We start from the raw sequence: 70686 nt of genomic DNA, 5'->3' as shown, positions 1-70686 counted from the left end.
AAACTCCCTTGCAGAGACAACAGGCGTGCGATTGCTTCACAAAGAGTAAACCAAGATCTTTCAATGCCACGTTTCAAACGTGATAGCTCCGTTTTTCCGAGCAATGAGGGCAATGGGAATTGTTTCCCAAATCCGTTCGATAAGTCAAAACAAAATCTGGAAATGGTATTAAAATGAAGGGGGACTTTCTGCCTAAGCAGTTGCTCCGCTCACCCAGAATTAGCTTGTTAGAACTTTCCAATTCACCAATGGTGAAAAATTATTTGTATTTTATTTTTCCGTGTGTTTGGTGAGCTGGAAATGCATCACTCACACCGCTCTAAACACAGGGTGCGATTTGAGTGGAAGCAAAATCCCATTACTTTGTGTTCCTCCAAACCCTGGCGAGGGTGGCGGATCTAAACGCGGCTGCCTGACAGGTTTGCAATTCAATTTTTACCTGTCAGAAATGTATCAAACTGAAACTCTTTTTGCAGGAACATTTCTATGTTAATAAGTTTTTGCTTTGAAATAAACCCCCAACCTTTTAATAAGGCCAAAGCGTTATCTGGTGGCCTCATTGGAAGGGACTCGCTGGGTTTTCATTTTCAAATTCATTTTGCTCCCTAATAGTTTTTCAAAAATGAAGGTCAGAATGAAATGGTTTTGGCCGTTATTCAGCTGACTGCTCCTATTGACCCAAAACCACGCTGCTTTTTGCCCAGAGGTTGAGGAGGAATTGTTCAGATCCGGAGCACAGGAAGATTTGGGGTTTTCCTTCAGAATTTGGGTTGACAGGGACCTTAAAGCTCCTCCAGCTCCAACCCCTGCCACGGGCAGGGACCCCTTCCACTGGAGCAGCTTGCTCCAAGCCCCTGTGTCCAACCTGGCCTTGAGCACTGCCAGGGATGGTTTAAAGCCATTCCCCCTTGTCCTGTCCCTGCAAGCCCTTGTCAATAGTCCTGGGTGCAGGAACAGCTCCTCCATAGTCAGCAGAGGGAGAGCTGCTGGTATCAGCCAGGGAAGGATCAGCCCCATCCCCAGCGGGTCTGTGTGGGAGGACTTATATTTGTTTGCAGGAGCCAGATGGTTAAGGAAGAGAGTGACATAATTGTGAGAGCAGGAGCCATGCAAAGAGAGGGGGAGAAAGCCCCTGGGGAAGCGAGCCCCAAGGAGCACGGCCCCGCGCGCCCCGCACCGGCTCCTGGGCTCTGCTTCCCACGGGGATTCATCCGGGGTGCTCTGGGGCATCGCTCCTGCGCTCAGGCATCCCGAGTTCAGATGCGCGGAGGAACCGAAGCGCAGGAGCTGCTAATGCTGGGAAAGTTACGAGGGCTGAAGCGGCGGCGTGACCTTGCTGTGGATGTGAAGTTCATGATCTTAAGCAGCTCTCCATTTATTAATGGAGGGGCCATTTATTAACCTACTGAATTCAGTTATGCTGCATAAATCTGAAGTAATCCCATTGAGCATGGATTTATACGGGTGTAGCTGACGGGGGAGCCCGGCTGGCTCCGGAACGCGGGCCAGGCTGTCGCGCTGCTGCCCTGGGGCTGCAGGGAACCTTCGTGTCCCAGTGCTTAAGGCAGGTTTAAACCAGCAGCTCAATTCCTGCAAAGCAAAGCACCAGGAGCACGAACGCTTCCCACACCTCTGCCCAGGGGCAGTCCGGGTGGGAAAGCAGGGAAGGAATTAATCACCAGCTAAATGAATCCCCCGGTTCCACCCACAGCTGAAGCCCCAGGTCTCCTCCTTCCCACATGGACTTTAAACCGGCAGGACCTGTTGTATTTTATTCTCTCATTCCTAGTGTTTAATACAGGCGGCCAAGCGAAGGCAATGCCAGTGATGCTGGAAGGGAGGGGAGATTTTCCTCTGAAATTTTAACTGTTCCTTTAGGCCTTTGAAGGAGCTGAAGGAGAAACATGAATTTGGAATTACATTTTAAGCCTTCCTGTAGCCTTTTAAAATATCAGAAGGAACAAGGGTCCGCTATCCTCACCATCAGAACCGGGCACAGCCTCCGCTTGAAACGTGTATGAAAGCAACCCCGTGGCTTTGCTGTTGCCTTCCCTTATCTGCCTGCTATTCTGAGCCCGGCTCCATCTCCGCGTGCAGATCCTGCTTTCACAGCCCTCAAGAATAGGGAGGCTCTCGCCATTCCCGTCACGCGCCGCGGGCCGCCTGGCCCCGCTCTTATCAGCGCCCGGCACATGGAGCGCCGGGGGATGCCCCGCTCCGGCTCCCGGCGCCGGGCTCGGGGCGAGCCGCAGCCGCGACCTTCAGGGTCTGGTTTTCCCTTTCCCAGGGGCAGGATCGTCGAGCCTGTGGCTGAACAGACCGTGGTAATCCCGCGGGAAAGCTGTTCTGGAGGTGCAGGAACGGGCTTTGTGTGGGGCGGTTGTGCGGGGTCCTGGGGAAGCGCTGCGTGTGCAGGGATCCAGGGATGCTCCTGCGGAGCGGATCCCTCTGCTGCCCAGAGCTCCTGGGTGCAATCATTCTAGGGTTTGGGACCAGCAGAGGCACCGGAGCTCGGAGCCTGGCTGCTCTTCCTGCACTCCGGCTGTGAGCATGCTCTTGCCTGTGGCAGCCCATGGACACTACATGGAGGAAGCATTTCCCTGGGGAATTAGTGGGTTTCTGAGTAAAGAAGCCCTCCTCCCCCAGCACACCTACACACTCCTCTGCACGCCCGCTCCCCTGCTGCCTGCAGCACAGCTCGCACGCACGGGTGCCACGCATGCACACACACACACGTGCGCACATACATGTGCACACGTATGTACAGGTGCACACACACACATGTACAGGCACACGCATGCCCAGGCCCGTCCAACCCTCTGTGTTCTGCCTCCCCCCCGGCGTTCCGGAGGTGCGGAGCGTGGCGCCGGAGCCGTGGGCACTCGGCACCGCTGACAAGCTCGCCCACACCAGCCCACTGCCCATATGGGGTTTCACACGTACGTGCAGCTGAACTCGCTTAGGAAGCAGTTTGTTCCTCAGGCCATTGTGGGAACGGGTATTGCTGCCTGGGGTTGGTTTTAGCTGGTTTCTCTCCCCTGTCCTTGTCTTCTCCAGCTCCCACATTCCAGGATGTCTGTGGGACAGAGGGGCTGGGGGGGCTCTGAGCTCACAGCCCCTGCTCAGGGGAGAGGGTTTGGGTCCAGACCTGACCCCATGGCCCTGCCAGCCTCTGCCCCCTTTAGTTTTATGGTCCAGTTGCCCCGGGCAGCCCATGTCCTGCTCACAGGCTTTCCCTTTCTCCTTCCCTCTCTCACATCTTTACCTCAGCACTTCCATTCCCTGTGGATTTTAGCGTTGCCGAAAGCCTCTCCTCTGAGCCAGTGCCCAACTTTACATTTCTGAATCGCCTTCCCGACACCCCTGCTCTGGTGTGCAGCAATTGGAAAACTTCATCTCTTTTGGCTTTCTGTCCCTCCATGTATGCTAAGGTCCAAAGGGATTCCAGGCATCCCGGTCAGTGCATCTTTGGGCAGCGCTGAGCCCGGCCAGGTGCTGGGATGGGCACTGCATCCCCCGGGATGCGTGGTCTCACCACCCAACATTGCCAGCGGTGCCTTTCCCACAGCAGCTGCGCCCGCTCGGAGGATTTGGGAAAGAACCTGAGCTCGTCTTCATTTTGTTAAATAGCTTGAATTTCCACAGAAAGGACATTTGAAAGTGAAATATCAAAATGTGACATTTGGAAAATGTTAAAAAGAACATTGTTGGGTTATTGAGACTCTTTGTTTCAATTTCCCTTGAAATTGAGCTTTGTCGAAATCCCATCCATCGCCATGGAAAGTTTGTTCCCATAAACCAGCAGTTTCCAAGGAAATGGCTCCTGGGTTTCCCGGGTTTGACCAGTAGTGGAGAAACGCCAGCATGGAGCTGGGTGTCCTTGCAGCTGTTGCAGCCCAAGCAGGAGGAAAGTGCTGCTATGGGGAAATGGCTTTTGCAGGGAGGCAGCCAGGAACCTGGGCTCCAGGATAGTTCGGTTCTCAGGAATGCTCCCAAGGACAACGAGGTTTGTGGCTTTGTTTCGTGTTCCTTCATAAAGCCAATGGGAATCTGTGGGGTTTAACTTCCCCTTCTGGGTTAGAGCAGTCTTAAACCAGGCATAAACCCACGACGGGGTTGTAATCGCTCTGGCCTAGTGAATGATGGCACAGAACAGACTGAGCTGGGCTCCATTCATTTACACAGCATTTCTGTGGCTTGCATTGAGGATGACGTTAATATTTAGAGCCGTAGCCATGCCCTGTAGCCTGTGTTGAACCCAGCCCACATTGCCCTACCCTCTGCATCCCGCTGGAGCCAGACCCAGTGCTCCCAGGAAGGACCCAAATTCCTTCCCCAGGCTCTGGGGCGCGGGGCCCAGCTCCATGGGTCCTGTGTGCAGTGATCGCAGCGGCAGCGCGGCTCAGGCTCAGAACACAGCACCAAACCCAGGGTGTTCTTTCCCTCCCATCCCACCCTTGGGTTATTTATGCAAGTTAATTCCTTATTTTGTACTTGGTTGCTGCTCCTCTGCAGCAGGAAGAGGAGCTGAGCTGGCACGGGAGAGGCTCGCATCCAACTGCATCTTCCTGCCATCAGCAGAAAGAAGGCAGAAAATGACTGTTCAATTAAATCACATATTTGGGTAAGCGTTCCCTTCTGAAGAAGTTGGTCTTTGCTTTAAAACTGGGAGGCACGATGAGCTGCTGTGAAATCATCGCCGGCATTAGATGGAAAAGAGCATTTTGTGTTTAAGTGTTGATTAAAAAGCAATATGTTACCGAAAAGCTTCGCACCAAACGGTGACTCCTGTCCCCTGTTGCTGGGTGACTCGCGGGGACTATCGCGATACACCCGATGAGTTTTCAGAGCTGTCTCTTCACAGAGCCATTTCCCAGCCCCTGAGGCTCTTGGTGGGCTATTTGCTGCGTTTCAGTGAGGCCCTGTAGGATGAAATTAATTCAGTTTAGCAGCCAACAGCCTCCAAATCGATTCATCCTGCAGTCGGGGTAGTTTATGGCCAAGAAGGATGGTTTTCAGCACATGGTGCTGCGCCGCCGTGTCTGCAGCCACTGAAAGGAAACCTTGTGGAAAAAGGTATCCACAAAATTATCTCTTTTGTGCTTGGGAAATAGCAGTTATTTGGCTGCTCAAAAGCTGTCAAAGCCTCACAGGAAAACTCTGAGGGCAGCGGTGCTGACACAGCCTTTGCTGTGTGCCACAGCTCTCTGCGGTCCTGCCCTGTGTGGGGTGAGCATCCTCAGGCTCTCTCCCTGCATCCCAGCCCAGCCATGCCCTGCATCCCGGCTTATCTTTTGCTGATAGCAGCAACAATTAATGGGCAACAGCAGGGAGAGGGGAAAGGCAGAGAAGAGGAAAAATTCACCTGGGTGCAGTGTCAGGGGAGACTGCAGGAGGTGGATGGTGGGGATGCACCAGCTCCCCCTTGGTGTGCACTGTGGATGTGGGGCAGGAGCCATGGCCAGTGCAGAGGCAGAGGCTGGCTCAGAGCAAGCACTGACCCCCATCTCCAGCCGGAGGCCAGGCTCAGGCAGGTCTCTGTGGCCACCTCTGAAATCTGTGCTTGGGACAAGGCTGTGGCTACCAGGTCACAGCCCTCGCTGCTCCGCACCAGCCACGCACCTCCAGCACCCCTGGGATGCTGCACAAGCCCCTTGTGTCTGCAGGCTCCGACGGCTGCTGCAGAGCTGCCTGCCTGCCAGTCACCTGCACTGAAGTAGGTTTGATTCCGGCTCTCGGTTCTCCAGCCTGCTTCTCAAATGCTAATGTAGCTTTTGATGTACGCGTCTTCATCCTTCAGCAAAAGCGGGATCCAGCTTTGGACAAATGCAGCACCACGTTGACTACGGTTTTGCAACAGGAGCTCCCGTCCTGTTCCTTGACTTGATACCAGCGTTTTGTCATTTTTGAGGAAATAACAAACTTGAAAGTATTCGGCTTTGGTGCAGCAATTGCAGCTTAATTGCATGTCTCCTTCTGCCCACACAAATGCTGAAAAGTGACTTGGCAAACTTTAAAGGCAATCCAGGGACTGAAATGGGAAGACTTGACAAGCCAGCATTCATCAGCTCTGACTAACGCGTCTGTAGTCTCAAACCTGCTGCTGTTCCTGCTTTGGCCTGACATCCTGCTGCCCTCAAAGAATTTCTTTTGAGTCTCAATCAGCGGCTGCCGGGTGGCTGGGGCTGAAAGGTCCCCGCAGCATTCAGGCTGCCAGGCTGCCCACAGACCAGTACAGAACCGTTCCTGGGCAAGGGCTGCGGTGGCTGTTGCCCACAGGCACCCTCACTTTAACTGTCACCTGCTCTCCAGGCCCCTCGTGCCACTGCAGGTCTGAACTGGCTGCAGTAGGTTAAAGAAGGTTTTCGTCTCACGGATCTTGCAGGCAGGGTGCTGGATCGCTGGGAATGCTGAGCCCAGGGAGCCAAACTAGACTCAACCCATCCCGCCTGGAGGCAAAGGCACCGGTGCACCCGTTCACCCAGCGCAGCCACCCCTGCTCACGTTTTCCCAAGCTAAATCTCAGCCAAGATGCTGAAGGGTGTGCTTCGGGGGGACAGCGTGAGGGGAGCCGCTCACTTTGCTTCTCCCAGGCACCTGCTGCCCTGTGAGCGGGTCCTTGCTGCCACGCTGTGCCCGCAACTCATGAGAAAAACACTGTCGTGATCCCCCAAAACAGCCAGACCCCCACGATGTTTCATGTGAGGACACCCAGGAACCGTTCCTGGGGAGCCCCTCTGCTCCCAGGACTCTGGGGCTGCCTGATGTGGGGCAGACGTGGTTCCCAAATACATCATCCTGTGCTCACTGTGAGTGCAGAGGTCCCTGGAGCAGCAGGGAGAGGGCCGGGCTGACATTAGTGGTTAGTCTGGGAAGCCTGCGAATGAGGTCAGGAACCCCCAGAGGAAGAGCAGGGAAGGAGCAAGACAACCACAGATCTCTGTGGTTATGTGCTCAGGTTCAGATGCATCTCGCAGGGATGGGGCTGTATTCAGCCCTCGGGCTCAGGGTGCTGGGACAGGCAGGCTCTGAGCTGGGCTGACCTCACAGGGTCACAAGGCTCCAACCAGCACAGACTGAGCCAATTCCAGCCCCAGCTCCCCTTCCTTGGCAGGGTGGGATCAGCGTGGGGTTAGGGTGCCCTTGAATTCATTATTGTGCTTGAACTGCTCCGCACGGCTGAGCAGGTTTAGTGTACACAGCGTGCTGCTGCGCTTGGCATGGGAAACGCTGAATCTACAGGCTTTTGCAAGTAAAATCTTTCAGATTTCTCAGCAAATGGTGCATGCAGTTCTTCAGGAGGATGTTTTGCTGTTTTCCCAACCGTCAGGCTCATCCGGCATGTTTGAGCGACGGCCTCATTTATATACAGCCCTGGCAAAGTGAGGGGAGTGGATGTTCTCTTCCTTCAGAAAAGGCACAGTTTACCAAAGGACAGGAATTATGTAAAGCAACGTGATTTACTCGCGTCCCCAAGTCTGTAAACAGTGTGAGTTATGCTGCACGGTGCTTTTGAAAAGATAACTGGGAAAGGAGGCCCTGTGCTTCATTTTGTGAATGAGTGACTCTATTGTGTAATGCTGGGGTTTATTCCATTTCATACTGCGTACACAGTACTTACTGCGCGTTTGGAAATGAGCAGCAGAGGAAATAGATCTTTGCTGGAGGCAATTGCTTTCCCAATAGTGATAGAAAACATCATGCGAGGCTGACTTGGAGGTTATTATTTTAATACCTTCCTGCTCGTTGTAGAGCATCATGCCTGGGTGCTCCAGCTGGCACTCGGGGTCACCCCCTTCCTCCTCCTCACCAGGCACCAGCAGGCTGGGATGTCACAAGTGCATCAAGTGCCCCCGGAGCAGGGAGGATGAGCCAGCAGCCCCTGCTGTGCCCTGCAGCAGTGAGGTGCATGGCCAAAGCGCTGGGCTCTCCCGCAGGGCTGCTGCATCACCTGAACCACCTGTGCAGGCAGAAACGCTGCAGCCCTCACTGTGCTGTGCCCCCAGGGATGCTGCTGGTGCCTTCCCCGGTGCCAGGCTCCTGGCAGGACCCGTGGCAGGGTCAGGGCTGGAGCTGGCTCCTGCCCCAGGAGCTGCTGCCTCCGTTTTCCAAGACTCCCTTTTATTTGTTCTACAACAGCTTGAAACCAAGTAGGGTTAATAGCCTTCCCTGCGTCCTGGTGAGATGAAACTACCATTGGGAGACCCAGGACAATTTTTATATAGGATTAGAAAACAAAAATCAATATTTAATTATCTGTAAGCTTTTTGTGTCACTGCATCCTTAGCTTGCTAACTGTGAGTGCCGGCTGCCATGGAGAAAGTAAGTCATTAAAGGTGCAGTATCTTTTACTGGCCTTTTATGGGCCCGCAGTAAATAGAGTACATTATCACTTCTCACACACCCGTATTGTTATTTATCTTTACAATCTCTATTTACCTATATTTATGGTAGATTTCTCCTGTATATTATATGGCTAGGTTAACTTTAACGGGCTTCATTAAAACATGCGCTTAGCAAAACTTCAGAACATCTTTGTTTGGACAGACAGCAAGAAACCAAAATGGGAAGGATGAGGAAGAGTGCTTTGTGCCAGCAAGTCCCCAGCGCTCGGGAGGTGAAGGGCAGGTGATGGGGATCCTGGTGGCTTCAGGGCTGGGGTCCCACCACCACTTCGGAAAGGGCCTTTGGGTCTGTCTTGGGGAGCATCCGCCTCGCAGAGGCAGGAGGAGGAGGAGGGTGGGCGCTTTGCTGGGCAGTGGGGCTCAGCCCCAGAGTGTTCCTGATGTTCTCAGAGCTCAGGGTCCACCCCTCGTCCCTGTTACACCTTTCCCCATCAGCTGACTCCCCAGCTCCTCGCTGACGCCCCGCTGTGCTCCGTGGGGTCCTCTCTGCGCGGGGGCCATCACCTGCACCCCAGTGCTCGCAGGGACCTTCTAAGGACAATAACCAAATCCCCTGGAAAGCGCAGGCTTCCCCCGGCGGGAAGCGGCAATTAGCGGCTCCTTTTGCTGCAGCAGTTAATTTTTTCCAAGCCTCCCCTATTTGCAGTGTTTCCCTGGTTAATAATGACGAGCAGCCGCTTACGCCATAAATAAGTTCCACAAATTTCGCAGATGCACCGGGCTGTTTAAGCAGGGAAATTGAGCAGCATATGTCTGAATGGTTAATTGACTTAATTGCTGTTAGTTGGGCTATTAGCACACTTGATCCACCCCAATGACCGCAATACTTTCTTAATGGTGTTCATTTTATTTGGATGCCAAGCTCCAGTTACCATTACAGGGAAATTTCCAATTGCTGATTACCTCATAAATATATAATTGTAGTCATAGGCTAAATAAAGCCAACAGGCATTAATAATGAACAGTGTTTGACTAAGAGCCTTTAAAGGATGATGGAAGTTTCTTTAAAGACCTTAGCTATTCTTGAAATGTAAATAATCTTTCATGCTTCTATTTTTAATGATGCCGCATCCTTTTTCCAGTCGGCACCGAGCTCCAGGAGAGGTAAAGTTGCATCCACAGCCCAGTGATGTCCAGAGAAAATAACAGAGGGGCTCTCCCAAGGTCTCACTATTCCTCCCCAAGCATCCGTTCCCAAGGGATGCTGGGATGGTTTCTCAGTGAGTGACCCCTGGCACCAGCCTCTCAGGCAGGCTTCTTAAAAACAGGTTTTCCCACTCCCTATCCGCAAGGAAAGGGAAAAGCAAAATGCCACCAGGCCAGATCCTGCCAGTGCCTGTGGCAGTGGTGGGTGACCAGGACCCTGCTCCGGACCAGCCGCCCCCCAACAGTTCAGTCCATCACCAAACAAATCCATAAATAAGCAAAAGCACTACAGGTGCCCCAGAAGGCAAATAGGATTTACCCAGGAGAGGAATGGCAAGGGGAAAACGGCCTTTTCCAACCCCAGCGTTGTTCCTGGCTCTGGAGACAATTTAATTATCCCAGGCTATTCTTAACTGACCTAGTAAAATAACCTGCCGAGCTCTGTCCACAGTAATTACCTACGATTTGCTAATTCATGTGGAGAAGAAATTACTCCTAGATAGTCTGTTAATCTTTGATTCCTAACCATGAGCTCATTTACTCTGGACTTGTTCCCTACTGGCACCAAACAGAGAATTACATTAGTTATGTTCGGCTATTAGGGAACTAGTTATAATCAGTGTTGTCTCTGATGGGCTGCTTTTATGTGGGTGCCTTGTAGTGGGTGCCGTGGCATGGCCATGCCGCCGTCTGGGGCAGGGGGGGCTTTGGCTGCTTGTTTCAGCCCAGGAGCCTTTGCACTGATTGGGGTTTGGGTCCATCCTATGCTAAGGAGTGGGTTCAGGGCATGCAGCCGCCTCTGCTCTGGATGTGCTGCATCACGGACATGGTGAGCGTGGGAGCAGCATCCCATTGCTGTCCCCCCCTGCACTGCTGGAGATGTGGGGCTGCTCCTGTGGGGCTCTGCTGCATCTGCTGGGAAGTGGTTCCCATTCCCAGCCCTCCTGCCTGTTTCTATGGACACTGCTGTGGGTGGAATCGCTGGACGTGTGTGGGGATGGGTGTTGTGAGGGAAGGGAGAAATCAGGAGAGAGGAGAAGGCTTTTGGGGAGCCGAGAGTGAAGCACTGCTCGTATCCACCTGAGCTGCCTGCCTCTGGTGCTGGGGTCTCTCTGCACCCCAGCCACTGCCCCCTTACCTGGGCCCCCTGGGGAGAAGGGGGGCCTGGAAGCAGTGGAAGGTCCCATCCCAGGGCTGGCACCCCGAGGGCAGCGGATGAGCCTCCTGCCGGGAAGAGCCAGCCTCCCAAGGGTGGCAATCCCTGGGTCCTGCCCCGTTCCCACGGGATGCTGCCCACAGGGTCTGCCTCTGCCAAGCCAGGTCCAAGGCTGCCCATCCCTCACAGATGGGGGAACAGCTCCCCTCCATCCCGCTCTCCATCCCACCCACCCTGAGAAGCAGCCCCAGCAACAGCCTCCACCTTTCGCCCAGCCACTGGTACAGCCCAGTTCCTGACGGAAACCGGGGTCCGGGCAGACCGTGCTTCAAGCCCGGGAAACGAGAAGCAGATGTTAGCTTCAGCAGGGAAAAGGTCTTGGGATATGAAATAGTTTCACCTGGTGCCTTCATCTTCTGGAAAATCACACGTGCCAATTCCTTTTGAAAATGATCAAAGCCAGGCTCGGGGTTTCCTCTCTCCTTCCCGATCTACCCGAGTCTGTTTTATCAGATGGAGTTTAAAGCAAGAGTGTGTTTTATTTTAAAACAGACTAAAAAAATATTCCGGCCTTTTGGCTTGACCATTCAAACCATCTGGGTTCACACGTTTCAGATGTTGGCCCAAAGAAGAGAAACAGTGGTAACAATAAGGAAAAGTACCTAATAATCAGTTTAATACAATGCTGCGTGGGACTTAGGAAGTTGGCATATCCAAAATTATTACCAGAAGCCCAATCTTAATCCTTTTTAAGTTGGGGGGGAAATGGATCAAAAATTAAAATGATATCAAGCATAAAATAATCTTCTGTCTGTGTTGCACTGATAAAAAAATAGAATATATAATTACCATGTAAAAACTGCTTATGTTTGTGATTATATGTTGCTGCCATCTCCAGGTCCTCACTGTAAATGACTTAATTGGGTTGTCCCGGTACGTGGATGCAGGGAGTGTGCTGGGTTTCCAGAGTGCCCATTGCCGGGCTGGGCTCCCACCCAAGTACCTGGTACCTGCCCAGGGACCAGGGGACCAGAGACACGGATGAGATTCTGCATGTCCTGGGATGCTGCAGCCTGTGCAGGGGGGCTGCGAGCCCTTGGGATGCAGGGAGCCTCCCGGCTGTGATGCTGCGCTCGGGGCTTCTCGTTCCTCCTCCTTTTTAAGTGCCATATCCCTATCCCACCATGGATTGTTCCTTACCACTGGCTGTTTATGAGGGGAGTGAGCAGAGCCTGCTGGAACAACGGCACGGGGGCTCTGCCGCGCTGGTGGGGCGGCCCTGGCGTGGGGACACCCGCGGGGCTGGCAGCTCTTGAGCTTCCAAAGTGCCTCAAGGGCTGTTGAAATCAATGAGGGGACTGGGAGGGGAGGACAAAGGACCCAGTGCCCTGTCTAGACGCTAAATGTACTTGAGAATCAAGTCATGGGGTTGTGTCCATGTAGGAGCAGGCTGGGCAGACCTGCAGCAACCAGTGTTCAGCTCTGCGAGGAAATGGCAAAAAGCCCCCAGCTCAGCTGGCAAAACTAAAAGGATGTGCTCTCTTTGTGGCTTTGAATAGCGCTCGGGTAGAGAAGTCACTGCCTGTGAAAGGAAAGTGGGAGACAAACTGCAGGGTATTAGAGAAGCAGCAAGCCCAGGGCAGGGCCGGGAGCACGAGGTCCAGTGGGGTCACGGCATGGACTAGCCCGAGCAGAGGGAAGCATCGCATCTATGCACAGGATAAATAACACCCGAGTGCTCTCCAGGTACAGGACATACCCAAAGCCTCTCTGCATGAAAGCTCCGATCTGCATCTCCTTGCGAAACAGATAGCAGTGTGCAATAATAAATAGCTGCCCATGGATAGGCTGTGACTGAGTACAACATGTATAATGCACCAGGATTATGTGATTTTTTATGTATAAAAATGTCTTATTAGCTTTCTGGCTTTTCTCCCACATATCAAATAACAATACCCCACTTACAGCTGAAGTATGCTCCTGTTTACTACCCGCTGTATTTATTACAGCTGAGGAAATAGATTTTTTTCTTTTTTGTTCTTTTTTTTTTTTATTTGCTAAATTTAGCCATTTTTCTGGTGGTGACGCTCAGCATCGCACAGAAAGCAATGTTCTCAAATAAGTTCATCATTCTCAAAAGCCTTTGGTGTCATTTAGCGAGGAATTCTTGCTCTGGAAAACATTTGGATGCAAATGATGGCCATTACCACAATTAAATATTTATTTTTGCCCCCAAACGTGGAGATAATTTCATAACTAACGCAGGGGGGAAGGCGGCAGCGAGGGGAGCATGACAGGCACTGCATGTGCTGTGGGCACCCATGGGTGCTGGGAGCAAACCGAGATGGGTTCAGTGTGGATAACACTGCAGGAGCGAGTCCTGGGCCAGAGGAGCCCCCCCAGCATCCTCCATCCCTGGTGCCTGGTTAGCAACAGCGCTGACTGTCACCAGGAGGTAATTCAGGTCCTGTCCCAGACAACAGCATGGCCCTTGGGGTGGCAGTTCCCCTGCTCTGGGGGGATACACTTGTGATGAGCATGATTTGTTCTCTGATTTCCCAGGATCCGAAACCTGTTTGATGGTAAAGGTCAGGCGAGCTCCGTGCAGACAAACTGCCAAATGTAGATGGCCAAAACTACAGCAATATGTAAATTCTTCGTCATGGACAATTAACATTTAAGTTAAATGAGAGCTAGGAGCAGTGACGGCACGAGAGCCAGGGCTGCGCCCATCACATCTCGCCAGGCACAGCCCATCTTAATCCCTGGCTCCCATCAGCGCTCGGGTGTTTTACCATCAATAAATCAGGAATCTGGGGAGCACCTTCCCAGGGAGTTTTGGCCAGTGGGGTCCTGGGCCACCTCCTTCCCTCTGCCAGACCTGCTGTGCCTCCTGCGATGACCAAACCCTGCTCCCCCAGCAGCAGGGATGGCACAGTCCCCCGGTGGCTCTCTCTTTGGCTTGGTGTTTATTACGCTTTTGAGATCTCAGGTTCCCGTCTCCTAGAGGCCTTTCCCTACCTTGGCTGTACCTGGAAATCTCTCATTTCCTCCCATTTCTTTAACTGGCCGTGCTTTCCTCCAGTTTTCCTTGCAGCACATCTGGGACTTGGTGCTTGAGCTCCATCAGGCCAACAGCTGCCCTGAAGCTTTGCTTTTGCCACAGCACTGCAGAATCCTGCCATCCCCTTACCAAACCCTTGTGGCTGGCAGAAAAGGGACGTGTTTCCTACAGCTGGTCATTGTGGAGGGGAAATTCCATATGGGACAAGCACCTCTTGTACCACGCTCGGTAAAGGTGGGGCAGAAGGAGACAGGAGGGACTCTTTAATGAGGGGGGATGTCTAAAGGAGTTTGTGAATGGACTGGGAAAGTCACGGGCTTAGGATCACATTGCGCCTGCTGAAAGAGCTCTGTAAATGGAGCCATTATCGTGGCAGTAACTGATCCGCCTCCTGGCTGAGAGTCATGGAGATTAGACATTAATTGAACACGGTCTCTAAGAGGGGAGTGTTCCAGGGTTAAAATGGGGAGGCAAAAGAAACATTAGAATTGTAGAATAGAGAGGGGCTGTTAATAAAGACACAAGGGCAGCTGTGCACCCAGCGTGGGGCTGGGGTAGGGTTTCAAGAGCTGGGGTCCTCTTTCTGCTGAAAGGGACCTTCCATGGGGATGTAACCCTAGGAATGGAGCCCGGAGCCGTGGCTGCTCTGGGGATGGTGACACAGGGGGGCAGCCCCTGCCTGGCCAGGGGGGCTCCAGGCCCCTGTGATACCACGGTACCCGGCAGGGGGACAGGGTTGGTTGGTCACCTCTCACCTCAGAGACTTGGGACTTGTCCACTGAAGGCAGTGGATCAGGAAGGATGTGATGAGCAGAGGCAGGGGCTCACCGGGATGCTGTGCCCTAGCACAGCTCAGGCTCAGTTTAATACCGGAGTCACGCTGAGACAATGATTTTCTTCGTCACAGCTTTTCAGTTCATTACTCTCCCTCTTGCTTTTCTGCAAATAAGTAAATGCACTTAGCAGGTTGCTGCAGGTCACCTGCGCTGGCTGTCCTGTGTGCGCTCGGCCCCCACGGTGATTGTAGAGTGCTGTTACGGATCTGAAATGGCAAGAAAGGGATTTAATTCCAGCCTTACACTTGCTGCAAACCCAGACCGTGGTGCAGCGCAGCCAAGGCACCACGGCCGTGCCAGGGATCCTGCTCTCAGGCAGGGGTTGCAGGATGGGACACGGTGGCTGTTTCAAAGAGCACATAGAAACACCGAGTCCTGGTCTGAGACCCAGCCCTGAATGTCAGGATCACTCAGAGAAGTGACATTCCCACCCATGGCCAGCCTGGGCTTCAGCTGGAAGCGGTGTGTGGAGGGAGCCAGGCTGTTTGGCCACCCTCATATTGATGCAGCCAAACTTTGGAGACGTCAGTTTTGCCACTTCTGTGTCTGACAGGCCTCCACTGACAGCTCTGCTGAGCCCTGATCCCGGGATAATCTGTGTTCTCCTCGCTGTTTCCTCAGGCAGGGAGCTGGCACGTTTCCCCTTCCTCCTCTCCCACCGTTTCCACATGAGCAGCCCCAGCGTCGCGCACAAACCCATTTAGCAAATGGATTTGTTTCTTGTGAAGTGTTCAAAAATAGTGGCTCTTTATTATTAAAGATGGTGACTGGTGTATCATGACTCAACAGTCTGAGGGCAGATCTGCATGCTGCGTGTCAATACTTCACGTAAGCAACTGCAGCAATCAATAGTTCAAGTATATTTCCGTATTTATTACATATTCAATCGACTAACTCGTGCTCTTTCGTCAATACATTAACTGATAATAAAACTCTGTTTACTATAGAAAATATTAGACGCTATAACAAATACTTGAACATTAGTGTGAGCGGTATTGAGCTACAAAGGAGCAGCAGGAGGGAACTGTGTAATTCCTCTTGGTTAAGCCCACCTTGTGTGTTTAAAGGGAAAACAAGATGCCTCAGAAAAGAGATTAGAACCCTCCTGTGCTAATGCAGACCTGAAGTCCTCAAGGGCAGATGAGAATGAGCCAGTTCTGGATCTGGAGTAGGTGCAGGGTCTGAGCTGCCTGCTTGGACCAGTTACAGAGACCTCAGTGCTGTGGCTTGGGCGCAGACATCCTGCCTCTTGCCCACTCACTGCTGCCACAAGGCACAGCCCTGCGGGACAATAGCTGTCAGTCTGTGGTTGCAGGGGCCCTGCAGTGAAGCCCCATCCCACCGGCAGTGCCCGGGACCTCCTCCGAGCCACTGCTCCCGTTAAACCCACTGTGGGACTGAGCAGTTTCCAGCTCTAGCCCCGTCCCCCAAGACAGGGCTGCAGGCACATTTGGGGTCCTCTTGCTTGTACAGGGGAACCCCCTGAAATGCACAGCAATACTTAACAGCCAGGAAGCATCTTGTGACAATTTACAGAGTATTAATGAGCAATCTGGTACATATGGGAACAAATGAGAGCTCTTGCGTTAATACCAGGGTCATTAATGCATACGCTAGCAGAGGAAATAATTAGGCTGAATTAAAGCTATGAGGCTGCATTGGCTGGTGGTGTGTGCGTATGGTTCATGGATGGTTCTCTGAATCCAGGGATATCTGGTTGGGATCTGGGATCACCTTGGAGGGCAGTGGTGTTTCCCTTGCCCACAGGTGATGCAGCACCAGCTCTGGCATCACCGCTGCAGCCAGGGATGGGCAGTGGAGGTGGCCTCTGTCCTTAAGAGAAAGCAGCTGATGGTTTGAGTCAGATGTGCAAGAACAGGGTTTTTTGTGTCACTTTTAATTAAGCTTGATAGTGAAGCCTCTATTAAGTGTGAGGAATGTGTCCTATGAATGCACTGCATTACTATTAGTTCTATTTTATTTTTATCATTGTTATTATTTATTAGTCTCAGACCCAGTAGTCCATCAGTTTGTTTCAGAAGAGCCCAGATGAGGTTCAATAGTCGTAGATCATCTTCCACTGAGGCTGACACTGGCATTTTCTCTCCTAAACCATCTATCACGGGTGCGCAGGCTCGGGAGCAGGTTTGGTTTGAGGTGTCTGTGTGAGTGAAGCTGATGAGGATGGAAGCCCTGGCTCTGCCGGGCAGTGAGGCTGCATGGGAGCTGCGTCCCATGGGATGCTGGAGCACCACTCTTCCTGTGGTGGCCTGGCAGAACCCAGAGCAGCCCCGGGAGGTAGGAGCCGGGTGTGCTGGGGTTGCTGCCCTGGCCAAGTCACATCCTAGTAAGGATTTGCTTGTGCAGAGCAGTTCAGAGAAGAGCAGAGCGCTCTGATTTTGCCTGCACTGAGGATCACACCGTGTGCGATGTGGCCAGCTCCACGTGGGTGAATGATCCTCACACATTCACTTGGAGAAGGTGGTGGTGGTCCTAGTGCAGCAGAGCAGGGGCCAGCCCTGGCTCAGGGTGGAAGCAGCACATGGGTGAAGGAAGGGGGTCAGTTAACTGCAGCACTGCAAGTATCAGTAATGCACAATCCCGTCGTGAAAGCAAAGGGAAGAAATGAAATCATGAAAAGTGGGATGCGAGAAAACTGAAACCATCTCACGTGCAGTGGATGGATACGGGGTGAAGGAGTGAGGAAGGGCTCTGGGCTTAACACAGCCAGCACTGGCTGTGCCCACCAGCACGCTGTGGTTGTGTCTGTTGCTCCCAGCCATGGCCCAGCAGTGCAGGCAGCAGCACCCGGTGCAGGCAGCAGCACCCGGTGCAGGCAGCAGCACCCAGTGCACACAGCAGCACCCTTCCCTCTGCCACACCGCGCAGGCAGCACCCTGTATAAGGCAGTGACCGGCCAAGGCGCTGGTGTCCAGATGCGTGTTTGCATCCCTGTGCTCTGGTGCTTTACGAGGGAGAGCGCCTGTGTCTGTGTCACTGCTGATTGCCCTCTGCTTGTTCTTGCATTTGATAGCTTCCGACAAGCAGCCTTCACCTGAGGACATGTCAGAGCGTTGCTGGTTACTTGTCCAAAGGGGAAAACATTCTTTATCTCCTTCAGTAGCTTGTGCTTTATGATGCAGTAACATCTCTGCTGCCAGAGCTGCAGCCTCCTCGGATAGCATGAGATACAGATTACTTCAGTGATTCTACAGATACTCCACGTATTGAACCATCTCCAGTGAATGAGGGAATAACAATCTGCAATATTTTCAAAGTGAGAAAAGGGGCTTCATTCCCAGAGATGGGGTTTGTGGCAGAGGGCAAAGACAGCTACAGATGGAGCAGTGCAGGAGCCGCCTGCCCCACTGCAGACACAGTGGTGAGGAGGTGATAGCCAAGGGTGCCCCATGAGGCTGGTGGCAGGGACCACTGCAGGAAAGCGCTGGGCACGCAGGGGTGACACCATGCAGCTGAAGCACCAACCTGAACCAAATCCAGATTACTGCAGGGGTGGGAGTGGGATGTCCGGGGGGGATGGATGCAGGATGCGCCATCAGTGCTCCCTCAAAGCCAGCTTGGACTGCGGGGGTACCTGCAGCCCCGCACCATGCCCTGGGGTCCTGGTGCAGCCCTCCACAGCCCAGCCCCCTGCACGGGCTAGTGTATGGGTGGTGTGTGGTTAATAAAACACAGGCTTACATTTCCCTTTTCAACCGAAATTAGCATCCTTCATTGCCAGCTCTGAGAAATATTCCTTAAGGGTAAGAAGTTTATAAAAAATTTAAAGTAACAAAGGCAAACTTATAAAAAATTCATCCCTGGGTGCTGATTGCTCCATTAAACCCGCGCGCCTTTCAGTGAGAATACAAAATTCACAGGATTAATTATGTAAACAGACAGAAAAGGCACAACAGCTGAGAACGGGACTAATTAGCAGCAGAGCCGCCAGTGCCAGCCTGGACCCGCAGGTCGGCTGCATGAGGATAACGCACCCGGCGCTGGCCTGAGCCAGTCACTGCCTAACTGCTGAGGTTCAGAGCAGCCTCGGCTTCGTTGAGTGAGCAGTGAGTGCGGGGACCCCGGCTTGGCTCTCCTGCGTGTCCTGCACGGCAGCGCTGCCCGGGAGCCCCGCGCCGAGGCGGCTGTGGATTCACTGCGGGGATTCACTGTGAGGATGTGTGCTGCGAGACGTCTCCTTCATCCCCCCGCCAGCTCCTCAGCGCTGGCTCTGCCCCATGGACCCCGTCCTGCTGGAGCCCGTACACAGGTTCCAGTGCCTGAGAGCTTCCTTCTCCTGATCGCTCAGGTTTAATGATCGCCCGGCTAAATTCAGAGCAGGCAAACGCAACGGACGGGACCGGAACAAGAAAGAGGCTTCTCATTCACAGGCACATGAGCTGTGTCATTGAGGTGGAAGTCACTTGCTGATGCCAGCCTCCACCTTGCATTGTTTTTCACTGAAGGAAGATTTTCAGGAGGAGAAAAGAAACTTAAGGAACACATTTAAAAGTAAAGTTGAATAGGTCGGGGCTGTGGGAATACAAACGCTGCTGGAGCTCCATTCGGATTCTTTCCCATCACTGTCCTCAGCTGGAGAGGCTCGGGCGGTCCTGCCGCAGAGGAGGTGCTGTCAGCAGGATTCATGCAGGGGTGCACCAGCTCCCATCACAGGAATGGGGAGTGCCAGGCTCCCAGGGGTCCCCAGAGAGGACTGCCAGTGCCATGGCTCCCATGGGAGCGCCCAGCCAGTACATGGTGTCTCTGCTGGTGTCCTCACTGCACTTGCAGCTCCCAACGCTGTGGGAGAGGATGCGGACCTGTGCAATGTGGGGCAGTGGAAATGGAGATGCTGGGATGCTCATGGTGCAGCCCCGTTCTGTGCTGGTCCATCACAGTGGACTCCTGGCAGAAACAGTTCTGGCGGGTGCTTGCTTTGGAAGTGCATCTGATTCCTGTGCAGTTTTGCTCCACTGGTAACTCCCCTCTGCGATGATCCCCTGGGCAGGTGACTCAAGAGAGAACAGAGGTCTTTGTCCCTCTGTGCCCCAGGGTTTTCCTTACCTGATTGTCTTCCTTCGGCTGGATGAATGTCCTGACTGAGGTGACCTGAGCAGTGGGAACATTCCCATTCCAGCGTCCATGGGCACTGGTGAAAGCACTGCCTGGAGGCAGAGCTGCCAGCCCCTGCCCAAGCATCTACACGCTCACTGCCAGGCCCTGGGGCTCCTGGGGACACCGTGCCTGGCTGGAGGTGCCACTTTGGGTGTCCCGGTCACGCTGATCCTGTTTGGATACAAGGCCGCAGTGTGCTGGGGCAGCCGTGCTGGCCGGTGAGCACCGTCCCAAGGGCTGGCCCCGTCTCCCTCCCTGCAGAGCCCCCAGGCGCTGTCACGTACGAGGCAGAAGCACCACCTCAGATGGGGAAGGAGCAGCTACATTTAGCGAGTGCAGGAGAGGAAGTGTCTGAGTTTCACAGGAGCCCCTCGCCCACTCCCTTTTCTCACCCGCTCAGCTCAGCGCATCCCTGAAAACCCCCTCCCTTCATCCAGGGTTATTTTTGCCCATGAGCTGCAGCACAAGGGGGTTGGAGCATCTCACCATGCCCAGGTGAGCTCTCGCAGGGGCTCGCACAGGTTTTGCAGCGTGAAGAAGCTCCATTACCCCATTGCCATCCACAGAGAGATGCCTGGAAGGATTCGCCTCTTCCCTCTCTGGATCTGGATTTCTGCTGCAGTTAAGATGAAGCAGTTGTAACGGGAGCTCTGACGGTTCATGCTCCCCATTGCTCTTCCCTGGTGACACTCCAGTTCAAACACCCTCCTCTCCTTCCCACTGCGGCAAGCACCAGCAGCACAGTCACTCCCCAGTGCCCTGGGCTGGGCTCTGCTGCCCCATCCTCTGGCTGGGCACTGAGGTACAAAGTGATTAAAAATGGAAAGCAGTTTTGCTTTTATTTTTATAGATTTTTTTCTTGTTTAAACATTTCCCCACATTTCTGTGCAGCAAAAGGGCTGGAAACCCATTCCCAAACAAAAGCATAGGCTGAGAAACAAAGGCTGCCCCTCATACATGTGTGCTCCCAGGGCAGGGCTTGGGCTGTGCAGACAAAGGGGTTCCATGGCTCTCACAGGCCTCACACCCAGCAAGAGGCGTCGAGAGGTGGCACTGGAGCGAGCACTGCCCAGCCCCGAATCCAACCCAAATCAGCCGGAACCAGGGCTGCTGAGCCGGGAGAGCATCCCTCCCAAAAGCAGGACCAGGACGGAGCCATGCGCATCGCGGCTGGCACCATCACGGGCGGTTCCCATCACTGCAGGCAGCTGCTGAGCGTGTCTCTTCCTTCCCAACAGCTGCTGGGATCTGACCCTGTCCATCAGGCAGTACCAGGCAGCCCAGCGAGCCCACAGCAGGCTGCTCGCTGACATGAGTGTTTTCAAACATGCAGGCAGCTATCTGATCGGCGCCTTCCCCAGAGGACGGGCTGGGGGATCGGTGCGTGCTGTGCGCTGGGTTTTGCCAGTAAATGATGCTGCTTCTGAGCGGAGTTTAACTCTTGAAGCACAGCAGCAGCCAGGCTTGGTGCTGTGTCAGTGGCTCACGGTGTCCCGGCTCTGGGGAGTAAAGGAGACTGGAGATGGAGGAGGCAGAGCTGGAGAGGACCAGGCCAATGGGAGGTTTCCTGCTGGTGCCACCATCGGGGGCAGAAAGAGGCTCAGATCCTGTATTACATGGAACTGATGGGTAGGGAATAAAAAAATGGGGTTTGTTGTCTTGGGATATAAGATAATTAATGCTGATTAAAGCAATATAAATGTCACCAAGCATTAGCAGGAGAGCCAAGAAATCTCTTCACCCATGAACAAAGGATCCTTGCATGGGATGGGAACAGGGTGCAGAGGGAATGGGAAGCTGCAGGGAAGCCGCTCCCTGCAGAGCGCCTCTACTGCCGCAGGAATGGGGACCAGGAAGTCACTTCACACCTTGAGCATCACTCGGGCTCTGTCTCTCCCTGTTTCTGGAGACATGGCGTGCTCACGCCTCGCTCTCACCTACACCTGTGCCAGGGAGCCCTCCTGCGCGCGATGCTGGTACCCGCGGGGAGCAGGGATTCCCCATCCCTCACCCTAAACCACAGCAAGCAGGAGGAGAACCCGTGCAGCCCCCCCAAGTGAAAAACCCTTGAGGAGGGTCCAGCCCCCGACCTGTGGTGCTGCCAGATGTGCCCACGGTGCTGCGGCTGCCCCCACAGAGCAGAGCCGTGCGCTGGCAGCGCCAGCAGCATGGGATGGCGGCAAGAACTGGACCCAGGCGCAGGGCAGAGCTGTGCCGGACAGGACGGGCAGCCCTGCAGGGAGGGATGGGGGTGCTCTCCCAACACACAGCCCCATTCCCACCCTCATCCCTCCTGCGCCAGACCCTCACTCTGAAGGCGGAGGCGCTGCCCTGCTCCAGCTCGCTTAATTGTGTTCCTCACTTGAGCAAGTCATTAGGCCGGAGGCGGAGGAATGCATCCGAGCACCGTGTTAATTTACACAACTATTTACTTAAGCACCCGGCACCCCTCTGCGTTCTGTATGCAGCGACCCGCCTGCTCCCTGTGTTCTCACTGCAGTATCGATCCGCAGCACTTCAATACGCTCATTGAGATTCCGGGCACTGGCTCAGGGACTCTATCTCGGTGTCTGGTCAATAGCTTATATTTTTAATTTGTCGATAATCAGTCAGGACCTTGGTGTGAGTGCTGCCGAGGCTCTCTGCTCAATGGGGAAGGTGAAATCACTCAAGCAGGGTCATGTTTATGGCCTAAGCTGAACCATGGGAAATGGAGATATCAGTCAGGCTTATGAAAAATAACATGCTATATTATTTTTCATAAAGCTGACAAAATCATATTTATTTAAAGACAAAGATAAGGCACCCAGCTGGCAGCACTCACTTTCTCTTCTCATCCGAGCCTGCTGTGCCCTGGGAAGTGCAAACAGCCCCCACATGTGCAAGCCTTGCACCCACACCCTGCTTCCCGGCCCCCTGCCCTCAAACCTGCCCCCTTGGGACCACAGGGGGTGCAGATGCAGGTATGGCCTCATCTGTGCTCGCTGCTGCACAGGGCACGGGGCCGGAATGTGCCTGTTGCTGCTGCAGCGCCGTGTCCATGCTCGCTCTGTGCTCACACACAGGGCAGGTACCCAGGAGCCAGTGACAGCCCCACCGCAGCACCCCCACACAGCTTGTGCCACTTCTGCTGCTCCTCAACCTCTCCTTGACCTCAAGCACCAGCTGAAACCAACTGCTGGCCTGTAGCCTTAATTAACAGCACCGGGGGGCAATTAAGCATTTGGGCTGGGTGTGTACATATAGCTCAGGAGAGGAAGGTTCTGGGTCTTTGGGGATGTGCTGCGTGGGGCTGCTGGCTCCCTCTCTGCTCTTCAAGAGGGTCAAAGCAAGGATGTGCGGTTTTCATCCGGAGAAGACAACATCCTTGTTTCCAGGTAAGAGCTGGGCGCCAGTGGCTTTTTCAACTGCTGCTTGGATGAAATGTGTACTTTGTTTTATGGCTTTTTTGGGAAGTTGAGGATTTGATGAGACCGAGTTAATGTCTAAAACTCTTGGGTTTTGGAGCCTGCATCTGTGAGCAGTGCCGCTGAGGGCACGTTGTTAATGGTGCTGGCTTTGGTGCGATGGTACCTGTGAGTTCTGGGGGAAGAAAAAAGCCAAGCAGCTTTCAGCTGCAGTTTCAACCCCAGCTTGCTCTGCTGGGTCTGAGGGGTGTGCACCGGGGCTGTGTGAGCCCCAGGAGCTGTGTGTGCAAGGGTAAGCGTGCTATGAAGGCTTCCCGAGTAAAACCGACCCTGCTGGGCTCACCTCCCGTGTGACATGGGAGGCTTGCTGCAGCTTGTCCCCACCCCTGCCCGAGGCAAGGGCAGAGCTGTGGCTGCCTGGGCAAGCAGGGCTGGTCGCAACAGCGGTGGAATAGTTGTGAGGATGCTGTTGTTGGAGATGCGCGTTTGCGAGCACGACTTGGCTGCAGTCATTTGGATCTTTGCGCTTGGTTCTGCTTGAAAAGGGTTTAAAGTAAAAGGAAAGGTGGAATGAGCTGTTGGAAAGCCCCGAGGTGAGATGAGCTGACAAGTCAGAAACTGCTTCTGCACACCTGGAGAGGCTGCAGCTAAGGAAAACCTGGAGTGTTGATCTGGGAGACTTCAGTTACCTTGGCAATGCTGGGAAGAGAGCTGGGGGGCTGGAGGGATGGGGCAGGGCTCAGATGTGGGGTTGTTGCCTTGCAGAGGTGGTGTGGGGGCAGCAGGATGTGATGTGCTTCCCAATGTACCCAAGCACTGAAGTGGACAGAGGGTGTTGTGGTGCGGGGGGAGCTGGGGCTGTGTGAGAGTGGGGAGGACCCCAGGGAAAGGGTTTGGTGAGGCTGGGCTGGGGTGATGGGGATGTGTGCGTTCTGCATTCCTGAGCAACCACGGCAATTAAAGACGTGTAAGGAGGGAGAGGGGCTGGCTGAGGAGCGGTATCCGAGCTGGAGGCAGTGTGTGGTGCTGCAGGGATGTGTGTGCCCTGGGGACAAGGAGCTGTATGGGGAGGGGGCACCTTGTCTCTTCTCCCTCCCCTCCTCACAGGACTGACATTGGTGTGAACAAGAGGCAAGGCTGAGAGTGGGGTGGGGGTGCCTGTGACCCGCCTGTGTGCGATGGGTGATGCTCTTGGACTGAGCACGGGACTGCCCCTGCTCTGCTCCCAGGCTCAGCCCGCACTGCTGGTGCCGAGATCCCCTCTGTGCCCATGGCTTTGTCCACCCCTGCAAGTGCCGGTCCCGTCCCCTCAGGAAAGCTTTTGCTCACCAGCCAGGCTGAGCTGGTGCGGGGCTGCCTCGCTGCTGCTCTCGCATCCACCAAGGAGCACCAAGCTCCCGTATCTCACACTTGTCTCCTTCGATTTCCCTGACAGCCAATTCTGGAAAGTTGGAAGGTGTGCCATTATCTAGGACTACATTATGAAAGTGTCACACGGGTGATGAATGGCAGCGCTCACAGGCTCCCGAGGAGCAGGAGGGAAGAGTGACATTAGGAAAGATTTTCTTTTTATGGTTTCTTCAATAGGGAGGGCTCTTTGGAGGGCTGTATTTCACAGCAGACCATCAAACACTCCTCCGGCCTCCCAAACTTCCCAGGAAGCTGCCAAAGGAGGGCCCTCAGAAGGGAGAAGGTTCATTTTGGTTCTTGCCTTCCTGCTGCAGTGAGCTCCTGGACAGCAATCTCTGCCCTCACTCCCTGCCTGGACCTGCCATGGGGATGCCCATGCTGTCCCCATCACTCCTCCATCCCCTGCCCATCAGCCCTGTGGCTACCCCGGGCTGGCTCTGATGCTTCTTATGCACCACCTCATGTTCTGCTGCGGGAGCAACTAATAAGGTCCACGGGCATGTCATTTAGAATGGTATTTAATAGTGCTGGAAAAACCCTAAAGACCTATTGACTGTGCGGTACAGTGTGTCAGTGCGGTTTACAGGCAAGTACAAGGCGAACATCAATAACCCCCTGTGTGCTGTTACTGCACACATCTCACCATTAAAATAAAGATCCAGCTCAGCAGCTGGGAACCTGTGTGTGCTTCTCCTGCCCTGGTAAGCCCGGTGCACCCCTGGGTGAGCGAAGGGACAAGGCTGTCCCTCTGGGCCCTCCCCAGTGTGTGCCCGGCAGCATGAAGTGGGTGATGCTGTGGGAGCTGAGAAGCAGCATGCACCCAATAGCACGTGTTTGTGACCACGAGGAGTTTCTGGTTTTGTAAGGGTTAAGGTGTGTACACTACAGGCAGAAATGACACCTGCAAACTGCTCCGGTATTGGGTATTGTGGTCCCAGCTGCAAGGCTCTGGTGCTCTGCCCTTGGGTGCTCTCACCTTTAGATACCTCTGTGTATGTTCCAGTGTTCTGGAATCTCCTGATGGGATGAAGCAGGTTTTGTTATCCTGTGAGAGCCAAGGGGGGAAATAGACAGTGTGCTTTTGGAAGTAAACGTTTAGTGTTTCTTTTCCCATACTTGTATATAAGCAAACCCCATGCAATATCTGTTGAAGCCCCAGGGCTGGCTCTGAGATAAAGCAGCTCCCCTTGCTCTAATGCGCCTGTGCTGATGGTGTCAGTACCAGTCTGTATTGCTGAGGCTTGAAGGGGTAACAGCCCCTTGAGAATAAACACACAGTAACTGTTGATATGGAAACTCCATAACTAATACTTTGAAACTCTTCCGCTTCATACTGGATAATGAAATAGTGGATTTAAATGATAGAGTACAGCCATTATTATTATTGAAGGCCAAGGGGAATGGCTTTAACCTGCCAGAGGGGAGACTGAGATGAGCTCTGAGGCAGAAGCTCTTCCCTGTGAGGGTGCTGAGGCGCTGGCACAGGGTGCCCAGAGAAGCTGTGGCTGCCCCATCCCTGGCAGTGCTCAAGGCCAGGTTGGACACAGGGGCTTGGAGCAAGCTGCTCCAGTGGAAGGGGTCCCTCCCCGTGGCAGGGGTTGGAGCTGGAGGAGCTTTAAGGTCCCTTCCAGCACAAACCAGGCTGGGGTTCTGTAAGGCATAAAGGGGATGTGGCCAGTACCGCAGGGCCCATTCCGGTGTGAGCAGTGTGTCCTTGCTGGTGGTGCTGCAGGGACCGTGGCGCATCCCTGCAGTGTGCCCGTGGGGCTGCAGGAGGCTCTGGCTGTGCGTGCTGAGAGCACCAGGGCTCGGCCGGGTGCTGCGGGAGGAGTTTCCCCTCTGAGCCTCTTTGCTGTGTTTTGTGAAGTGGATTCTCCCCCCTCTCGGTGCAGCTCTGTCCTTCCTCTCCCCTCTCTCCTGCAGACCGTGCAGTGTGTGGTTTACCGCTGCCCTGCTCAGGGTGAGCCTTTCTGGTGGGTGTAAATCACGGAGCAGCAGCCACCGCATCATTATCAATGCGGGGCTGCCCTCAGCAGGCGTCAGGTACCTGCTGTGATGCCTGCCCAGCTGTGGGACTGGCACAGTGTGGGTAAAACCATTGGCTGCAGCACAGACTCTGACACTGGTGTTTCTCAGACCCCCAGAAATGAGGGGCTGATGGCAAAGCAATGGGAGGCAGTGGGTCTGGATGTGCATGGGGAAATCTGCAGTGAGATGGGTCTGAGTGCCTTCCTCCAGCACCACCTCCTGCTCCTGATCTGAGCAAGGAGAGGGCCCTCGGAGGCTCATTCCTTTCCTTCTGGAAGGATGGGACTCTGTGCTGGATACCCTAGAACCGCCTCATTTAGTAAGACAAAATGCAAGCAGCACCAGCCATTTTGGTAAAAGCTTTTCTTTGTTTCCCTGTTGCCTTCAGGATATTAATAAAAACAGATTAATAAAATCAAAGGCAGCACAATTAGGGCTTCAAGGAAAAAAATGTTTGCTATAGAGTCTTTCAATTTCCATGGCAGTACTCACGCTGAGCAAATCTGTCTGCAATTGCTGATGAAAAGATAAGGAGCTGATGTATGGAGCACAAGGGAGGTGCAAGTCCCTTTGTGTTCCTCCTGTGCGATGCTCCCTGTGTGGGTAGCAGGTTCTCATGTCCATGTATTCACCTGGCAACGTCTGTAGGTTGGCTGCTCAATGAGGTTATTAAATGATGGTGGCTGGCAGAGGGTCTGGGAGCCCCTCGGGGTGCTGCTTCCTGCTCCCTGCTGGCACCACGGGTGGGCAGGAGCCGGTTCCCTTGGGAGGGATCCCAGAGGAGCATGGTGGGCAGCAGGGTTCTTATCGTAGGCACCAGCAATAACCGGGGGCTCGCACTGGTGTCCATGAGGGGCTGGTCTCTGGAGCACTGAAGCTCTCTCCTGTTCCCTGGTCCTCCCAGCACTGTATCACAAGGAAAGCATTTATTTTAGCAGTGTTGCTGGGTTACTCCATTAACCTGGACCCCGTTTGTACCAGCTGAGACAGCCTGGCATGTGTTTGGGAGCCTGGTTTGCGGTGAATCATGAAGCACCTCCAGCAGCTCTGTGTTATGCAGGATTGAAGGATCCAGATGCAGTGGGGAGGATCCGGAGTGCTGCTTTGGCTGGCACGGAGGAAGCCCATCTTCAAGGGAAGCGTGTCCCAGCCCTGGGAGCCCTCTCTGTCCGACACATCCCATCTGCATGGTGCATGTGCAGCTCATATAGGTCTTGTTCTATTTGCATAACGAGGCTGTGGGGACTTCCCTCGCCTGCAGAACCACCGTGTGAATGTGGAGCGAAGGCAATTATAGCAGTGTTTACACTTGCAGGAAGACACCTCCTGATGATTTTCCGTAAGGAAAATTCCTCCTTGGTGGAGCTGCTGCCTGGGTTGGCGTGTTGCCGCTCCTGGTCGGTGCCTGTTGAGACGGGAGAGGAGAGGAACGTGGGCAGGACCATTGCCTTGATCAAGGCTGAGGTTTTTTCATCAGCAGTCACTCGGGTGGCAGTTTTGGTTTAAGTTAAAAGATGTATTTAAAGAAATAAGGCAAAAGGCTCTTTGCCTGCTCTGCCCCCTTGCTGCCGGGCTGCTCTCGGAGCAGGGCTGGACCAGCACTAGGGCTGTGTATTCACAGGAGCCCCACCGTGGATGCACAATGCACCGGCAGCCTGGCGGCTCTGTCTCACCTCTGGAGCTGCTCATCACCTTCAGAGCTGGAGGAAGCAGGGAGGAGCTCTTTGGGTTGGTTTATAAAGAGAGGCAACAATAAATCAAGTTCAGTTCTGGTGTAAACAGGAGCTGGTCTCAGGGAGAGAATCCGGAGTGTGCTGCTGTGCAGGAGTGGACCCTGAGGTGGAGGAGAAGGTGCTGGGAGTGAGCCCTGGGCCGTAGGGTTTGCTGGTGGCTATTGGTGCCTGCTGGGGGTCAGGGTCTGGTGCCCATCCCATGGTGGACCAGGCACCACCAGTCCCACTGGAAGCGTTCAGCTGCACGTGGATCCCTCCTGTCAAATGCCCAAGCACTTTGTGGAGTGCTGGTAATTATTGTAGCACTAAAACAAAGCACCAGAAGCTGATTGCTTTGGAGAGATCACTAACTATCTTTGTCTAATTACTTGGCTCCAGTTAACATTTTACCACAGACGACTTCTGCAAGCACTTTTCTCAGGGAGGAAAAAAGCCAACCCAGTGTCAACAGCAACATAAAATCCGAATACAGTAACCTTGGAAATAGCCTTTGACATCACACTGGAAAATGAGGGGAAAAGCCTGGTCCTCCCACGGCTCTGAGGGGGGGATGCTGGCACAGCAGGCGGAGGGGTGGGATGTGCAGGGAGGGAGCTGGAGGAGCTCAGGAGCCCTCAATGCTTGTAACAGGCTGAGGAATGGTGGTGGTGGAGGCTGGGACTGGCTCCGTCTGCAGCTCAGTGGTGATAGCTCATTGTAGGTGCTTCCCATTACAAACCACACAAGTTCAGCTGGTGCAGGAATGGAGAATGAGGCATGGTCTGTGGTTTGGAGAATGTCAGAAGGGTGAGAAAATGGATGTAGTCAATGTGTAGTAGATTTGGATGTATAAGTGGTAATGTAATAATGCAATGGCCATGTCAATAAGGAGAGGATTGCATGTTATAAACTGTCTTTGGCAAAACAAACCATCCCCAGCAGGAGTGTGAGCACAAACCTGTCCTGAAGGGGGAATGACAAGGGGGTGAGGAGGGGGGCTGGCGTTAGTGCCCCTACCCCAGGGCTGCAGCCACGACCCATGTGCAGGAGGTGGCACTGTGTAGGTACCCTTTGGTCCTGGGGATGCACCGGGGTTCTCATCCAGCCCTTGTCATCTTTCTCCCATCAGCCCCCTCCTTCAATCCAGCCTTGCCTGCTAAAAATACCCCTGTCCATGAATGAGGCCCAGAACACGGTATCTGAGGTTTGGGGTTCCCTGTGCCACTGTGGGGATGGCCTCAGCTGCTGCAAGGAGGGGTATGGGGTAGCCCTGATGGCAATGCTGCCTGGGGTGGAATGGGAGGCTGCAGTGAGGGGGTTCCCTGCACAGCTGCCCAGCGCTGTGGGTCTGGCAGCACTGGTGGCAGGTTCCCGGTGGGTTTCACTGTGTGTTTCCATGGTCTCCCTGCAGTTCCCTGTGGATGCTTCGCCATTGCAGGGCTGTGCATGGGCTCAGGGTCTTCCTGTCCGGGATGGATGGGGTGAGCCTGCTCGCTGCTCAGGAACATCCAGGTTCCATCCCAGAGCTGGGCATCCCCCTGCTGTGACTGTGACCATCCCTGTGCATGGCGGCAGGTCCCGATGCTGAGGTGCAGCATCAGGTGTGGGGTTAGAAGCTTCCTCAGCAGGAGGTGCAGTTGTGGGGCACTGGTGGCTGGGATGGGCTGGACGGATGCAGCACAAAACCCTCCCAGGTCCCGCTTTCCTCTGTGCCAAGGGGCTTGGGAAGGGCCAAGGCAGCAGCATCCCCTGCAAGGCCTCGGTTCAGCGGTGCGTGTAGCTGTGCTTCCTAGAGCTCGCGTATTTACATACATCCTATAATTACCATCTGCACAGCCAGAGGCATTTGCTGGAAATGGGTTGATTCCATCTGTTGGTGCAATTTTCTCAGAGGAATTTGCATTGATCACTTTTTTATGCAAAGCTTTTGTATAGATCATTTTTCCCCTATTTTTAATACAGCTAAATATTGCTGGCGAGGGGAGAGGCTCCCGGCGGTGGTCCCGGTCCTCACACCCACCGCTGCGGCTGGTCCCTCTCCCCGTCTCAGCTCAGACGAGCACGGGCTGCTCCGAGGTGGCATTTCTCATGGTTGTATTTCGGCCTCATCCTGAATGTGGTGACCTGAAACTGGGAGAAAGAAGGTGCAGTGATCAGTCACCAGTGGTGGCTCCAGACCAGAGCCCGGGCTCCCTACCTGCTGTGGCCAGATGGGGTTTTGTGCAGCTGTGATGAAGGGGACAGGGCTGTATTGATTCAGTGTCTGGGAAATGAACGGGGCCCTCCCAAGCTCCCTTCATTACTAAAACTGCCCCAAGTTCATGGAGTTTACCCAGGAAGGGGGGAGCTGGGCGATGGAGCAGCCCCAGGGTGCAGCGTCCTTGTGGTTTGGGTGCTGGGACAGCAGCAGGGCTGGTCCCGGTCTCTGCTTTGGGACTCTTGGATCCCTCCTGTTGCCATGCACTGGGGAAACAGGGGGAGATCCCCAGTACCAGCGGATGGGAGGGGGGGGGGAGAACTTTAAACAACCCAAAATGGCTGCTCTGGGTCTCGGTTACAGGAGTTATTCCAAGCAGGATGTTAGACTGGCTGATTGGGGCGGGTTAATGGGGCTCACTGGGGTTGGTGGGCTCCTGCCACCGTGTGCTGGGAGGGGAATAAATAACCCAAATCCATTGTGCTGTAAACAGTTATCCAGAAAGAACAGAGAAAATGAAGTGAACTCTTCCAATGCATCACGGAATATCACTGTATTTCATTTACTGTGGCACCAATTAGATGAGAGCCTGTTCTATTAATGGGCACCCTTGCAGATCCATGCTAAATTAACTGCTAGATCTTCACTACAGCAGTCAAATGATTGATTTTTCCCCTTAATCAGTTTATTTCATTAGTTATACATTTATTTTTACATGCATTTTGCCAAGGCACAGAGAAATGACCTATCAAGGTATGTGACATCACGGAGTGATTTGAATATTAACCAAATAGCTATTACAGCAGTGGTGGTGCTTAAAGATCATATGTAAATCAAATGTCAGGGGATAAAATTGCAGCAAGGGCTGTCAGAAAACAATTTAGCTGTGGTTAAAGGGACAGCTCACGGCTTGGAGGATTGTGAACTTTGTGAAGGGCTCATCCTGCTCCCTTTGCCTCCCCCCGGCTCCATGGGCAACGGGTGAAGTTTTCCCCACACTGTACTCCTTTGCTTTGTTAAATTCATAGTGGTTTGGAAGCTTCCGCTTTTGTCTCCAGCACCTGGTTCCTAAGCAGCAATTGTAACTTTAAGCTTGATCTACGTGCAGAATAATTTCCATTTCTGACTCAGGAAGGCTAAATACGTTAAATATAAATAGCTGTGAATAGTGAGAGGCAAAAAATGGCTTCTCCAGTCCTGTAATTATGGGGAACGCATTCCCAAGGGGAAAAGGGAAGCAGACTGAAGTCTGGTGACATGCTTCTCATCTTGTGGATTTCAGGAGGGGGAGCTGCTCCTGCTTGTCTCTGTGTGGCAGGAACGGTTTGTGGTGCTTTGGTGCAGGTCACCGGTGGTGGCCTCAGGGAAGGAGCAGGAGCAGCAGGGTGCTGCAGGTGTGCTGGGCAGCCCTGGGTATAGACACCGCTGCCCCATGGCAGAGCCCCTTCCCCAGGCCTCTGGCAGAGGATGGGCATCCCCAGGGATGGATGTTTATGGGAACCTGGGCTCGGAGCTGAGCTCGCCTTTACCAACCAGAAACACCCAGGAGCAGCCAGACCTTGTCCATCCTTGCTCAGGGCTGGGGCAAAGCCTTGCTCGGGGGCCACCGGAGCCCGTGGGCACTAACGCTTCCCAGTGGGAGCAGCCGCAGCCCCAGCTGGGAGGTCTCGGGCTGTGGGTAGGTGCCGCATGTGGATGCGGGCGCGCAGCAGCAGCGTGTTGGAGGCTCCTGGGCTGGAGCTGTGTGTGACATGGGTGAGCGCAGCGGGGTTTGCTTGTCCTGGGAGCATCAGTGAAGAAATGAAGCACCAATGGCCAATAATCAAGGGCAGCAGAGGGGAAAAATCCCGTGGCAGATCCCGCTGCAAAACAAATGAACCGGCAGCGGGTTGCGATGCGAGCTGTGCCATAAAGCCATCGGTGAGTGCTACCTTCCCAGGGTTTAAATCCCGCTCTCGTGTCCCTGGGGCACCATCTCACCGGAGCCGTCTGCACAGAGTAAACATTGAAATTATATAATTAGCCCCTCAGAGAATGGAGTTCTGAATTCATGGGAGCTTAAAGTTAAGAGAGAAATATTACATCCCTGCCCCCTCCCAGCGGCTCCGAGCGCAGAGCAGGGCGAGAGGAGAGCTTCCAGAGGGCAGGATGGGCTGCACGCACCCCGGGTCTCACAGACCCCTGTGCAGGAGCCGTGAGTAGGGGTAGGGGGGCTGCAGCTGCACCGCAGGGGGCAGGGGATGCGCTTGGCCTGGGTCTGCTGGTGTCTAATCGAACGACAGTGCCGGCAATAACCCGGGATTATAAATGGGAATTGTACTCCATCAAAATTGATTCCCGGGTAAATTGAATATTGAGTTAAATTCCAGTGCCGGGTGGAACCACTGCCTTCGTTGTTGCCATCCAGCACTGAAGCAAATCCATCCCCAAGTCATGGGGATATAACGCACTGCTGTTTGACCTTGGGTTACTACAGTAACCATAAGTGCACAGTAATATACTTTCAGTCACTGTTCAATGCTCAGGGGAAGGTTTTAAGGCCCTTGGCTGGAGTGAATATTTTTATGCAGGCTATAATTTGTTTGAAGACCTTCGCCAGCAGCCGGGCAGCTTCCACCGTGTCCTTCCCTTGTGGATGGAGCACTGTGGCCTGGGAAAGGGGACCCCAAGGCAGCGCTCCCGGTCCTGAGGATGCTCGGTGGAGGTGGGATGCAGGGTTGATCCCTCTTGGAGGACCAGGGAAGGTGAGGGGCTGTGACTGGACCCTGATTCCACCTTGGAGCCCCTTGTCCTTGCTGGTGGTGTGAGGAGCACGAGTATGGCTGGTATCTGCCTTTCCTTGCGCTGTCTGGGGCTGGATGCACCCTGCAGTGAGGAAGAGACTTTGGGGTCTGTCCTCTGCTTTGTGCACTGCCCCATCCCAGGCTGTGGGAGGCACTGTCCCTGCTCCCTGCCCTCTGCCCTGCTCGGCTGCCCCAGGGCCTCATTTGAGCAGAGATTATGCTAAATTCAGCTAAACTGGACAAATGCTCAGCAGGGACCCAGGGAAGAAACCCCCAAACTGATTTTCATCTGTGGATCAGGCAAAATCTGATTCAAGGCTCAATTCTCCAATGGGGGAAATTTGCCCAGAATCCCTGCTTAGCATTTTATTTTAAGCAAATCCTATAAAACTCCATCTGAAGGAGATGGTAACTCCATCGCTGTGATCCCGCACAGGAGATGGTAACTCCATCGCTGTGATCCCGCACTTGGAACCCGGGAACACGAGTTCTGCTTTTATATCATAAAAAATGTAGAGTTTCCTCATGTTGCCATATGTTTTTGCATTTATCTGTGCACTTGCTATAACCCTCTCTGCTGTGTGTGCCTACAGTGCTATCTGTGTCAGCGCTGAAATGCAGCGAGTGAGTGTCATTCATGCAAAAAATGAGCCTAAAACCTCCCAGAAGAGGGGAATATAATAGAATACAATTGTATCATTTAAAAAACTTTGCATCATATTACACAGTAAAAGAAAGATAATATATGCTACGATGGAGGAAGCAAATGAAATATTGCCTTAACTCTTTAGCTGCCCTTGCTGCAGCAAACCCCCTCAGCCCTTGTTGCATCCCTGTTTCAGTGAGCCCTGGCTCACTGGGATGTTCCTGCTTTTCATGTGGAGCCTGATGCTGCACGTTGGGGTGTTCCAGGGTTGCCATCCCCTGGCTCGTGTTTTAGCTGGGAAACTGTGGATGGGGAGAGTGTGGATGCACAGACCTGTGCGTTTGGGGGTTACCCCCTGCTCCTGGGGATCTGATGGGCACCTTGAGCCTGGTGCTTTGGGGAGGCTTCACTGCCCACCTCATGCTCCTGTGTGGCTGCAGCAGCTTTGAGCCTATGGGACCCCCTCCTTGTGCAGGGACCTGCCTGCCCTGAGCTGACCCAGCCCTGCTGCCGCTGGCATGAGAAGGAATCTTCCCTTCCTCTCTGTGAATGCTATCTGTTCCCAAATCATGTATAAAACATTTGCAGAAACCACTTACTCCTCATGTATTTTTGATGAGGCCGATCCGAAGTTAAAATCTATAAACATAAAAATATCAGGAAGTACTTTAGGAAAAAAAAAGTTATTTCAGAAAATATCAGGAGACCAATTTAAAACCTCGTGGCGGCTCCTGCCCGCCCAGGCAGCCCTGCCTGATGCGAGGCCCCACAGCAGGGACCCTTCCCATCACTTATCCTCTGGCAGGCTCCGGCTTTCGCACTTGAGGAGTAAAACCTGTAATTTCATTTAATCCAGGGATAATCTTCTGTAACGTGCCAGGACAAAGATGGGAAGTTTTAGTGCCCCAAGAGCAGATTAAGACAGTTCAGTGCTGGCAGACAGGAGAGCCCCAGTGCCTGCATCCCTTGCTGGGGTGAGTGTGGGCAGAGCCAAGCCCTGCCTGGCTCCCAGGTGGTCCCAGCCCTGCTAACAAGCAGGGATTTACAGGCAATACCAGCTCTGAAGATTTATTTTTCCCTTTCCAAGGACGTGCATCCTTGAAGCCTCCTCTCACTGTGGATCATTTCAGTTGCAGACAGAGTGGGGCCAGGTCCTGCTCGATGTGCTGTGGGGCTGGGGGTGAAAACCATGGGTGCTCTGAGCCCCAGCCACACTAAGGAATTAGGAATTCCTTAACAGCATTAAGGAATAGCCTGACTGTGCTGTCCTCTGCTCAATGCTCTGGTAACAGTGGGGTGGAATGTGGCTGGCTGCTTGGACCCCTGTGCTGAAGCCATTGGGATGCTACAATGGGAAGCATCCCACTTGGCTCCCTCATAGCCACTGCTTTTTCCTTCAAGTCTGTGCTGGCATCAACCTTGACTGCAAAATCCAGCCCAGGGACCTCCCTGGCAGTTCATGCTTCTGTCCCTGCCTAACCACCTCAAACCCCCCCATAAGCTCTCAGGGCTGCCTCTTGCCATCAGTCCTTGGAGCGCTGATGTTTGGTTTGGTCATTTTTCTCTCTGGGGCTCAGTGGGAGTTAACGGGGGGGACTCACCTTGGTACTGGTCACTGTGGTTTGGTTGCTGAGTACTTTGTGCTGTTTGCTGCTGAATCGCCTCCCCAGTTGCTATTTCTCCCTTTCCTAGTGTTTAACTGGAAGGAAACATAAAGAGCTCCAGCAACCCCTGAGATCACATCTAATCCCCAGTGTGGTGCTGGCTGCATGTGCAGGGGGAGCTCGTGGGGCCAGGGCAGCTCAGGATGGCGCTGATGCTCCTCAGCGCGATGTGTGGTTGAAATAAGCTGAAACCCCAGGCAGGGTGATGCAAAGGACCTTTCCTTTCCCCATGCCATCCCTCCTGGACTCGGCGAATCCTTCCTCAGAAAAGCAGCCTGCCGTTTCCTTGTTAGGGCAGTTTGATTGGAAACCCCCGAGGCAAACCCTTGCTTTGGTAGGTAAAAATTGCTACTTTTGTTAATTTTGCCTTTAAGCGTTATTAGTTAAACATTGTTTCTTTAAAAAAATGTATTTAATTTAAACTAAAATGCTGGAAATTTCCTTTTGAGAGTACTTTTTTTTCATGCACATGAATATTAATGCCTTTCTCGGAGAGATCTACTTGAAAAAAAAACAAGAATAAATTAAATACCTACAGATTTTTCTAATTCCTCTTTTTGGTGACATGCCGTCATTACATCAAATTACTGAGATGTGCTCCCATTTTTTTGTGTGTGTGAAAATTATGGAATATAAAGTATATGTAAATGCAGCAAAAGGCTGTGAAGAAAGAACAGGGACAGGAGAGGCATTAGGTATTCAGCCAGCATCGTTGTGAGCCAATTAATCAAGCAGTGGTGAGGAAAGATGCAGAAACGATGAGTTCGCCCTTCATGTTGATGAGGCCGGTCCAGGGCAAATGCTGCTGCACCTGAGCTCGTAGTTAGGCATGCAGAAAGGAATCATGGGAATATCTTCACGCCTTTGTCTTTCTCGTGAAGGATGGAAAATGTCAAGCTGTTGTTTGGCTGCATGTGGGAGACTCGCGGAGAATTCACAGTCTGGCGAAGCGGCTTTAACTCTTTGTGGCCGGGCTCTCCTGCCGCAGCGTTTGGGCTCCATGGGCTGCCTGCACGCGGGGTTTTCTGCCTCTCCCTGCCAGATGTGCCCCAGCTGTGGGGTGCACAGGGAGGAGGTGCTGCACCCCCAGCCTGCCCTTTGCTCTCCCGAAGCCGTTTCTCCCACCGACCTCTGCCCATCCCTGCAGCTCCGGCACCGGCTGCTCCTTCCCACGGGATCAGTGGCTGCAGGACGGGAAGGGCCCCACCAGCCTTTCCCTTGCTGTAGTTTTTCCCTCTCCCCTTGCTGGGGATGTGTTTGTGAGTTTTATTGCCAAAACCAATGGTGATGAAGGTTTGGTGCCTGGAGGCATGGGCTGTTTGCAGGGGGGTGCTGGCCCAAGGCCCCCAACCTCTCCCCATCCCTGTGAGATGTGCCCTTCGCTGTCACTTGTTTGGTTTGATGAGCCCCAAACTGCTCAATAAATATGATGCAAATAGGATGAGTTCTGCAGGCTGTTATCCACCTCCCTTGCCCAGGCAGAGTGTTTTGAATCTCTGGTCCTTCTCCTTGCTCACCTGTAGACCTTGTCTTGGTGGTCCATGATCCCAAACCCGGAACAATCTCAGCTGCTCCTTGGCATTGCTGAGTTGGTGAGAAAAACTGTAACTTCCCCACCACATAGGATGTTTCCCTTTATAATCCCTACAAATCGTTTGGTTTTCCTTTAGCATCATGGTACTGCTGGCCTAATGTTATCTTCTGATCTGGAATAGCTCCTAGATCCTTTCTTCCCATCACACCAGTAATTCCCCAATTACCCTGAGCTTCAGGGGCTGGCTTTGCACCTGGATCCATCCGATAAATTCCTGGCTTCCTCAAATGATTTCAAGACCTTTGCCATGCTGATCCTGCCCTCACCACCCAAAGCTTGCAAACGTAACAATTATTTTCCCTCATACAGATGGGGAATCGCTGGCTATAAGACAGAGCCATTCAACAGGTTTGATTTCAGCAGCCAACCACTGATCACTAGGCTCTGCCTGCAGTTTTTCAGCTGGTTTTACACTCACCAAATAGTATTTTCATCTCAACTCTGATTCCTGAGCTTGCTCATGAGAATGTCATATAAGACGGTGTCAAAAATCTTATTAAAGTCAAGATATGACATTTACTGCTTCTTTTCTATCCAGAAGGCCTATTACCCTGTCGCAGATGAAAATTAGATCGGTTTGCTGCGATTTGTTCTTGACAAACCCATGTTGGCTGCTACTCACCCTGTTATCTTCTTGGTGCTTATAAATAGTTTGTTTGATCATTTGTTCCAATATTTTTCTGGGAACTGAAGTTGAACTGACTTAAACTGATTATAATTTCCCATCCTCTCCTTCCCCTGCGCAGAGCAGGCTCCGTGGTGGCTGATCCGCATCGCCGGTGCCTCTTGTGCCCTGTGCCAGCATCGGGGGGGTTCCCTGCACTGTGTTTTGGTGCCCTGGCATTCACTGTGCCAGCTGCCTGGTCTTTAGCCATGCCAAAGAGGGTTTGCGGGCCCCCCCCCCCCCCAATACCCATCCATCTCCTTCCCTTCTCATTCCTTGGTAGATGGCTCCTTCCTATGGTTTCCTCTTCCCCAGAGCAAGCAGATGCTGTGTCCTGGGACAGGAGCCCTGGGTCCTACCCCCAGTGCTTGGTGCCATCGGTTTCCTCATGTACCAGGGATGTCCCCAGTCTCTGCTGAGCCAAAGCCAGCAAAACCTCTGTGTGGTTTTCCAGGTAGAGGCACAGATTGCAGTCACAGCCACTTCCAGGCAGCCTGGAGTGGGAATCACTGGCCAGCCCCTGGCAGGCAGCTCCCAGCCTCCTGCTCTGCCCCTTGGTATGAAGCTGTGGTGATGCTGTGGTGAGCATGGGGTGGGTGGCAGGCTTGGGGCAGATGGACCAGGGCTGCTTTTGGAGGATGCTCTGTCAGGTCCTCAGTGGCTGCCACTCAAGTGCAGATGAGAGGGGCTGGACACCGGAGGAGAGCACAGGGTCCATTGCCGGAGGCTTCTCATTATATGGAGAAGCATTTCCTTGTTTTTAATTAAATATAAAGACTATCTAACAGTTATAATTAGTACCAGGTGGCTCAGGATTAAAGGGGCAGCATCAAAGGCTTGCCTTGGAGATGCGGAGGCCAGATTTGCCTCCTCCATCATAAATCACCAGGAACCTCTGTTCTCTTGAAACTCCATTGCATGAGGCTGCCTCCCAGTGCTGCTTGGGCTCCAGTCAGGAATTCTGACCCTTACAAAGCCTCTGTTCATATTTTAAAGCAAGCAGAGCGGAACTGCAATGGCTGATAAGCATCAGTCTGCTGAGGTGAAAGCTTTCTGTGGAAGGGTTAGGGGTGCTCGGTGTAAGCTCCTTCCCTCTAAGCTGTGTTACTGCTGGGATGGAGCCTGGTGGGAATGGGAAGGATGGGTGGCGTCGTCTCAGCAGCTGGGTTTTGCTTTTCTGGATTCCTGGTGCCTCCAGCTGCTTTACCCTGCTGTGGGCATCATCTCTGGTCCAGTGTGTCCCTTCTGCAGGAGATCCCACATCATGCCTGGCTGTTGGATGGTCCAAGGACCTACTGACACTCAGAGCCTTCAGAGCCCCCCCAGCTGTATCCCGTGGGTGCTGGCCCCACAGCAGTGCAGGGCATCCCCGTGGGTTGGCCAGGCCGGAATGCAGGATGCAGGCAGCAGTAGCAGTGTCAGGATGCTGTGATGCCTGTGGGGTGGGTGATCCGGGCAGGTGGGAGGCAGCTTGGTGTCGCTCCCAATCCCAGGCTGCTCTTTTGCTCTGTCTTTAATTTTATTTAACATCTCATTTGGTTTGCTCCGCGCAGACCCTGCTCAGCCCACCAGCGCCGTGGGGGGAGCTGACAAACCCATTCCCTCTGACGGATGGTGCTGCCTCCTCCCCAGTGGGGCTGGTGTCTGAGTGACCGCCCTGTTCAGCACCTCCTGCCCCAGCCCTGCCAGGGCTCTGCCGGCGCAGGAAGGTGCTGTGGTATTTAGACCCCGGGGGAAGCCAGGCAAGCACACAGTAAGCTTTGACACAAATAGTGTTTATAAAATACTGCTCCTCCGGGACTGTCTTGCCTACAGTCATCGGGATGCTACCAGTTGCAATAAAATGGACCTGCTCTTTTCCTCCTCATCACAATTCCTGCCGGTGTCTGTTCCCCGGCCAGGCTCTCCTGGTGAGGATGCTAACTGGGAAGAGAGCTGCTGTTACCTCCCCGCGTGGTGCCTGCCTTGCATAAGCAGCCTAATAAACCCTGTGCGATGCTGCCAGACCTCTCGGTGCATAAAGAGCAGCCTGTGGAGCTGGTTGCAAGGGCGAGATAGAAGCGTTAACCCTGCTCCACAGGTCCGGGGGATGTTATGCTGGGGGTGAGATGCGGCAGCATCGTTCCCTGCTGCCTGCGGGCCTGACGAGCTCCAGGGATGTTCTCACAAAGGGTGGCTGTGTCCTCACCTGGTTGCAGCTTTGCTTAAGCCCCAGCCGTGATCAGATGTTTGCTGTGTTCGCCCACCTCTGATAACAGGGCTGGGAGGGGAAAGGCAAAGTCCATACGTGGTCCAGGAGGGCAAACGGGAGTCCTGTCAGCAGGAGCCCCGATTGCAGCATAACTCATTTCACAGCGTGTAAGGAAAGTTGAGTTATTGGGACATGTGACATTTATTTAGTTACATATCTCCTGTGGGAGGTTTCTGGGGCCATTAATGTAGTGTATTTGCATGGCTAGTTTACATGCCTTTGCTTGTTATTGCTGTCTATATTCCATGCACCTCACACTCAATTTCAATTGGAAGTTTGGCAGTTGAGGTGTCACGACTAAAAAATGGAATGGCCTCCCTCAGAAATGAAATAATTTTGTTGTTCAGTTCCGAGCGATTTTGTAATTTCATGCTTGTGTATGATAATTTTATGCTGTCCTGCTCCACGTAACTCAGCTCTGCCAAGCCCTGACAGGTGATAAATACAATCCTTTCCGCCCAGCGTGCGACGGGCCAGGAGGAGGAGAAGGGAGGGGGGGAAGTGGCGATTTCACATCTGAGGTCCTGGCGCAGTTTCACGCCTGGGTTCCAGCAGGTCAATCCACCCGGCTGCGGTGGCAGCACCGGGGGTCGGGCAGTGTCCTGGCAATGGGATGATGCTGGAGGGGAGCAGGAGGTGTTGTGTATGGAGGGAGGAAGTTGTGACTTTGGCGTGTCCCCGGGATGCGGCGCCGTGATTTAGAGCCCAGGCTCTGTCTGATGGAGTTCAGTGGGACCGTAACCTTTTGGAGAAATTATTTTTACAAATCTGTTAAACATTTGAAAGACAGCAATTTCCAATAAAAGAATACGAGTCCTTAACATTTATCACCAGGCTACAGATTTTATAACTGTTACTTCATATTGTTCTTGTAAAAAATGTTTCTCCTCCTGAGAGCAGATGAGTCAAAAGACTATTAAGGAAATGCCAGAGGTACAAGGGGGATATAATGGGTGCCAATAAAATGAAAGCAGAAGCAAACCATTTAAATTAAATTCAAGTGGTGATGAGAATCATCATTCCAACTACAAACCTGGAAAGCTAAACGCTGCTCCATCGCTCCACAGCCTTGCAGAGCAGCAGTGAGCGCTGTGCCCATGGGCAGTGGTGCCGGCAGGGATGGAGCTGGTGGGTGCAGAACCTTCTGGGGCAGCAGCAGGAAAGCTGCTCCCAGGCTGGCTGTTTCTGGGGGGAATCTGTTGACCTGCAGGTGAGGAGAGGCAGGAATGGGTTGAAGCTCACAGAGGAGCATGGAGCAAATTCCCTGTGGGAAGGGCTGAGCTGTCTGTGTGGCTGCAGACGGTTGTGGCAGTGGAAAGTGCAGTGTCTCTGGTGATGTCTGGGGCCGTTTGAGTGTGTTGGGATGGGTACCGTGGGCAAGCCTGAGCTGTGCCCTGCTGCCAGCCCCTGCTTCTTTGCTTGGGATTCAGGCTCCTCTCCCCATTCCTCCCCTGCCCTCAGACCTGTTGTGCTGGGAGCCTGCAGCGGCTCTGCTGGGGGCTGACTTCCCTCCAGGGGAGCGGAAGGTGAGGGAATTCCTGGGTGCGATGGTGGGAAAAGCCCCGTGTTCATCAGCCCCTTCCCTCCCTGCACCCGCCCTGCCTTGGCCTCCCGCACCTCCCATCTGCTGCCCAGCCGCGCTGGGACTGGCTGAGGGGTGCGTTCCAGGTCCCTGTGCTAACGATGGTGCAGGGCACCACGACAGGCAGGTCCATGTGCAATACATGCGTATTCCCCACCGCAGGAGCACAGCCATCACTCACACCAGCACGGAGAGGGCCAGCGGGTTTGTGTGCCTGTGTGTATATAGGGGGTAGGAGCTGCCTGCCAAGGATATGGCTGAGCTGAAGAGGTTGCGTGTCCAGACTGAACCTGATTGGAATTGATGAACCTCTGAAAACCTTCTGAAGCACTCCTCTGGTTCCCAAATAAGGGAAACTCAGAGCAAAAGCTGCTTCAAGCCATAGCTAAGGTTCACCAGGCACTCTGCTTCCAGCTCTACTGAACACTGCCATCAAAAATCATCCTGTGTGCTCTCCTCCTCCCCCCTTCTCTCCTGCAGGCTTGCTGGCTTTGGGAAGCCACAGGTACTGTGAAACATCTTCCAGTACCTAAAGGAATCTAAAGAAACCTGGAGAGGGGCTTTGGACAAGGGCCTGTAGGGACAGGGCAAGGGAATGGCTTGAACCTGCCGGGGGGAGACTGAGATGAGCTCTGAGGCAGAAGCTCTTCCCCGTGAGGGTGCTGAGGCGCTGGCACAGGGTGCCCAGAGAAGCTGTGGCTGCCCCATCCCTGGCAGTGCTCAAGGCCAGGTTGGACCCAGGGGCTCGGAGCATCCTGCTCCGGTGGAAGGTGTGTGTTTAGCTGGCCAAGAGTGAACCGCTTGTTCGTGTGGCACAGGAACCGTGCGAGGAGCTGGGGCTCACCCACGCGGTGCTGCTCTGGAGTAACCGGGCGCTTGCAGTCTGGGGAGGGTTTGTCGGTGCCGTGGGTTCGTGTCCTGCTGCTCCCAGCCCCTGCGTGTCCCCGTGCCTGCCTGAGCAGAGGCTGTGGGTGCCTTGGGGCTTCCCAAGCACAGCAGCGAGCCTGGGGGGTGGGAGCGTTGATCAGCCCCTTCCCTGCAAATTACCTCCATAACGTGACGCTGCTCCGGACGCAGCCGTAAATTAGAGCCGGGGTTTTTGTGGCTTGTTTTCACCCATTGCATATTTAATGTCTCCATGAAAGTATAAATAAAACAGTCGTAACCATTAGAAATCCTCCGGATCTGGGAAGCGCCCAAGGATTTATTTGTTTTCGGGAGGATCATACATATTGTATTAAAACTATATAAAGGGTTTAATAAAATGGCAAAAATAAAGCAAGAGCGAAGGCTCTCAATCTGCACTGAGAGGAGGGAAGTGATCTTTCTTTGATGCCTATTAAATGTTCCAGCAGATGAAACCCTATATTCTGCCAGGAAATGAGTTTGCCACAAGCCGATTGGGTGCTGTCGTGTGTGCTCGACTTTACCACTGTCATTCCTCTTCCTTGAGCAGCAATACATTACGCCGCCTCCATTTTTCATTCCTCACTGCCCGAAATGCAAATTTCCTCTCTCTTGTTTATATTAGGTTTTCAAATATATGGAAATCCAGATATCTGGAGGAAAATGTCAGGGCCAGGAATACTCGTGATCTGTCTTTTTCCCCGGCCTGACACTTTCTCCATCACTTACTGAAGGCGTGTGAGGAACGCTGCCAGTGGCAAGGCTGCGGGTCCAGGGGGTGCTCGCAGCCCGGGGCTGGGATGCAGTGGTTTGCTGCTTGCTGTGCTCCAGTGTTTGCACAGGTTTTGTCACACCTGTAAAGCTGAACACGTGGCCTGTGGAGGACAAGGGCCGCATTGTGCAGGGAAGGTGTCTGAGTGAAGGGGAGAAGGGTGGGCTCCGCCTGGGCACCTGGATGGGATGCTGCCTGTGGTCCAGGGATTGCTGGAGCTGGTAAAGATGTGTGTTGGAGGGAAGGTCACCGGAAAGGGCTCTCCCTGTCCTCACCCCCTCACTTTGCTTGGCCTGGGGGTTTGCTGCTGTGGCTCTGGGGATCAGCAATGAGCTCCCACATCAATGCTGCTGCTTCTGATGGAGAGGGGGAGGTGTTAGCAAGGTACCAAGTGAGTCATGCACCTTCAGAAGGAGTTCATGGCCAAATGGGGCTGAGCACCAGGAGCTCCCCTTTCTTTCCTCAAGTAGGAGGCATACAAATACCTTTCAGTAAGGGTGGCTGTGACCTTGCAGAGCAAACAGCACTCGGTGCTTTCAGCTCATGGTGTTTGTGAATTGCCCACCTCTCCCCCACTGACCTGCCTTGTGTTATGGATTTCCCATGATGGCCCAGCCCTCAAGGCTGGTAACTGTGCTGGTTTATACTGGGCAGACCCAGACCTGCCCTGCTCTCAGCCCAGTGCCACTTCCACAGTGAAGGTGCTCGGTTCCTCTTCATGGCCATGCCTGGCCATGGACGCTGCATGTCTGCAGGGGCTGGGGTGCTTCTGTGCATCACTGAGCTGACAAGTGCATTGATGTGGGCTGCAGGTTAGATGAGAGCGATCTATGATATCAGGCACTTTGCCATCCCCTGCAAGCTGGGGAGGAAGAAGTAGAAGTGTGAGAGGAACAAGCTACCATGGGTGCATAGGCTGTGAATGACACGCTGATAATGAATGTGAACTGCATTGATTGCTTCTCTGTGAAAAAGAGAGCTATTTTAGGCGCTGGCAGCTTTAGGGGATGATCTGAAGGCAAAAATCTCTGTCTCCCAGTGCTGGAGGAAGCCTGATGTGCCTTAAATCTTGTCACGAGAATCCTTCTAGCAGGTACCAGGAGGCTGCAACCGTCACAGGAGTCAGCACAACACTTGTTCCTTCCTTGTTTCTTCACACAAGTACCTGGAGAGCTGAGGGAATGATGCATAGCAGCAAATTCCCTATTAATAGGTTTTTATCGCATCTTGTTCACATTTCTGAATGGGTGTGTTACTCACAGTTGTGCTTCTAATGCTGTGCCCATGCTGATGGCTTATGCACAAAACCTGCCACCAGGCTCTGGTTATCACTGCTCTTGGCACCGCTTTCATCTCGCAGCCCTACAGAACCGGAGCAGCCCCAGCCAAATCGAGTCTCCTGAGTTCTGCAGTCAAGTGCAGGCTGTGGAGCTCGTTGGACCTGGCTGAGTGGAGTCCCTGCTTTCACGATCAGTCGAGCTCCAGCGCTCGAACACCGTGCGAAGAGCATCGTAAAAGGTTGCAAACGGAGTTACGCTGAAATCTGTGTTTGAACGAATTTTCTAGACACAGGCATGTTTTCACCTGTTTACTTAGCCCTGCACAAACACTCCTTCAAGCACTTGTCCATGGAACAGCAAAGAGGTTGTACAACCTCCGTGCTCACAAAGGCCACGGTCTTTTCAAGTAGACGTTTAGTGCCCAGAAAAAGAAAGTTATTACTGGAATCACAAGGAAAAATGCAGGTTGAGAAACAAACAAGCAATTGAAATCATCCCCCTCTGCTGAGCGTCATCTGTCCTGCTCCAAACACCTACACAGAGAAAAAGCTGATGCAGGTCCTGGGTCTGGAGAGCCCATGGAGAGGTTTGTCCCTGGTGCGCAGCTCACCAGGGCTCAGGTTGGGCCTTAAGAGGCGCCTTTTCAGATTTAAACTCGCATCTTCCCAGCGAACGTATCCCTTCTCTGTGTCATTCATAAAGGCCTCAAGCGTGTGCTTAACTTTAAGCCCCGGCTGAGCTGAGGTCTCCGGGTGCTTTGCTTCATCAGAGCTCCACTTGTGCGCAGCCCCCGGCAGAGCGCAGGCTGCTGCCCATGTGCCGCTGCGATGCTGCAGCGGGTTTATCACCTCCGGCCTCCACGGGGGCTGGCATCACCGCGCCTCTCCTCACCCTGTCAGGAAAGGCGTTCCTGGAGTTACGGAGAGCGCTGCCGAGTCGGGACAGCGCTCCCGAAACCAGCCTGCGCCCTTCCCATGTGCTTCTGCCACCAGAACTGTGGTGGTGGGACTCCGTGCCCAGGCTTCTCGCCCCATAGTGGCAATCGGGCAGTAGGTCTGGCAAAGGGAAATCACAGCAAGGAATCCCCTAGGGAGCAGGGCTTGCTTCCCCCTCCCCTCTGCTGGAGGAGCCTGGTTTGTCCCACAGAGCGCTGCTGATGTGCTTGCGGGAGCAGCACCAGGTGACCCCAGCTCCCCCTGCCCACGTTCTGCGCTCTGGCAGACTTCTTGTTCCAAACCAGTGGACCTTGTCACACGTCAGAACCCATAAGCCAGACCTCCCTCCCTTGAGGAGGCAGGAGCTGGGATAAAGCAGGATGGACCTTCACTCCTTTGATTGTCAGCTCCAAGCTGATAACTGTAAACTGGAATGATAAGCTCTAAGATGGAGCTATGAGGGATTTTCTTTATGTTCCTATTCCCCCCTCGTGTCCCCAGACCCCACGTCCTTGGCTTATTTCTCTTCTTCCCTTTGGCACCATCACTGAGGGCAGAGAGAGCACTGTCCACCAGGCAGCTTCCAGCACATCCAGCAGTTTCATTCCACCAGGATGAATTAATACACGAAAATAATTTGCAGATTACCACAAGTCCTTCAGCAATGCGTGACTCAGAGCCAGGCAAGCAGCCAGCACTGAGAGGCAAACTGGTTGCAGCTCAGCCCCTCTGCACGGTCTGGTTTGAAGTAAGGCGTAACGAGACACACAACTTCGCACTGGGACACTTGAGCACGAGATCCTGAGCCGCAGCCTTGGCTTGTGTGCACCAGGGTTTCAGATGCAATTTGGATTCACCTCATACAGGTTAAGTGTCTTGGTCACCAGAAACTGGCCTCTTCCCTGCCTTGCATTGCGCAACCACAGAGATCTGGGGAAGGACATCAATTCATTGCAGCTGCAGGTGATGCATCAGAGTGAAGGCTTTCAACTGATGATCTTTACAAACAGGCCATCCATCATTAGTGAAGGTCAAGCTGCAGATGAATTCCATCATTTTACAATCCTATACTTCCCTCCCTTGCCCTTGGATGGGTCTTCAACAGAAAGTGAAGCCTCTTGTGTGGGGGGGGTGTTTTTTCAGTTGTCTAGAGAATGTGCTCCATGTACTCACTAGGATGGACAGTGGTGGATAACAAAGCATCATGGTTGGCTCTTCATCTCTTCAGAGGGTGATGAAAATAAATCCTCATGGTACGTAGGCAGCCCTACAGATGGTACCTGACCCCCTCGTGCTACAAAGACCCTTTGAAGCAGAAAGCAAGGCAAAACTGTTCCAGTTCATAAAAGAGAGAGCCTGCAAGGTGGATAAAGGCTGTATATCTCCTTGTAAGGTCTCTGCAGGCAGCTCCTCTGAAGTGACAAGGGTAACCAACTCACTGCCTGCCTGTGCTTAGCTTCAGCTTCGAGTTCTCTTGGTCCAGAAATGCATTTGGAGGGAGATGTTTGCAACCAACTTATCCCAAGGCATCTCTAACTCACGGACATCTTTGAATGTTGGTTTCCTTTTAGCCACCAGCAAGAACCTGAAAACAGGGGCCAGAATGGATCATCAAAGTATTAAAGCTGGAAGAGCAGCAGAGCAAGGGAAGGAGCTCCCACCTGGCTTGTGCCACTGCAGCGGAGCGCGGTCTCTGCAGCACGCAAAGGCGCTGCAATGTGTCATGTGCATCATTTAAATTAACGGTGCTAAAACAACAATGCTCTTCTTAATATTTAAAGAGCCCCTTTGAAGAACAGGAGAATCTGTCACCTTTCCAGGGGGTTGAGCCTGCCTTCTGAGGGCTTTTCTTCCTTAATTAAAGGGGTTGGCTGCATGAGGAACAGCTACCCGTGATGCGCTGGGAGGGGGTGCGGGACCGAGGCATGTCCCAAGGAGCAGCTCCTGCTCGCAGTGCTTGCGCTGGGTGGATTCCCCAGGCTTTCCTATGTGGAGCTCCTACTCGGGGAGCTTGTGCCCAAAATAAGGTCAATGATAACACAGAGCAGCATCTGACCCACCTTCCCCTGCACCCATCCATGCAGGGACCTCGTGCACCATTGCCTATGGACACTAGACTCCAGGAGCTCCTAAGGTGACTGATCCCATGTCCACGTGTTCAGCTGCCTTTCCACCTCCCCACATTCCCACCAAGATGAGGTTTGCTGTGACGGAGGAGCGGGAGCTGCCTCCTGAGCCTCTGTGATGACCAGGACGCAGGATCCGGGCCTTGACCTCCCACATACTGCCCTTCCTCTGCTAAAAATGCATTTTCCCAAGCGGTGCGCCGGGAAGCGGAGGAGAAGGGCCCATTGTGAGCCAGAAGCAGGGAGCAGATATTAATGTTATTGGAGGGAAAAGGCTATTAGGATTCTGTAGCTCTGAAAAATACATAAGTCTGAAATAAGACTAATGAGACATTTACTGGTGCGGTTGGGTTGCATTAATGACCCTTCAGGGGATACAATTGCAAAAGGCTTTCACTGTAATTGCCACGCTAATGATGGGCAGTGACATCATTTTAGACCAAATGTGATGCTTGCTTTGGATGCGTTTCAAGCCGGGACTTCTCCGTGGCTGGTGTACGAGGCCCATCAGCGTCACGGCCCGGCTCCGGGCTCTGCTGACCATCTTTCTTAGCTGCCTCCTTGGCTACTGGCTTCCCTCCAGCCTGGCCCCAGTGTCCAGCATTCCTCAGCTTTTTAAGGTGCTGCTGGGATTGTGAGCTGAGAGCAGTGATTTGTCAGCACTCTGTTCCCGGAGGAGGGAGAAGCTGGGGCAGAGCCACACACCCCCTTTTAATCTGCAGGCATCCTTAAAAGGCTTTGTCTAAACAGTGATTTATTATCTCCTGGCATGGCCTGAAGCACATCTGCGCTGTAGAACCCTTGGACAATACCTGCTCCCGGCGCACATCTGCAGCCGGTGGAGACAGGCTCGGATCCCGGCTTCCCCAGCGCCTCTGGGCTTAGAGGAACATATTCATTAACCTCATTATCCAGGATCATTTCAGCGCTCCAGACAGGGTGTTCCTGCAGCGAGGCTGGGGGCCGGAGGGCTCCCGCATGAGGAGGGTGCGGATATCTGCCTCTGTGGGGACGCACAGCTGGGAGCGGGTGCTGAGGGAGACGCTTGGAGGGGATGGACTCATCCCAGCACCCCTGCGCTCTGCTCCCGGAGGGATGCTGCGTGGAGCTGGGCCTCCCCCGGCCCCGCCTGCAGGTTGTTGGGATGCGGAGCAGGTTTGGGCTCAGGGAGGAGCTGGTGGTGGCTGCGTGCCCGAGCCCCGTCCTGGCTTCCCTGCTCCTCCGAGCACCAGCCAGGGCTGGCGATGGATTGACAGCGGCTTGTTAAGCCTGACAGAGCATCAACGTGTGAAGAGCGGGAGAGAGCAGGCTTTTTAATTAAATAAAAGAGGCAAGTCATGATTCCTGCCTTCCCCCCTCAGCTCCTCTGGAAGCAGCATTCCTGCTCCAGCATTTAAAAACATCAAATTGATAGCCCTGTCATCTGTGCCCATAGGCTACTGCTCCCTGCCCAGCCCTCCCACCAGGGCTCTGCCTTTGAAGGCAAAGGCACTGCTGTGTGACTGTCCTCAGGGACATTCATTTGCTTTCCTACAGCCTCGCTGGTTGTCACCAGCAAGTATCCAGCCAGGCTCACACCATCCCCCTGTTCGCTGCAGCAGCCTGGGGAGCGCTGGTACCGGTACCAGCGGGTCCTGCCCCTGGCACGGGAACTGCGCCTGGGCTCACAGGGAGACTGCAGCAGTGTGCAGAATGCCAAGCAGGGGGTTCAGGCTCTACCTGTGGTTTCCTGATGGGTGAGTGGGGTCTGGGAGCTTGTTCTGCCGCCGAGGAGGTGAACGGTAGCTGGGAATGATGTCTCAGGTGGAGGCACTTACGATTAGCAACCATAAACCACAAATCTGTATCGTGAGGGAAGTGGGGGGAGCAGTAATCCTTGAAATGGAGGGAAAAAAGGCACTAACATCCATAATCAACAACTGTAATTCCCATATCCCCCCTCTCCATCCTGGCCTTGTCGATCTCTGCACTTCCCAGTGTGTCTGGCAGACACACCAGCTAGGGCCCTGCTGAGCTGCTTTCCAGAAAATCCTGTAAAAATCTATATAAATGAATAAAAATCTTCTTTCCTGGTGTCCAAAGGCACCCACCCCTGGCACAGGCCCTGAGCAGCATCTCCATGGGTCCTGCTGAGCCAGGGAGAGCTGTGCTCTGCTCACCCCCAGCCCAAAGGCTTGCTGCACCCCTGTAACCACCCTGAGTGCTGTGGCCTCATTTCCCTTCTCCCTCCTCCGCCAGCCCCATGCCCACCCCTGCTCCGGTGCCCCACCAGCCCGTTGGCAGGTCCCAAAGGAGGAGCTGTGGCTGGGGCAGCTCCCAGGCCCTGCAGGTGTGGGCAGCACGGAGCAGGCTTTGACTCAAGGTCTGTTCCCTGCTTGAGCGATCAACATCATTTCCATACTATAATTACATTGCCCAATCCTCTCCTGATTTTACTGCTATCTTGTAAGGCGTCCCGGTTGTGAGTAATTTAAAGCTATATGAGATGTCAGGCTCTGTGAAACAATCACCCCTCAAAGAAATATGGTCTGAGATAATAATTGATAAGTCCCATTAGGCAACGGGGCCCGCTGCTTCTGACTTGGCCTCTTCCGAGGCAGCCTTGTTGCTTCCCTTCCTGGAATCCCTTCACCGGGAGCGTGGCTCCCAGGGCAGACCCTTGGCTGGCTGAAGGGGGGCGATGTCTCACTGCAGGGCACAGGGGGGTGACTGGGGCAATGTGGCTGCTGTGTCCTGGGATTGCAGGATTTCAGCCTGATTTATGGGTGATGCTTTGCACAAAGGATGTTCCGAGCGCTGGTTACCACCTCTGTTTGCTGCTGGGTTTTGTTCCAGTGGTTTCTCAGCAGCAGCAGCAGCAGCAGCAGCAGCAATCACAAAACCCACCCAGCATCCCCCTGCTCCCTGTCCCATGCTCCAGATCCCAGCACTGCAGCCCCTTCCCGGGATGCCAGGGCAGGCAGGGGACTCACGGCTGCTCCATGTCCTGCAGTACCAGGGTGCGAAGAGCATCCTTGGCACCTCATTTTGTCCTCTCTGCTGGCTGCTGGGTCCAGATTTGGTGCTGGATTGAGAAGCTGTGTTTGGTTTGGAGCTCCATGACAAGGGCTGCTCCATCACCAGCCTCCAGCAGGGGTTCGAGGTGCTTGAAACTCCTGATTCCTTTGAGCTGCAGCTAGATGTACAAATACACATACACACGTGTGCAGGTAACCATGCCCGTATGCACATATAAGCATCTACACGTATATAACACAGACACCCAGGGCCATGCACACACTTGAGGCCCCTCACAGCCTTGCCCACTCGGGAGAGAGGAAGCAGAAAACTGGTTTATTCCTGCCTCTTGGGTTTGTGTTTTTACCGCTGCATCTCCAGCGTCTCGGGGCTTGAGCAGTTTTACAAACTCTCCTCCTTTAAACTTGGAAACTTTTAATTAGGGAAGAGAATGCAAACCTAATTTGTGTTGTCTGCGAGAGGTTCTGCCCATGACAACAGCATGAGTGATGAATTATGCAAGTCGCGAGGGAAAGGCTGGCTTTTCCTGATGTGCTACTTCATAATTGCATAAACTACCGCCCTTCTGGATCGGGCAGACAGTGTTTTACACGTGCAGTAACCTTTGGAAGCGGTGACAGCTCATTTGTGATGTTCTATTAGAAATAACAGAAAATAATTACAACAACCGTTTAAAGTTGGCAAAACTCCGATGTTGGCTCCGGAAGAGGGGAAGAGCAGGGGACGGAACGGGCTCTGCGGAAAAGAGGGTTCTCTTCTCCTTGCATTTAGGGATAGACACCAGGAATTAAGATGGGCTCTGTTAGGGGAAGGGGTTTACCTCTCGGGGTGGTTTGTTGTATATGGTGGGACAGGAGTCAGCAAAGGGAAACCCTCAGCTCGGAGACCCACAATACAAAATGAATGTTCAGTGAATGGGGGTGAAGCAGGAGCATTTCAGCTTCGTGTTTATTTAACCTCTTTGGAAAACAAGGTGCCTTCCCAGAGGGGGCTCAGCATTGGGGATCTTTGTTCTCTGCCCCCACAGTGAGTTTGCAGAGCTGGAAATCTGTATTTCCCTGAATGGAAATTCTGAGGAAACGTTCCAATTCATAAACACTGAAACAACCTCATTGCAGTGCCACAAAGTGACAGCTGCTAAAATGTTCTAATAAACCGGGAGGAAAAGAAGAAATACACCGTAACTCACTGCTGGCTTTGAAACGTTTGAGAGTGGAGCAAGTGGGAGCGGATCAGTTCTGATCTGGGATTCTCTCATTGAAAAATTCATCAAGACGAGCAGGTCCCCGCGGGATGTTTTGATGTGGATGGAAAAGAGCTTTGGTGGGAAACAGCTGGTGTTGGAGGGACTCGCTGGTTCCTCTGAATGATTCCCGAGCTCACGTTATCCTCGAGGCTGGGGCTGGAGCGCATCACCCGGCTCTCCCCGGTGATGGAGCAGGGTTGGGACGTGGTGGGCAGAGGGAATCCCTGGTGAAGGGAAGCCTTTGCCCTGGGTTTCCCCAGCAGTGTCTCAGGTTTATGATTCTTAGGAAAAGAAGTTAATAGTGGAGTGGTGCAGGAACGCTCCCAGGTTGCCCAGGGGGGTTGTGAATGCTCCATCCCTGGCAGTGTTCAAGGCCAGGTTGGACAAAGCCTTGGGTGAGATGGTTTAGTGTGAGGTGTCCCTGCCCATGGCAGGGGGGTTGGAACTGGATGATCTTAAGGTCCTTTCCAACCCTAAGTGTTCTATGATTCTGTGATTCTATGAATAGGAGCAGCTCTGGGTGCCCCCAGAAAGGGACCCAGAACAAAGAAATCCCTGGGGGTTTATACCCTTACAGCCTACGGACCCGACCGTCACACACTGTTCATGTGCCTTGCATGCACCTCTTGGTCAATGATGGATTTTGGTCTGGGGTCTCCCTGTCCATCATTAGGTTTTATTTTGTTGTCTCGTCAGGCTGTAAATTCCTTCTTATTTCTCTGGTTATTGCCCTTGGTATTGATTCTTTATCTCCCAGTTTGCATTGGACTCAAGGCTTTGATTTACACACCTAAGTGTGGGGTCGCACGAGGGGGAGCAGTGGATGCTGGAGGGAATGGCAGCAGGGGCAGTGCTCTGTGCATGGAAGGAGAGTGTTGGATCAGCTTGGCCTCCGCTGAGGTTAAGCAGTTCTCTGTCTGGAGAGGGTTTGGAATGCTGGGTTTCATCCATGACCGAGGCTCGCCCCACGAGCAGCACCGGGGCACACCGAAGGGCCCTTCCTTTGCCCTGTAAAGCTCCGTTAGAGCTGCAGCAGCAAAACAAAAATGCAAATGTTTGTGTCGAGCCCTCTTTCAGGCTGGTGAAGCAGCTTTACACATTCAGCATCCGCAGGCTCCCTGGAGAAATCCCAGCTCTGTTTTGTAAGCAGAAGTACAAGTCTTTGCCACACAGCTACCGTCAAAGTTCTGACAGGAAAGCAACTGCTTTTAAAGCACACGGGTGGCAGGCGCTGATCGGGATTCATTCCCTGTCTGCTGAGCACAGGCAGGGAAGCAGCCCTCTCTGTGGCTGCAGTGGCCCATGGCGGTGTGAGTGATGTTCCCTGCTCCTGGTGGGGCTGGAGCTGCTGATGCTGCTCCCCAGGGCTCCCGCATGGCAAGGGATGTGCCATGGCACTGCCTGCCCCGGCTCTGCGGCTTGCTGCGCCAGGCTGCTCGCAGCCCTTTGCAAGCCTGCGGGGACAGCGGTGTGCCCATCACGCCATGTGCTGGGGAACGGGGCTGGAGCAACGTCCGCCTCTGCCTGGTGGGGACGGGCGATGCAGAGCCGTCACTTGCTCCTTTCGTTCCTGCCCAAGGGCTCGCTGGCAGCCAGCTCCTTGCTCCAGAACTGAAACTGGAGGCGCTTAAAGAGACCATAATTTGATATTTCAAAACCTTAAAATGTGGTCATTCGGAAGCAGGCAGAGCCGGGGGAGGCTGCTGCGAAGGAAAGGAACTTGTCAGTGTGTCCTTTTCCCTTTAGTGATCCTGGGTTTAGGTATCTAAAAGAATCTTACCTTATTATTTAGAGTCTTTACTCTCTTTCCCAACTTCCATTGCCAAGCACTTTTGCTGATAAACCTCTTCACCAGTAACTAAAGCTGGGGCATGGTGGTGCCATGCTGGGGGGGTGTCAGAGGGTCCTCGCCCTGTGGCCATCCCTGGGTCCAGCACCCATGGGACACCATGGGGCTCCTCTGCCAGGCCAGATTAGAGGACAAACACTGCCCCCAGTGATATCCACTGCCCTCAGTGCAATGGGAGTTTTTGCTCTGATTTTGGCTTTGCACGTTCCAGGCGCGCTGTCTTCGCTCTCAAATCATCTTTCCTGCCTCTTTCTCCCTCTAGCTTGGGTTGTAAATTTACCGCGATTAATTAATTTATAATTAAGTTCTATACAGCAACCACTCACTCTGAGCGAGATGATTTCAGATAATCTCAGTTTGTCAAAATATGCCTGTCTCCTTTCAAAGCCGCAAGGAAAACACTGAGCAGCTCCAGGGTTTGAGATGTGGAACAGAGAGACAGTACGAACGTGTGCCCTGGAGGAGCCAGGAGACAGGGAAGGAAAACACGCGCTGGGATTTTGGATGCAGAACGTTCCCCTCCTGCAGTGTGGGATGTGTTGATGGGATGGGGGGGGGGCTCTCCCAGCCCCTCTTTGCCCAGCCCTGGCCCATTGGTTTCCATGCTTCCCCATCCAGGCACCATCCTCATCCTCCCGCTCACAATAGGGACCCAGACGGACCGAGCACGGGGGCTGCTGGGGCCCCCATGGCCTGACATAGCACAGAGCCTGCGGTGTGGCTGAATTAAATAACAGCTAATCCCCGCAGGAAGCGTGGAAGCGGTATTTAACACAGGCAGACCATAACCTGTTCGATGTCTAATTGGCTGCAAACCAAACAAGCACCAGATACCCGGTTACAGGATCGTACACCAAGCGTCGTCTGTCCCGCAGTAACTCAAGCTCAGGGAAGCATTTCACTGCTCATAAACAAGGGGCATGGTTTAATTTGAGAGATTATTGAGATTTAATGTGACGGAGTGCGGTGAGGTGCTCACAGGGGAAGTGGCAGGAGCTGCTCTCATCCAAAAGCTGGTCCCAGAGCATCCGGTCAGTGCAAAACCCCTGGGCACAGATGCAAGACACGGTTGGGATGGGGTTTGCTTCCCGGTGGTCCTATGGACCAAGAGGGGATGTGAAAGGCTCCAGGGGCTGCTGCTGCTTCCTGAACGCAGGGGAATGTCACCAGGAATGATGGGAGCCCCAGGAAACCAGCCCACCCTCGAGGGCACCCCGCCTTAGCAGCACCAGGAGGGTGCTGTTCTGAATGAGGCTGCGGGACATGTACCCCACAGAGGTGGAGCTGAAACACAGGAATCATCCTGATTGCTCCACTTCCTGAGACAATTTCAAGCTTGCTCCCACCCATCGCCCCATCACCTCTTGCTGCCGGGTGATGTCTGTACCAGTGAGAGCGCCCGTCATTCCCAGCCCCATCTGCCAGTTCTGTCGCATTCCTGCCCTGTGTGGTGAGCTGAGGAGGTAGATCCGCTGTGAGCAGGGACCCTGGGATGTCTGAGGGGAGGGATAGGCTGGACTGGTTGTGCGGCTCAGGGGGAGGTAGAAAAAGCTCTGGAGTGACTGTGGGGAAACCCCTGCACCGTGAGGGGGGGATGAAGAGGATGCAGCGGGTCAGGCTCTGCAGAAGCACAGGGCTAAATAGGGCTGGCGACACCCCGATGGCCCGCACGCGGCTTTGCCTCTGTGGTCCTCACCCCCCCCGAGCCCCGGCGATGGGGCCCGTGTCCGAGGTGACGCCTCGCATCCAGCCAGGAGCCAGCTCCCGAGCACAGGGCAGAGGGTGACAAAGATCAGAACGAAGTGGAAGCGACACCAGCTCTCTCTGCATTGTTTCTTTCTGGGAGTAGCAGGAGCAAAGAAAAACAAACAAGTCTAACTAAGTGCTTTGGCAATTATACAGACAAACAAATCACTTTCCCAAATTGCTTCTTTGGGGAATTACAGCTCCTGGAAATGAAACACAAACAGATTATTAAAAAAGAGCTTCCCGTTGGGAGAGAAACAGTATTTACAAGAGAAGATGTGCCTAGCTGGACCTCTAATTGCTGTTCATTATCTCATATTGATTTAATTAGTTGCTGCACTCAGGTCTAAATTGCCTGCTGTCCTCAGCGGGGATTTAGGAGCCGGGGCGCCTCCCTGACCCGCCGGGCAGCGGGGGTCCCCTCTGCTGAGCTGGGGAGGCGGGGATGAAGCGGGGGTGCCCATCGCCGTGGTGTCGGTGCGGTGCCGGTGGGCAGGGGCAGCGGCACGTCCTCGTGGGCCGGGCCGGGCCGGTTGAGGAACCTGCAGCACTAATGAACTGCAGTAATTAGCGAGAGTGTCTGCACAGCACAGAATCCAAGTGTCTTGTGGAGGCGGGCGAGATGCATCTCCAGGGCCGGCTGCTGGAGACGGAGGTGACGGGGCAGCGGGATGTGCGCCGGGAATGCCGATCCCCACGCCGACATCCCCCGGCAAAAGCCGGAGGACTGTTAACTTCCCTGGTTAGTGACCTCTGCGGCAGGAGCGTGGGCACATTCCTGCTTTATGATTGCAGGTGGTTAACGGGGGAGCGGGCAGAGACATCAGCAGTTGCTTCTTTAAGGAAACCAGAGCCAGGCGGGACAGGGAGGCATTGATTGCACCCTCGCTGTGAGCTGAATGCAGGAAAGCGGTGCTCCTCCCGCAGAATTCCTGCCCTGGGAACGGAGGTGGCAGAAGCGGTGGCAGCTGAGGGAGAGGAGTCCCAGGCTGAGCTCCTTCCTGGGCAGGCTGGAGCTGGAGCCTCGCCGGGCTCTGCAGAGCCAAAGCAGGGACAGCCGTGGGGCTGGGGGGGGTGTGTGCACATAGGTGCATATGCAACACGTGCTGCATCCAGAGGTTTAAAGCCATTCCCCCTTTTCCCACCCCTGCATCCAAAGGTACCCATTTCCCTGTACACTGGAAAATCCTTGGGATGCTGCCAGCAAGTCATGGGCACACTTCTGTTAGACATGGGGATTGTATTTCCTCGTGTTTGTCAGCGTGCTGATCCCATCTTCCCCCAGGCACTGGAAGAATTATTACAGTTTAAAGCTAAGAAATGGTCCCTCATGCAGGGAGCCATGCAGAGGTGAGCCAGTCCTGGCTAATTCTCACAGTGTGCATGTGCACACACCCCCGACAAGCAATACTGCCTTATCCTGGACATCATTCCTGCTTGTTTTAGTCACAGAGCAAGAATCAGATACTCAGAGAAATGTGGGAGATGGAGCAGGAGACCCAAGGGCAGAGGAGGGAGGATGCTGGCTCGATGATCTGATGCTGCTAGTGCGTGGTGAGCCACTGCAGCTTCCCCCCCTAACAGGGTTGGAAGGGGAATGGAATTGGGAGGAACGGGAGGTGCAGCCACTGTTAAAAGTTATCCTTTGTGCATCAAATCAGTATTCCATGGGCTGCTCGAGATTCAATACATCAAGGGCTGAAGGATCGTAGAACCCTATTAGCTACAAACTTTAATTTCCCTTCGGGGCTGGTGTGTTACAATGCAACTACAGCAGCAATTACAACTTCTCCTTCACTGACAACTTGTTTAGATCAATAATGTCCTCAGCATCTTGAATCAAGATGGGCTCCATCAGCCGAACGAGCGGAACAGCCAGACCCCAGATTCCCCTTCATGGAGCCTGTTGTGAGGCCGGTTCCCATCCTGCCTTACCCAGCTGCTGGCCTTGCCCCCAACCCACAGGATCTTGCCAAGTTTGACCATCTCCTCCTCATCCCAAGCGAGCCGGAGCTCCCTGGACTTCCTGCTTTCCCTGCATCAGGTCCATCCTTCCAGTGCTGAGATATTCCTACTGCCCTCCGGAGCCGGGGATGGGAACCAGGGCTCTGCACTGCATCTACCTGGGGAGCGTCTTCCTCCTCAGGCTCACAGGCCCATTGCTGGGTGCTGAGCCCCATCCTGTGCCCTGGGGCTCGGGGGGACCATGTCTGTGAGCTGGGTCACCGGATGCCGATGGCCATCAGTGCAGCACCACGTTCCCCTGTGTTCAGAATATTGCCTGAGCTGGTATTTTCCCTGCCGTGGCACAGAGCCAGGGAGCACGGAGGAGGAGCAATAAATCTGCCCACTGAACTAGAGCTGACTTGGAAAGGGGAAAAATCCGAGAGGAGTGAGCGTGGTCTCCATCCCGAGACAGATGGCCTGGAGGAGCCATAAAAGCAGCAGTGCCAAGCTGGTGGGTGAATGGGACACGGGAATTGTGGTCCCTCAACGAGAGGAACACAGCAGCTCCAGCTCTGACCTGCGAGTGCCTGGCAAGGTTGGACGCCTCTCTCCTGGCATGAGGACAATGATTTAAGGCTCAGGACTTTGTAATGCAGCGGATGGAGCAGAGCTGTTGGTGTTTGCTGTCACGCTCATGGGGCCCATGTGCCAGGGCGAGAGGCACATCAAGAGAACAGCAAGCTTGCACATCAAGTTCATAAACAGCAGAGAGCAGAGCATTCTGCAGAACGTTAGAGGCCAGGGAGGTGGCCTTGGAAGATGGAATGTGCGATGTGTTGGATCCGAGTCCATCGCCTCGGTACAGTCTATTCCTTCCAGCAGATACGCTAGAAGGGCAGGCAGGGAGACCTCATCAAAACCCAGTCAGAAGTCAAACATCTCATGCACAAACACGCTGCGGACCTCTCTTCACTACAGCAAACAGCCTTGTTTGGGAAGGGATGGAATGTAATCCTTAAAAAGTTAGCTGAGCTGAAAGTCCCAGGCCTGCAGAGGGGCAGAGGCAAACGTGCCCCCACATCCATGGACGCACATGGACAAGCATGATCAATAATCAATAACAGAGCTACAGAGCCAGCTTTTTCACAGGGAAACTGATGTCAGAGCTCTCCATGAGTTACTGCTGCTGCTCAGCTGGGGCACGGTTTGCTGGTCAGGGAGCAGAGAAGCCTGCAGGAATCCAGTGCAGCAGCAATCTCACAGCCACAGGGAGCAGAGCTCAGAGCATCCCCGAGGGGTGTGAGCTGGGGTCTGCAGCTCCCACGTCTCCACCATCACTGGGTGAAGAGCTCCCGTACAAGCAACGGCTCAGGGTGAGACCTTGGGAATGGGGCTTTGCTTTGCAGCTCCTGAATCCAACACTGCGCACAAGCCTGGCTCTGCTCTGGTGAAGTGTGGAGCTGCTTTGTGGTCACACTGTTGGCAAGTCATTTCTAGGGCTCTTGTTGAGCGAGGTACTTAAGCACATGATTAATTTGGTAGTCAATAGAAGTTCTCACAGGTTGAAACTTGAGGGATACGTGAGACCTTGCAGAATCAAAGCTGCGGTAGTGATTTACTAACAGTGCTTTCTGGCCTTCTTGATGTGGGATGTAAAGGACTGGATGTGGTTTCCATAAAAGCGGAGTTTAAAAGGTTCCTGTTATCGACTTGCTGGTTTCTGGCGAAGTTCTTGCTCACAGTCATATTCCCTGAGGGTTTCCTTTGTAAGCAGTGGCTGCACGAGGCGCAGGGCTGAGAGGAGCGTGGCCGTGGGAGCTGTTGAGTGTCTGCAAGGAAACTCCAGGCAATTGCAGCTTCTCAAGTGACGGTCCCTTCTCTCCAAGTGTCAAGAGTGCTTTGCTGGATGTAAAGTGTTTGTCAGAGAGTAGCTGGTGCTTTCCTCGCTACAGGAATTGTTTGCCAGCAGGTTCAGAAACAGCGATGGAGAAGCCAAGTAAGTGTCAAAGTGTAACCTGTGGGGAATCTGAACTTTTCCAACACAGCCCTCGAGCCCTGGAGCTGCTCTGGATCATGCTGGTGGCAGCTGGGTGGATGAGCACACCGAGCCTTGGGGTGGAACACCCAGCCGAAGCCAGAGGTCATTCCCTGCTTTGGAGATGTACTTGGGAAGGGACAAGCGCATCGCTCTGATATATAATGTGGGACCTGGCAAGGGTGGTGTGAGGTTCCCTTGAGTCAGGGTGACAAAGAAAGATGAATGTGGGTTGCCTGGAGCCATAGAGAGAAAGCCCCCCCAAGCACTGGACCTTGGCCAGGCATCTGCTTGTGATGGAAGTCCAAGGCTGGCTTCCAACATCTTTTATGTTTCCAGACGGCTTGGCGTGTGTTTGCAGGGCCATTGCCTGGACACCGAGAGCTCATCAGCCTGACCTGTCAAGACAGTGCTTGGGCTGAAAAATGCTCTCATCCCTGCACTCCAGCGCTCCGATACTGCTGACCTGGTACACACTGATCCAGTTCCCATCCCTGCATCAGCACGGCGTGCATGCATCACCCCACACATCCTCTTCATCGCAACCCCTGCTGTCACGGGCGTGATTTGCAGCTGCTGGGCTTGAAGAACCAACCTGAGGAGCATCTCCTTGGCTGCAGGTCTCATATGGAGAGTTAAGGACCCTGGTGCCACCGTTCTGGGTGCGTTAGGGGCATGCAGCCACCAGGCAGGTGCCTGTCACCAGCCCTGAAATGCTGAAGCGATCAGCTCCGTAAAAGCTGAAGGAATAAAGTTTTACTGCAGAGAATGACTCAGTTTTATACGGTCTATAAAAGCTCGTTAGGTGTTTGTGAGTGGTCTGCTAATCCTGCCTCCGCCTGGACCTCTAAATCCAATCAAAGCCTGTGGCTTCCAACTGGGTCACTGCGGCTCCATTATTAAAGTCCTCAGGTGCCATTTCTCATGAATAAGCAATTGTTTTGTGGCTAAAACAAATCAATGTATTAAACACCCTTTATAGCTTCAAAAGTTCCAACTGTTATGCAAATAGACCTGTTAAATGAAGAATATTCCTAGGTAAAATAATTATGCAGAACAGTTTCCCCTCTGCATAAGGTGCCAAAAATTATCTCAGTGATGCCAATTATGTGCTTGTTAGCACTGACATTATCATAGTCATTACACAGAGCTGGTGGAGTTTATGTAAGATCTACACTGTGTTCTATTGTCATTTTTTCCCTCTATTTACAACTCTGTATAATAAATGTCATTTTTCAAATGTTAAGGTATTTGGTGTTTAATCTATCATTAAGGCTTTGAGTATGTCTCGCCCCTAATAGGAGGACTGGCTTTAACGCCCTGTGGTAGTAAAACAAGAAAAAAGGAGGGAGAAAGAGAGGAAAAAAATGTGATCCCCTCAGTAGGGAAGGTGTGAGGAGAGTGGTTCTGGTGCTGCAGTACAGGAGAACAGGGAGGGTTTGGTGCTGGGGCTGTCTGTCAGCGTTTGGGGTCTGCGCCAATGATGTTGGGGGTGCCCTGAACCATCCTCCCCTCCATCAGCTTTCCTGGCTCATGCTTCCAGGGCAGCCTTTGCTGCTGCTGCTGCCCTTGAGAGCCCTCTGGAATCAGTCGCTGTGAGCAGGGGAAAGTGGAAATCCCTGGGGAGAGAGGGCCAGATCCGGAGGTATCCGGATACAGGGCGGCAGCCCCGGACCATGTGCACTGGACCAGCATCACTCTGGTGCTGTCGGCACCATCTCCCTTCCATGTGCCTGCAGGGTGATGGAGCCGCCTCCATCCTTTATGGGAGAATCTGGGGCTCCCTCAGCCCCACTCACACAGGGAGCCCCGCAGGGGTTTGCTGCCCATGGAACACGCTGACAGAACAAGTCACGGCATGATGAATTCAGCTCTTGGCGTGGCCATCTGGAAGCTTCCGAGTGTATTTATGTGTGCCCTTACACACAGAAGAAATGCCTCCAATAACAAAGTTATTAATCTGGAATAACTCTCTTTGGGCCACTCTTCGTTGTCATTTCCTTGTCAGGATCTTTCTTACCCGTAATTCCCCCCTGCTGAGAGCTGTCGTTGTTTAATCTCTCTATAATTATCCAAGTATCACATTTAGAAAGCTTCATCATGGCATCCTGTGCAATGCAAGACTGTGTATGCTTTGCTGTGGGATGCTCGGGATGGAAACCTCCCGATGGTGAGGTGAGGGGACCCTGCCGGTCCCTCGGTGGGGAGCAGGGGGACATGCTGGCCCTGGCACTGTGCAGTGTGGAGCAGAGGAGGATTCCTTTGCCAAACCTTCAACAAGTTGTTTGAGTTTCCTTGGACCCGCTCGTCACTCCTGATGTAAGAGGGAATCCGATGGTTTCCCCTTGGAAACAGCCCAGGAGCCACTCTCTGAGATCTGCAGGTTTCTGAACAGCAAAGCTAAGGGCAGGGTAAATTCTCTTCAGCGTAACCAGGCCGTCATTGCTGCTCATCGTCACTCCTGTGTTGACAAATACATCAGCCTGGCAGTGAGGTGCTGAAGCCGTATCCCAAGCCAAGCTGCCATGGGCCAATTCCATCCTGGAATGCCCCTGGGATGCCCACGGTTTGTGTTCATCCGGTTCCAACCCCTGCCATGGGCAGGGACACCTTCCACTGGAGCAGGGTGCTCCAAGCCCCATCCAACCTGGCCTTGAACACTGCCAGGGATGGGGCAACCTGTGCCATGGCCATTTCCCCTTGTCCTGTCCCTGCAGGCCCTTGCAAAATGGGGAATGGAATTTTCCACAAAGGAAATGCTGCTGCTTGGCCACTAAGGTGTGTCGCTGGGTTTTAAAGGGAAATAAATAAGCCCATCTACTTGATTCTGCACGGGCTTTTGAAAGGTGCTAAAAACCATCTCTTAATTATTCTGAAATTACTGATAACCGCCTCCACAACAGGTTATGAACCAGCCTCTAATTATGCATTACAGCCACAGGATTTCCATGAATCATTAATTAATGATCCTTGGCTATCCAGCATGAAAAATTGATGTCTGGAGGAAACAAACAGAAAAGGGAAAAACTGAACCCGGTCCTGAAGAGGCAGGAGAGAGTCCAAATGGTCAAAGAAGAGGCAGGGGTGGAGGGCTGGGAGGAAGAGCAGGAGGGCAGCGGAGCAGCCAGGGAGGGTAGGAAAACACATGGGAAAGAGCCCGATGCCTGGGACACATGGTGCCAGCAGAGCCAGCGTTCCCCAGCAGCACTGCTAACCCCACAGCAACCAAATACCTGTCATTAAAACAGCCCACCCTAATTGCACTGTAATGACTGACCCAAGGCGTTAAGCAGATTGTTATCCAAGTGAGATAAACAGGAACATCAAAGCAGTTTGGCTCCGGAAAAGCTTTTACATGGGACCAGAAAACCCTGCCTGGAGGGGCCTCGCAGTTTGCTCTGGTGTTGCCACCCGTGGGAAGCGGTCTTGTGGCATTAAAGCCATTGCCCTTGTCCTGTCCGTAAAGGCCCCTGTAAAAGCTGGTACATTCCAGCCACGGGATCCCCTGACTGGAAATGGCCTGTGTGGCTTTGAGGACATGGCACCCCGCATGGGGTGAGCGCCCCGGCCACCTCCTTCACTCGCAGGGAGCATCTTACTCCTGGAATCGCCGTGGCTGCAGGTGTTTGTTGATAAAAGCAGTGGGGAGAAGGAATTGCTCCAGCCCCACAGCCCATCAGCTTTCCCCTGGAGTCTGCACAGGGCTCTTGTTTTTATTCCCTTTCCTTTGGTCTCAGAGAGGGATAACGTGTACCTTCAGAAGTGTCCCCTTATAAAGTAGGGAGTGCTCAGAAATCTGAAAACCTGTGAAGTCTAAAAGCCTGGAGATTATTCTGCCATTAAAGCTTTGATACAAAGGAAAGGCTGATGGAAATGTCAAAATATTTGATATTTTACAGCAAAAAAAAAGCCAGTTCTGCTAATGGAAACTCCGCTTCCTTGTGCCTCGGCGCCACTTGTTTGATCATTGAAGGGCAAGAAAATAAATGTTTCCTTGTAGCTGTGGATTTCAGATTCCAATGTAAAATCCAAGCAAATACACCCTGACCTGGAGTGTATGTGTGTGTGTGTGTGTTAACCCCGTGTTGGCCGTGCTGAGGGGCAGGCTGGGGGAGCACAGCCCCTTCCAGCCCCTCATACTCCTCAGGATCCCGCTGCCTTCCCATGAAGCAGTATTCCATTAACTAAACAAACCGGAGTGATTGCAGCAGATTTACGGACGCTTCCTGCGCTCTCCCCCCGCGCCCCGCCGCAGATTGATGGCTCTGCATTAACCTCATGAGCACCCATAAAATTTACTAAGATAACGCTGGCAGGAGGGAGAAGGGATTTTTATGGATAAGTAATAATTGCAAAATGCAGAAGTACTCCGGGAATCCGGTTGTTCGTGGTGGGAGCCTGGGCAACAGATGCCCCATAAGCTTCATCCCTGCTTTACAGAACACTTGCCCCCTCGCCTCCTTAGAGCAGTTAGAATCACAGAATCGTTTGGGTTGGAAAAGACCTTTAAGATCACTGAGCCCGGTTGTTTTCTCCTTTCTTCTTGCCCTCTAAAAGGACTCTGCACCTGCAGAATATGAAGTGGTTTCGACAGTTCCCAACAGCACACCCGCTCCTGCCGCTGCAGGGGCACCGGGAGGGAAGGTGCATGCAGGGAGAGGGCTGGGTGCCCTCTCACAGCCAGCAGTGGCTCTGGTGGGTGCTGCTGGTGCATCTCCCCCATCCTGGTGCATTCCCAGGCACGTCACAGGGTTCTGGGGACCCCCCTCTTGCTTCAGCCACACAAGACCCACACTGGCAGTCAGTGGTTGTCAGTTAGGGGACAGGACATTTACAGCCCCCCCCCAAGCAGGGTGAGTCCAGCAGATCCCAAATCCCGCTTTGCTGTGACTTCCTATGATTTGAAACTCAAACAAGGCAGCATGAATAATGTAATGCTCTCCTTCTTCTCTTCTTGCCTTCAAATCCTCAGAGGATGAGTGAAGCTTCTTGTCTGCCTCATTAGTGGCTGTTCAGCCATTTGATTTCGGTAACAATGAGCGTGCTCACCAGAATTTTCATACCTATTTGCGTCATGAAGTCAACATGGAGTTTTTTGAATTCACATAAAAATTTAATGGTGTGATCTGCATGTCTCTATTGCAGTGGGCTTCGCTCCCCTCTCCCCGCTGTGAAAGGAGAAGGACCGGCAGCGAGCTGCCACACAGAGCATGGCCACCAAGGAGCCCAGCTCGGGGGCAGTGGGTGCTGCAAGGTCGCAGTGGGATGGGGATGCAGGGACCAGGGAAGCAGGAGTTTCCATCCATGCTTGGCAGGGGGTTTGGCCATGGTTATGGTGGGTTTGGCTGCCAGATCCCAAATGAACATCTTGGGGGTGTTCACCCCCGCTGAGATTTCCCACTCAGGGTGTCTGTTTGGGGAAGTGACTTCAGTTCCTGCTTGTGTAAGGGGCTGAGACAACCCCGCAGGTAAAGGAGCAGGTCTATAACAGTTTGCAATAGGTGTAATACAACTGTAATGACAGGCAAGGCTGGATCCGCCGCCAGTGCTGCAGGTACCCCAGGTGCTGGCGGGTGCCCTGGGGGCTGTGGTGCAGCACCCACCCGTGCTCACCCCATCTGTAGTGCTGAGGTTCAGAGGTGGCTGCTCTTCCTTCCTCCCTGTTCCTCCCCTGGTGTTAAGGGACAAGAAGGCGAGGACTGAATGGGAAGCTCTAAATCTGGGCAGAATTGATTGAAGGCTGGACAAGTAATGATAGATGATGTGATGAAAAAAGGAAGAATAAAGCTTCCAGTCTTGACTCATTACAAGGTTTTGTCAGAAGAGATCCTTTATCTCTTGGGAATACATTGTAAAAACGATCAAAGCTATACCGGTGCGCAATATTGAACCTTGAAACCCGCAGGAGTTTGCTTCTTCAGCCCAGGGATGTTGAAACACTTCACACTGATCACAGTGAGTCATTCCCTCGGGTGAAGTCACAACACATACAACAGTGTAAGAGAGAAACGCTCACGCTGCTGTAACGCAAGCCAAGGGCTCGGTGGCGCAGAGGGGCTGCTTGAGGCGCTTTGAGATGGGATGGTCATTGAAACGCAGCCTTTGCAGTCACTTGTATCTGACTTCTTTTCTGCAACCATTAGGATCTTTTCCCTTTTCCTTTCCTTTTTCCTGCCGTTGGATGCTGTGCTTGTGTAACAAAGCCCTAGGTAGCAAACCCTGGCATAGCAGAGGCCAGTGCTGCAGTCCCTCCTCCCACCCAAGGCGCAGCTGAGCTGTCAGTGTGATACCAGGAAGCACAAACAGAGCCTTTCCCTCAGCCAGCCCAGCCACAGGTAGTATTCCGTGGCCATATTCCATCTGTAAACGGGATAACTTAGAAACCCATAGAAATAAAGATTTAATTTTAGAGAAGAAAGATGCATTTTGGTCTGGCACAATTGTATTATTGGTACCATTATATTTCCACTGCAAAATGATTCTGACATTCTACCAGAGCCTGAGTTTGTCATCTCAGGTCACTGGGGATCATTCCTGTTTTCTGTATGTTTTACCAACTCATATTTTCCATTTATGACATATAAAGCTTTGGATATCACTAGAGAAAATACTGTAGTAAAACCCTAATAAATTACTACAGGCATAAGCAAACTCCAGTAATTTATGGAGGGGTTTGACTTTAATGTTTTGTCTTAGATTTGGTCCTAATTATAAATCATTTGTAAGGACAGTTTAAAATATAATCAAATCTTACATGGCATTCTTATTATCTACTTAATATCTCAGATCAAAAGATTTACTGTATTGCATTCTGGGAATTAAGCAAAGTAGGAAACTAAGAAAGAAACACAGTAAAATTATAGTTTTGTCATAAAACTTTGATTGATCAATGATTATTGTAAAACTATGGTAACTATGCAGATGCCAGCATAAATCTGCAGCTGAGCAGGATTTATTGTAGAAAATACTATATTTTCCACAATTTTGACTATAGTGTTAATATGGGTCAGGCAGATTTACTGTGGGTTTAGCTTAATTAACTGTATTTGACTGTATATACCCTTATAATGCATGTATCCCAAGGTGCATCTGCTGCAGATCTAGTTTTTCCCTTCAACTGTAGTTTAAGATATATTTAAGCCTTGCCATAACTCTGCAGCTCGGTGGGGCTGCAGCATCCTGGGGTGCATCGCTGTGGTCAGGAGGTCTGATAGAGCAGCTCCTCAGTTTGCATCCGGCTGAGACGCGGATGTGCTGCCTGCAATGGGAATGTCCTCCTTGGAGTTTGCTCTAAGTGTCCCTGCTCCTAAGGCACCCGCACCTGCAGCCACCCCTTTGAGCACCACAGGCAAGCGCTGTTCCATGGGGATGCTAGAACAGCACCCATGGGTGGGCATCCTGCCTCTTGCACCCAGAGCATCCTCACCCTGAAGAGGTGGGTCCCGCTATGGGATAACGGGTGCCTCCTGCAGCCCGTTTGTGTGACTGTGACTGTCTCACACAGCTCCAGTGGAAGGTGAAAGCTGGCAATGGGCAGTGAGCTTCCAAGAGCACATTCCTGAGATTAATTATCTTGTTAATTAATTTTCATGGGAGAGCCTGTGCCCCAAACAGATCCATTAACAGCTCACATGGCGGGGGGGATGCCTGTGCCCATCCGTGGTGTGGGGCAAAGGAGGGGAAACAGCTCAAACACAAACTGTGGCAGCGGGTGCTGGGTGTGCCTGGGTGTGCAAGGGCTATGGAGGACCCCAAGTGAGGGCGTTGATGAGCGTTTCCATTCGCAATGTAAAACCCCCCGTGCATCCCGTTGGGTGCCACCCCAAACACCTCTCCCGGTGCCGGCGCCTGTTTTGCCTAACCATGAAATTACCAAACTGCCCTTAAACACACTCCTGCAAATGAGGACACCGGAAAAAATGCAGTAATTGTGACAGTAACTCACTAGGCCAAGCCTGACATGTCTCTAATTGCCTGCTAAAATTGTCTCTGTCTCCTAAAGTGCAAATTATCACCCGAAATGACAAGAATAATGAATGAGTAACTCTGATGTAATGCAACAATTAGCCCTTAAAGACACTGTCTAATATGCTAATTCTGAACACCCACTCCTTGTTATTAAGTGGCTGATAATTATTTAATTATCTATCTGCCAGGATGATTTACTTGGTTTATTTAGCTGCAGATGCGGGGCAATAGCGCTCGGGGTTGGGGTCAGGGGGAGGCAGCGCAGCCGCCGGCCGCAGCTCCTGTCTCCTCCCATCACCAGTGCCAGGGGAGCACCAGCGCCCGGGCCGGCTGTACCTGCGCACGGGTCCCTGCTGCTCGCAGGGCAGAGGTGTCAGGCGGGATCTGCTTCTGCTCCTGGTCGGGGCTGTCAGAGCCGTCCTGCTCAGCGGCGGTGATGGGTGAGCCCCCCGCGGCTGCTGCGGCTCCGCTCGCCCCCTGCGCTGGTTCTGCGGTGGTGTTTGTGAGGGTCAGAAAGCATCGTTGTGCTGGAAGCGTCTGCCAGCCCTAAACACCGCTTCACAGCGAGGAGAGGGAAGGCAACGAGAGCGCCAGGCACCGTCCTGCATCACCCCCATCTTCCAGAAAACAATCCATCAGGGCGAGCGGGAGGATGCTGGCTGCATACGGCCCCCTCGGACCAGCCAGAGAGCACAGAATCTACTGACCTGGTCCAAACAGCGTGACTCGGAGCTCAGGAGCGACCACGGTGACATGACAGCGGCAGAGCTTGGGCTGAGTGACAGCCTGGGACCAGAAAAGAGAGTCAGTGCAAGCTGTGTCTGCGGGAGGGATGCTGCGGCCTTAGCTAGTTGAAAGCAAGGAGAGGGAAGTCAAAGACTTCCCATCAGAGACCCAATTCTGGGTTTATTCAACAAACTCTTCAGAAAAAAAATCTGATTAAGTGCAGCCTTTGTGTAAAGAAAACTTTCTATGGGGTGTAAATCCTTCCTTGCCCTAAACACCACCCAGAGGGACTGCGCTGCCTGTGAATTAACACTGCCTGCAGCAGTCAGAGGCGTTTTGAATTAGCAGATAGCCCGAATCCTGCCCAGATCTATGTTCCTCTTCCCTATGACTAATGCCAGAGATGCCACAGCTTTGTTTATTGTATCTTGTCCTGGGTAATTAAAGCCCAGCATTTATCCTCAAGGCAGGCTCAGCCCCATGGTGCCTGTGGAACCTGCCTGCCCTGAGCTGTGCATTGCACTCCTGGCTCTGGTGTCCCAGTGGCACAAGGCAAGGTACCATGTCCTAGGTTTTGGTCCTGAGCTGCTGCATCCTTGTGTGGATGGGACCCTTGATGGCTGTGAATGGGACACGTGGTGACTGTGGATGGATGTGTGGATGGGGCACCTGGCTGAGGTCTCCACATCCTTCACTTGCCTTCGTTACCCTGTGATGCTGTTAACACCCCCTGTGCCCAGCCCCAGCTCTGCCCAGCTGGCAATCAGCATCACCTTATCCATACTGGTTAATTACCTTGCTGTAATGAAGAGCTCTGGCTCTCCGGCTGCTGTGGTGAATTTAGTTGACTTTGGAGATTTTGTAATGCAGCAGTAACTCCGCACTCGCTCTTCCCTGCGAGCAGGGAGCTGTTCATTATCTGGATTCTGTCTAGAAAGGACTTTTTATCATCAAATTCCCAGGACAGGAGTGGAATTTAATCTTCCGGCTGCAGCTGAGCCAAGGAGCAAAGCCACTTCAAGGTCATTGGGCCTGGGGGGTCCTGGGCACAGAGGGGACCTGGCCGAGGCTCCGGGCTGGCAGCACTGGGATGGTGCCAGCCCTGGCACAGGGACAGCCCCACTGCCATCCCCATTGCTATCAACGTGCCTCTTGCTCCAAAACCGCCCTGGGGCAGGGAAAGGCAGGAGCTCTGTGCTGTGCAAGGGCTCTGGGACAGACAGCGCTGAGCTGCAGTTCCCAAAGGAAGAGGAACGGGATGCACAGTGTGGCAGGGGCAGCCAAGCCTCCCAGTCCTGTGGCTGCTTCAGGAGGCCTGCGAGGTGCCAGCCACTACGCAGGGGTGCCAGATGCCACACAGGGATGCCAACCGGTATGCAAGGGTGCCAGCCACTGTGCAGGGGTGCCAAACTCCATGCAGCAGTGCCAGCCACTGCAGCCCCCCAGCCTTGGCTTCGGGGACGTGCCGGTGCTGTCAGCAGCGGGGAGCAGCTCGCAGGGATGAGGATGCTCCCAGGAACTCCTGTTTCTCCCTCTTTCCTGCACCAGGCTCAGTGGGGCCAGCAGCCGCCCTGGGTGATGGCTGCTGCATTTTGGCTCCCTGTGCTCTGCAGTCACAGGTTTCCCTTAGCCCCCATTGCTGAGCACAGGGGGAGGCCCGGAGCCGCTGCCTTGGCCAAGTCCTGATTTTTTCCATTGCAATGTTTCCTTCTTCCCTTCAGCAGACTTCTTTCCTGCCCCCTTTTCTTGTGCCCCCCTGAACGGATGAGTTAAATATCAGCTCCAAGAAGTCAGAGGACTCGGACAGCAGCAGTGCCCATTCCAGCCTCTGCTCAATGTGATAACAATTAAAGCCCGGACAGTTTGATGTTTGCCTTCTAAACAAAGAACTACCGATGCGTGAGAACCTGGGGGGAAATTGCTGATAATTTATGATGGCACTTTCAGGTAGGGGCAGTAACTTTTGTAGAGTGAGGGAAAGATTTGAAAGGTAAACACTTAGAACAGCAGCCGGCATAGCTGCTCTGTCAATTTAGAGTCTACTACATACCATTAGCCAACCTAAAATAACTGCTATGGTAATAACCCTTCAGATACAAATGCTTGTGCAGACAAAGGTATTATTAAGTTAAATTACCCTAAAAGTGTCAGATTGACAGGAAGGTTCAAGCAGTGGTTTGGCAACCACGGGCCTGAGTGATGCGAGTAAACAGTTGCAGAGGCTTCATTCCAGGAACTCGGTTTGTGAGGCTCGGAGGTGGGATTTCAGATCCTTCTGCACGGGTTTTATAGCACATTGCCTTTGGGCAGGCATTTGGTGCCTCCCGGGGAGAGCTGGTGCTGCTGGGAGAGCCCTGCGGAGGAGGATGCTCAGGATCACAGGCTCTGGATGTGCTTCCTCTGAGAATCCATTCAAAAAACCTGGCGTTGAGGCTTAGCAAAAGCCCTCGGTCCCCTGGAACACTGGTATTT

General features: G+C 53.2%; 1 long non-coding RNA gene across 1 annotated transcript; it reads left to right on the top strand.

Moving 5' to 3' along the window:
• Positions 1-23014: 23014 nt before the first annotated feature.
• On the top strand, positions 23015-60766 carry LOC134161175 (uncharacterized). The gene is made up of 2 exons (XR_009963856.1): positions 23015-23099; positions 59438-60766. It is a non-coding gene; the product is annotated as an uncharacterized LOC134161175 (long non-coding RNA).
• The last annotated feature ends 9920 nt before the right edge of the window (positions 60767-70686 follow it).

Source organism: Pezoporus occidentalis, unplaced genomic scaffold (genome assembly GCF_034315485.1).
Source record: "Pezoporus occidentalis ecotype Australia unplaced genomic scaffold, CSIRO_AGI_Poc_V1 ctg102, whole genome shotgun sequence".
NCBI lineage: Eukaryota > Metazoa > Chordata > Aves > Psittaciformes > Psittacidae > Pezoporus > Pezoporus occidentalis.
This window is presented reverse-complemented; position numbering and strand designations above follow the sequence as displayed.